Genomic DNA, 72,089 nt, shown 5'->3' on the forward strand with positions numbered 1-72,089 from the left:
AATAAGGAAAGACTGTTTTCCTTCTTCGGCCAGCAAAAAAAAAATCAAGCTTCAGACAGAAGTTTTATTTATATTTTTGTTGTGGATTCAAGCTGAGAAAAAGACAGAACTTTTGGAGGGCTGTGGTCTGTTTCATTCTTTTGGTGGGTTATGCATGTAAAATTATTACATGTGCATTATTATTGTTTTTAATTAAGATATTAAAATATATGTTAATTGTCCCTATACAAAGACTTTGCTGTGAGGCCCTTTAGAGACCCTGAAGAAAAAGTGTTACACATACTTTCCCCACATTACTAAAACATGAAAATGTTTATTTATTTATTTTTATGTGCATCTCAAAGTGCATATTTTCGAACAAATACGCTTTTTTTTTTCAAACATGATCACGCATTTGGGAATTTTCAACCGTTTCTAAGGGGGTCTTGCTCATGTTCACATTCAGAGTTGTGAATGGGATGTGTCCACATTATTTGTGAATGGAAATGAAATTCTCGTACATCTCTACTCCTAATTGTAAGTGGCTGAGGACAGGCTGAAGTTGCTCAGCTATAAGAAAAAGTCACTCTCAGACATGGTAATTCCTTTGATTATTACTTTACATATCCCAGGATTCAGGCTTAGCTAGTGTCAGGGTGGACACTGAGCCCATAGAATCCCAGAGTAGTTCTGATTCTGAGGAAGAGCAGTCGCTCCTGGGAGAGGAGCGCGCTCATCCTTCCCAGGGCCAACAGCTGGCAGAGATTCCTCCCACAGGCATTCCTGGCATAGATAGCAGTCCCGACAGTGAGAGAGCGTGGGAAGAAGACTTGCTGGATGCGCGACGCCGATGCATGGAGCGGTGCCAAATGGATGGCACAGAAAGGAGGCGTAGTGCCCGGTTGGTGCACAAACAATGGTTGCACCCAGAGGATCCAAGGGAAAAGGGGAGGGACTCTCCCTAGCCCATAAGTTCAGGGTCTGCCAGTGATTCTCCTTCAAATGGGGACCAACTGTTCCCACTTAGGGCATAGATACTCTGCTGCTCATAGCTAGTTACTAACAGTAGAGTTGTTAAGTTGTAAAAGAGGAATAAAGCTTTGAAAAGAATCCCTTTGTCTGTGTCTGGACTTGGCTACTGGATTAGACTGAAAGAGGCCACCAAGGAGCCCTTGACAGCTAGGGAGCTTAGGCACACATTAAGTAGGAGGGAGAGAAATGAACTTTCTAAGGATACCTTGCCTGTGGCAAAGAACATCAGTTGTCAAGAAGGGACACTGCTGGAAGGAAGGTCAAGGGGAGGTACTGAATTAGATTTGGAATGTGCTGTGTACCAGTTGTAAGGAATGCTAGCAGGGGAGGGAGGTGGTGGCTGTGCTTTCGAAAGAGGTGGTTAGGTTCAGGCTTGTAGGGGAGTCATGCCATCTTTTCTGGAGCCCATTGCTTTTCTCTTAATTGTATGTGCATGAACATACTGTATTCAGTGGGGAGGGGTAGTCAGTCCATCCATTCTCAAAGGCAACTTTCCTTTATTATATGGTTGGAAATCAAAACGGTTAAGTACTGCATGATGGCAACATGAAATTCTACGAACAGAAGGAGCATGTGAATGTTTAGACCCAGTTTGCATTATTTCTCCCCACCCCCTGCGCACACACACACACACTCACACACACACCTGTAATAAAGGAAGGAAAAGACCACACAGATGAACCAAAGAAGAGTCATAGGGACATAGGAAGCTGCCTTATACTGAGTCTGACCCTTCGTCCATCTAGCCCAGTATTGTCAACACTGACTGGCAGCAGCTCTCCAAGGTTTCAGGCAAGATTCTTTCCTCATCCTACCTGGAGAAGCCGGGAATCGAACCTGGGACCATTTGCATGCAAAGTATGTGCAAAGTATGTGTCACACTGAGCTATGGCCTCTCCAGCTATATAGGCTATATAATCCTGCTATATTGGACTGATAGTCCACTTTGTTCCATAACCTCTTTCTAACAATGGCTCGCCAGGTGCCTCAAAGGTCCACAAACCAGTGCAGGACAGCTAAGCCTACACATGCAAGGTTCTATGCACAGAGAGCTTATGTCACACAATACCATATGTGCATGGTGGAAGGGATTGTACGTAGCTACTCCTTTGCTCAGAGGAGTTTCCCATCCAAATTAGTATGCAAGCTGGCCATACTGTGCTTTATTATTTGGACATCACTGGTCAATACCATTCCTTTCCTTTTGTCCCTTGTTCAGTTTTCAGGACTAAGATTCCTGGCACATTTCCCTGCTCTTTTGGATTCATAAGAGCCTCCAGCTTAAATGATTTTTGTTTCTTTGTGGAGTGTTTGGGGTGGCTTTCAGAACATTTGTTATTCAGCTGATGTGTTGATGTATTTGTCCTGTTTTCTAGGTGAAAGGGTTAATGGTTCAAAACACACACACACACACACACACGAGTGTTGTCATTTTTTCTCTGCAGCCCAACCATCATTATTCCTTTAGGCCAACTTTCCTGAGTAAGTGACTTGATAAGCTGAATATTTCCTCTAAGTAGGTGACTTCTGTCCTCAAATTTGAGGATACCCCATTGAATGCCGTCACACTTTCTAGACCTGTCAGTGGGAGCATGGGAGCATAAGAAACAAAGGATCAATCCTGAAAGCTGAACCCTTTTGGGTGGCATGTGAAATGTTTATAATGAAACTCCATGCTGGCAGAACTCCGTCAGTTTTCAGCTCCCTTCTCACAATGAGCCCAGGTTCATCAAAGTTCATGAACCTTTCCGAAAATTTGGCTGAGCTTCAGTAGCTGTGTCCAATTTGCAGCTCCTGCCTCCTGCTATGCATCTTATTCTGAGCAAGCGCTCTGTGAATGGAACGCAAGTGTAGCTCACTTCTAGAAGGTCCACGTAAGATGGATATAGAACAATTTCATTAAAACCTTTCCTATTACAGGCTTTTTTTGTTCAGGAGAGAAAACTGATTGATAGATTCCCCCCCCCCATCTTTCGTTCTAAAGGGCATCTAAATATTACAGAGCACCAGAAGTTGCTTTCAATTATATGCTCAATTTATAATGGAAAGAAGATGTATTATAGCACATTTGAACCCAACTTCCCATTAAAACTCTGGGTTAGTTTTGTTTTCTAAAAAATTAGTTATTGGAAGTTCTCATGAGTGACTTCCATTCTGAATTTAACATTTGCAGTCTGAGGCCCAAAGATTGCACACCCCTATTTAAAACCTTTACTAATTCAACAGAGATACTTCCAAAGAAAAATGCCATTAAAACACTGCATATGATGCAAGTATGAAAATGGCTCTGGATTATGCTTGGGGGGATCAATTTTTCAAGTATCAAGGGCCATTTGTTTAGTGACCAAGGTTCCACATGTTTTGGCTGGGCTTGGTAACCAACCCATTATGCCTAGTAGCCAGCTAGAGGCTTTGTTTTCTCACTGCTGGATCTGCAGAAGCGATGTAAATGTGTCCCTTTAGTACGCTTTTGTGCACTGCAGTCAGTATGTGTCTACCCCATCTAGTGTCCTAGAAAAGGAGGATGGAATCTGGGGGGAAAATACAGACATACACATTAACAAAAAAATAATAATTTAGAGGCATCCCCAAACCCCAATATCTTCCTAAAAATGATAGACCCAGTTTAAATGTAATGGGGTTGCTCCCTCCATGTTGGACCCTAATCAGTGAGTTCAAGGGCTTCCTCCTCCCTGCTTCCCTTCCCTCCTCTTCTTTCATGCTCTGTCACAGAAGAGACTTCCTGGTTTCTTTTACCACAGTTTCCTGTGATTGGGAAACTGTGGTTTAAGGGCTCCTTAACGACTAAACAACAACAACTAATCAGGATCTGCTACATCTGAACCATTAGAAACCAAAATATAAGGACTATCCCTGGTAAATAGAGACAGGTGAACATTTGGAATAATCACATACTTTCTGACATTTTTCAGAAGCAACAGAAATGCTCTTCTCTATTGGTAATACCTGATTTCCCCAGCAAGGATTAATGACTAAGCCCTCGCCTCACTGCCACCCTGAAGGCTGTTTTCTGCCTGTAATTTGTTATATTACACCATAATGGCTTGTCCTGCTCTGGCTTTTGAAGAATGAGCATTAGTAAACTGATTATAACCATTCCGTGCGTGTGTGTGTATGATTTGTGCATATAAAGGGATTTACAACAAATTATTTTTAATGAGAAAATGTATTATTATTTTTGTAGCGTCCAATAAGCCCGTTAGAGTTGATTGATGTTGGTTTGTGTTTATGATTAGTTGAAGTATGCTGTATTAAGGTATGTTCAATGTATAACAACTTTTTTATTTATGGGTTGTTCAATTATAACTAGCAGCTGTGTATTATGGTTGATATATTATTCATTTATTTAGATGTAGATTGTTTAGTGTCTCTGATGGACTCACCAAAAACATGCTGGGCATTTCACTACAGTATAAGAACATTTTACTATCGTATAACATTGAATATACACTACCTTTTTGAGGCATTGTCTTTTTGCAGGGAGAGGGGTCCTTGTGTTTGGAGCTGCCCCCTTTTGTCTAATGTCAAATAGAGGCCATTAGAATATATATGTAATAATCACCTCAATAATTACCTCATTTCTTTATAGCTTGGTAAAATTAAAACCTGTTAACTCTTTACCCAAGCTGGCCAGCTTCCTTACAGAAGGAGAAAAATAACTGGCATATAATATGGCATATAACTTTTGCCTGCATACCCAGCACTTGTACATTCTTTACCAAAGATGGGGGCACCAGAAACAGTATACCAGGCTATTTAAGAATTGAAAGGTCAAAAAATAAAAATAAAATTAGCACTACGAACAGGAAATTAACTCCTAAGCAGCAAGGGTTGGATAGATAATAGATAAAGCAGGGTAACAGCAGGATGAGGAAATACTTGGTTGCTTTTTATGGAGGGGATTCTTTTAGACCAGCTCAGCTGTAAGCAGAACTGCCACACCATCTCTTCTAGTGCAAGTGTTCTCTTCTTCCACAGTATTTTGTTACATGAATAATTCTAGATTCTCACATTTCACTACTTTCACTTTACATACTGCAGTTAAGTAGGGATGTACGAAAGTCACCGTTTCGAGGACCTGCTTGGTGGTGGTGGGGGGGGCGCTCTGTCCCTCCCCCCAGAGTCCTGCCCGGCTGGCTCCGCTCCACGGGGATTCCGCGGAGCCGCCAGCTGGCTCTGCCCACAGCCAGACATCCCGCAGCCAGACATTTACTTTAAATTCAAAGTAAAAAAAAAACGCGTACGCAAATGGCGGCGGCTACGGCGGCGGCCATTTGCATTCTTTATTTTTCGCCGTTTTAGTCTACATAAATATTTACACAGTGACTCACACCTGCGAAAAGGTAAGTGACTTTCATACATCCCTATGCTAGAAGCCCTTCCTGACCCACCTCTTCAGGCTGATGTAATTGCTAGGCTGACTGCTCAAGATCCTGTACTGGCTTGTGTTTTAAACTGGGAATGGAGGGGCTGGCCAGATGAGGAACTGCTAGAGGAATGTAAGCCATTCAAATTCAAACGCCATCAGCATGAGATGTCTGCCCATAAGGGATGTCTGCTATGGAGAAACCGTGTTGTTATTTCAGATAGGGATTGTCAAACCATCTTGACCATGCTGCATGCAGCTCATCCAGGGATCATTTGTATGAAAGCATTGGACAGATGCTGGTGGCCAGGTATTGACTCTTTTTATTGAAAAAAACTGTAAATGAGTGCAGTACTTTGAATCCACTAGGCACAGTCCATCAAGAGAACCCATCTTTCCATGGGAAGTGACCAAGAAGCCTTGGTCAAGAATCCATACTGATTTTGCAGAACTATTTCAAGGAAAACACTTCTTGGTTGTGGTAGATTCATACTCAAAGTGGCTTGAAGCAGTCTTAGTTCCCTCACAAACATCCGTTGCAACAATTGCAGCACTGTGCCACTTATTTGCAACTCATGGGTTGCCTGATACTATAGTCTCAGACAATGGGACTGCTTTTACATCTGCTGATTTAAAACATTTGTGGAAAAGAACCTTATTCGGGCTGTCACCATTGCACCTCATCATCCCTGAGCAAATGGCCAAGCTGAACGGATGGTGCGGACAACAAAAGATGCCCTGAAGAGCATTGTGGGAGGAAAATGGCCAACACACCTTGCCAAGTTTCTCAATGCTTAACATGTTACTCCTTGTGCAACAATAGGGGTAAGTCCTGCAGAGTTACTTATCGGGCGGTATCTAAAAACTTGCCTTGACCATCTCCACCCAGATTTAGCTGAAGACTTACAAAGCAAACGAGAGTAAGCTCTGGATGCTGCGTTCTCAGCTGCTACTCTCCGTTCATTTGCCCCATGAGATCAGGTGTCTGCAAGGAACTATGGTGCTGGACCGTAGTGGGTTCCTTCCTCTATCACTGAGATCACTGGACCTGTGTCATACAAGGTCCAGTGTGCAAATGGGTCAGTGTGGCATCACCATGTTGACCAGCTGAGAAGGCATTCTGGCCAGAGTGAAGTGTCATCAGCAGAAGTATCTACTGAAGATCTATCTGGAATCGATGTGTTTCTCTCACTGCTGGTTGAAGCGCCAGAACCACTAAGTGATGGGAGCAATATTCCTTCTTTACTTATGGCAGTTACTGAAAGAAAATCATCTGAGCAATCTACACCTACTAGTCGAGTGCAGAGACTGTGACGTGAAAGGGTTCCTCCTCATTGGCTGGAAGACTATGATAGCTAAATGGGGAGGAATGTTATGTATCGGGCAGGAGGAGTTTACTGTGGCTTAGTTATTGTGTTGATTGGCAGCTCCTGCAGAGTTGGGAGTAGCAGGAGTGGGTGGAGCTTCTGCTAAGTTGTCACTTCTGTGTGTGCTGAATAAAGAACAGTTGTGTTTGAGGCCTGCTGATTCTTGCAGTCATTCCTACTACCTACACAACAGTTTCTTATCCAAACCTATCTTGTAGGGTTTGTTGCTGTTGTTGTTGTTGTTGTTAAGAAAAAAATAGGGGTAGCATGTATACCTCCCTGAGGTTCTGAGATGAAATTTTATATAAAACTATTAATTCCACTGCACTGACCAGAAACAGTGCTATTCAAAGGCTATCTATCTATGCCAGTTAAAATGTGGATGAATCCAGATTTAGCATGTGATTGTTGGCTCTTATCTAATAACAGATTTCAACCAGGTTCCCCATCCTTGACGTGTACATAAATCAGAGGATAAAATGTGTATGTGGGGTGGGGGTGGGGTGCAGCGGTGCAGTTAAGTAACTTTAGACTCTGCACTTAATGGTCTTATGGGGGGGGGGTCTTTTTACATCATGAGTGGGGAACCTCCGGCCCAAGGGGCCAATCCCAATCCAGCCCTCTGGGGTTGGGCAGATGGTTACATCCCCTTTGACTGGCCCCACCCCATTTCCTCCAGCCACTGGCTTTTTCACAGTTTTCACCCCATTCTAAAAGGTTGAAATATGGTGCCTCTCCTAAAGGCTTAGTCATTAAGCTTAAGCTACAAAATCCTGTTTTGTTTTTTTGGCTCTACCCCATTTGCCTTAGGCCACACTCCTTTGCCATCAGCCCAACCCACCACTGGAATGTACTCCACCCCCAAATCTCTCCAAAACTGAATTCAGCCCTCAAGCTGAAATGGGATCCCCACCCCTGTTCGAGATGGTTTTTACAGGAAGGGCTTCACTAGAATGTTATTTATTTATTTATTTATTTATTTATTTAACAGTATTTATGTATTGCTCCATATCATGAACAGATTTTGGAGAGGTGACCACAAGAAATAAAACAGTAAAAGGATAAAAATGTTAAAACACCACATTAAAATTATATTTATTTAAAAGCACAATGCCAATAAAAACCTTGACTGGTCAATTAAGGAATGCCTCCTGGTCTGGAACAGTGCTGTTTTCAGGAGGCACCAGAAACAATGCAGTGTTGGTGCCTGCCTGACTTCTAGGGGCAAGGAGTTCCAAAGAAAGTGGGCCGCCACACTGGAGGCTCTTCTCAAGGTGGACTCCAACTGGGCCACAGGTCCATGTGGAACCACCAGAAGCAAGCCCTCTGATGACCTCAGTGACTGGGCAGGTTGATAAAGGAGTTAGGGATATACGAAAGTCACTTACCTTTTAGCGGATTCTGTTCATGGTGGGGGGGAGGTGTTCCGTCCCTCCCCCCGGAATCCTCGACGGGGGGGAAGGCGATCCGGTCCTCCACCCCGGAATCCTCGACGGCTGGCTGTGCTCCACGGTGGCTCTGCGGAGCAGCCGGCCAGGCCCAGGCCAGCCAGGGCCATCCACAGCCGGATTTCCGGCTGCAGAGGGCTCTGGGTAAAAAAAAAAAATCACGTACGCAAATGGCGGCAGCTACGGCCGCCGCCATTTGCGTTCCTTATTTTTCGCCGTCTTAGTCTACATCAATATTTACATAGACTAAGATGAAGAAAAGAAAGGTGAATGCAAATAGCGTAGTGGGCGCTATTTGCATTCCCCTTTCTTTTCTTCATCTTAGTCTACGTAAATATTGACGTAGACTGAGAAGGTGAAAAATAAGGAACACAAATGGCGGCGGCTATGGCCGCCACCATTTGCGTACGTGTTTTTGTTTTTTTAAAAACCCAGACGTGATGGGCTACGTAAGTCTTTACATAGCCTATCACATCTATGGGGGGGGGGAGAAAAAGACACAGACTGCAAATGGTGGCGGTAGCAGCCAGTCGGAAGACCAGCTGCTGCCGCCGCCACCGCCCAGATCATCCGCCCCAGGTAAGTCTCGTCTTGGGGGGGATCCGTGTGGGGCGGCGGGGGCAGGCCGTTCCGCGATGGATTTCAGGGGGCCGAATACACTGGCATTCGGCCTCACCAAGATCCATCGCAGAATTCTCTGACATCCCTAGAGAAGTAGGGGTGGACGAAAGTCACTTACCTTTTCTCGCAGCTTGTTCGCGGTGGGGGGGAGCGCTTCGCTGCTCCCCCCGTGAAGTTCAGGCCGGGGGGGGAGGCTTCCCGCCTCGCCCGGCCGAAATTCAGGCCGGAGGGGAGGCTTCCCGCCTCGCCCGGCTGCGAACACGAAAGTTAAAAAAAAAAAATAAACACGTCCCCTGATAGGCTACGTGACGATTCACGTAGCCTATCATGGCTAGATCTGGAAAGTCGGCCGTGATAGGCTACGTGAATCGTCACGTAGCCTATCACGGGTGACTTTAAAAAAAAAAAAAAAAAAGCGCGTACGCGAATGGCGGCCCCCATAGGGAGCCGCCATTCACGTTCCTTATTTGGTCGCTGTAGTCTACGTAAACATTTACGTAGACTACAGCGACCAAATAAGGAACGGGAATGGCGGCTCCCTATGGGGGCCGCCATTATCCGTACACACTTTTTTTTTTTTAAAGTCACCCGTGATAGGCTACGTGACGATTCACGTAGCCTATCACGGCTGACTTTGCAAATCTAGCCGTGATAGGCTACGTGAATCGTCACGTAGCCTATCAGGGGGTGGTTTTTTTTTTCTTTCATTGCAATGGCGGGGGCGGCAGCTGGTCGAAAGACCGGCTGCCGCTCCCGCCCCGCTCGAACACCGGACGAACCGCCAGCCGGACCCGCCGCCGGGAGGGACATTCAGGGAAGGTAAGTCCCGTCCCGGGAGCAGGGCGGGGTGCGGGGGGGGGTGCGGAGGATTTCTCCCCGAAACTTGTTCGGGGGGCCGAACACGTTGGCGCTCGGCCCCCCGAAGTTTCGGGGAGAAATTCTCCGCCATCCCTATAGAGAAGGTGCTCTCTCAAGTATCCTGGTCCCAAGTTGTTTAGGGCATGTGTTAACTTACTTCAAAATATGGGCCCCTGGACTTCTGCCCCAAAGTCCTGCCTTGTGCATGCCATAGGGTGGTGGGAAGAGAACCTTGCCTTGAGCTACTTGGAGGAAAGGATACAAAGAAAAATAAACTATCAGAAGTTTGACTGAGTACACAGCCCATGAACTAACGATTCATCTTCAAATACTTCCGACAAAGCTACCTGCTGTTCATTCCTTATTGCTGAAACTACGTTGTCAGTGAAGCAGAAAGACATAAAGCAAGCCTTTTATGCTGTTATACATGCTTTAACAAGATTACAGGTTTCGATGGACAGACAGCCATTAACGTTGATTTAAAGTGATGGCTGCCAAAAAGGGGTTGAACAAGATGCAATTTATATTTTCATGCTATATTTTCTTATAGCGTACACAGAGATACACACACACACTCGCAATTCAAAGTAGTGATTCTGCTAGTTACAGTTTGTTTGTTTATTTATTTATTTATTTCTATGCCACCCAGTAGCTGAAGCTGTCTGGGAGCTCCACACAAATTAAAACCACAAAGCACCACATAAAACAATATAAAATATGAAAGCTTGAAACCACAATATAACAGTACAACCAGAATAAAGCCTAGCAGCAATGTAGAGTTAGTACAATGAGCTTGTGGTGATCTATAAATGCATGTCTTGTGTTTCTGAAAATATTTATTCTTATCTGGGCCTAATTAAGAGTTCATTAACTCACACCTGGAGTGGTGTAAGAGCTGCATCTCCTTGACGCAATCAAATGGAACAGTGGTATTTCTCAGTATGAATCATCCAGGAAGTTGGAACTACGTAAGTGGAGCTAACTGCATTGGTCTTTCCCCATCCAACCATAGCCCTGCTTTACCTCATTCTTTTAAAAGTCCTGCTAAGCTGTACTTCCAGTTTTGAAATGGAATGCTGTATGAGAGTAAGGCACTGCTGTTGAGCCCACATGCCTCTGCTAATTGCTGCTAATTTTCCACAGAAAAGTTACACACAATGGAGTGTCCATTCTACATTTCCCCACATTTCTCTACATTTCCCCACCATTTGTCCCACTCCTGCTCTACAATACAAGATTCAAAATTCTTTTTGTTGTTGTTTAATGAAGCATAACATCAGACATCTCATTAGTTGTATACATCTCTCTGGGGGCCCAACATGGCCACCATACATATTCTGCAAGAGATCAGGGTGTTTTTGTTTTGACTGTACAAATGGGATGGGAATGTGTTGGATGCCCTTTTTTTCTTGTCCAAAGACTCCCTGGCATAGGGAGGAGTGGAACATAGAAACAAAAGTGGTTAGAAAGCTAAGGAAGGCTAGATAGCCCATTAGGAGCAACTGTCTTTGCTAGTAGTGTAAACATGGTTTTAGAAATATGGTGATTTGTTAGTCAGGACATTGTTTAAATTAAATTTCAAATTGTATACAGGGAGAGGGAGAAAGGCAGGCAAAGAAGACCTTGTGCCTGGTCCAGCTGGACTGCCCACCTCATAAGGCCATCTACCATCAACTGGCCTGTGGGAAGGATATCAGGAGAGGCAGAGGCAGATAAAGAAGTCCTTGGGACCAGCCCCAGTTAGACTTTCCCCTCCACTGTCCATAGGGCTATCTACCATCAACTGTCATGTGGGAAAGATTCCAGGAGAGAGGGAGGGAGGTGAGAAAGACACCAGACACCTGCTCCTGTTAGAGCTGGATTCTCACTGCCCCAGGGCCATCTTCCACCAACTGCCTTGAGGGAAGGAGCCTGATGGTTAAAATTGCTTATCATGATTTTATTATTTTTAAGTTACTTGTAAGCCACCTTGGTAGGATTTGTATTCTAAAAGGTGGCATGAAAATAATTGTAATAAAATAAATAATAAAAACAAAATAATTGGTTCCCTACAAACACAGTTCATGGAGAAAAATCAGTCATGTTTGTTTAATTATACTTGACATTTTTCAGTATTAAAATAAAACTTTATCCTACATTGTTATAGAAGATAGCCTAATTCTGGGGGGAAAAACCCCACCAAGCTTTATGGATATAAATAAGCTCCCGACCTGGAATTATAGTGAAAACAATTGTTATTCCTTGAATCAGCATGTCAAGCGTTTTCCAATGATGTGTGTTGCATGCGAATCGGTCAACAGGAAGGCAGTCAAAAAGGGATGACCAACTAACTCCTGCCTTTGAATTATATATCTAAGGTTAATAGATACCTTTATTTAACTGTTTATTTATTTGGATTCTCTTTTTGATATGCAAAAGAACCTTCTCAATCTACCAGAACCTACCCAACAGGTCTTATGCCATAGCTGGAACATCTAGACTGTTGACTGGAACATCTTGTAAAAATCATATCACACCAGTTTTAAAGGAATTGTACTGGCTGCCAATATGCTTCCAGTCAGAATTCATGGTTCTGGTGATACATTTAAAGCCCTAAGCAGCTTGGGACCTCGATAGTTGAGGGAGTACCTCTCCTTATATATTCTTGCCTGAGGACTGAGATCTGTTAGAGGAGCCCTTCTCTGTGTCCCACCAGTGCAAGACATACGCTATGGTGGGATGTGGGAGAGGGCCTTTTCTTCTGTGGCACCTAGAAGTTGGTTTCATTTTGGCACCAACTTAAAACATGGCTTTTCAGCAAAGCCTTTGAGGGCTAATTGAATTCCCTAAAGTTGCACACCGTTTAACTGTTTTATTGTTTTAGATTTTCTAATTGGTATTAGCTTGTTTAATAGTTTAATGTGCTTTTAGCTGCGTAAATTATTTATTGTTTTATACTGTTTAATTTGATTTTATCTGTACACCGTCCTGAGATCTTAATGATATATGGTGGGATACAAATGTTTTAAATAAATAAAATAAAACAAATAGCCCAGCAGCTCCAGTGACAACTCTTTTCACCAATTATTGCTTGGGGTTATCAATTGTTCCTCACACTTTTATCTGAGCTTTTGTGGATTAGTTCACTGAACCCCCAAAAAAGTTGGCAGAAGTGATGTCCTTTTACCAACCGTATACAATTTGGTTGTTGTTTTTGCATCCACATTTATAATTAATGGCCATTAGGAGGCTGGTATTACAGAACTGCAAAGTTATCCTTCTTCATTAAATTCACAACTGAGGGATTGCTGTAGAAAGAAGTGATCTTACATTTTTACCTGCAATAAACAATATCTGGTTGGTTTGTTATAAATCCCATTAAATATTAATTTTAATTGCCTGCTGCTCTGAAGTTCTCCATTTGCATAACATATATAATATATGTCCAATAGGGAGAGTAGCAGTTAAGCTGGGATGTGAACCAGCTTTTTCTTCAATAACAAAAATAATAATTAAGATGCTGTTTATACTTTTTGACAGCTCACTCGAACAAACTTTGGAACCAGAGAGATGCCTCATCCTAAAATGTATGTGTCTCAAATCAGAGGCAAGGGTTCAGAAATGCTAGTGAACACTAGCATAAATGCCACTTGCCAAATGGAGAAAGTTCCCCAGTAAATGTAGTACTCATTTTTGTTTTTATTAAAACATACCAAAAGAGAAGGCTGCCATCCCTCAAAATATAGGCTGCAATCTATCATTTCCAGTGAGGGAAGTTATCTGGAGGCCTCTGTCAGGAAAAAGCCAGAGGGATAATTCTTTCCAGCTACAGCTGATACCAAAATGAGGTGTAATGTTCAACTGTCATTATTTACCAGAGACAGTCTCTAATTCCTGATAAATACCTGGTAAATCTGTGTTCCTATTTTGTTTCTATTTTGTCTTTTGGAAAGATTTTATGAATCGTATTTATTTATTACATTTCTATACTGCCCAATACCCAAAGCTCTCTGCGCAGTTCACAACAATTAAAACTATGAAATGCAACATGACAAAATACAATATAAAAGTTTAAAACTACAGTATAAATTAAAAAAACCCATAAAACCTAGCAGCAGGCAAAGATTGAAAATAAGGTACCAGATTTAAAACAAGAGAAACTGAAAAACTAAAATGCCTGGGAAAATAAAGTCTTCACGTGGCACCAAAAAGAACACAACATAGGCTGCAGGCAAGCCTCTTCGGGAAATTAATTCTGCACCTGGGATGCCACAGCAGAAAAGGTCCTCTTCTTAGTAGTCATCCACCTCACATCCTTTGGTGAGGGCTCCTGGAGAAACACTGCTGAAGATTATCTTAGGGTTGTTATGGCCGACTGTAGTAGACCAGAGGGAAGCCATTTTGAGGCCCAGTGAAGGTTGGGCCTGGGTATCTTCACTGTGGAATTTTTGAATGTGTACATGACCACCCCTACCCTCTCTCTCTCTGAAAAATGCAAGATCTACAAAGTTCTGAAAAGCAGTTTGCCTAACCAGGAAAGTTTCGATATGTGAACAAGCCAAATAGGAAACTGCCTGTATGCCACCATTCTCCAGACAGGCCAGCCAACAGTTTAAGAACTTGTGGTTAAACTAGACTTCCTTTTTGGTCAACAAGCATTCTGCACATGACCAGGTAGCTGTGTAATCAATTTCCTAATAAAAAGCTAGTGGTGTCTACCATGCAGGGGGAGTTTATTTCACTGCACAGAGAGTGAACTTCCCATGCTGCAGCATTCCTCTCTATCAAATAATGGTGTGTTGTACCTTATAGTGTCTTCGATTGTTGGGCCAGGACAGGGTCTGGGCAGGCATATATGGGTGATGATCCATCAGAGAACCTGGCCCCAAGCTGTTTAGGGCTTGAACATTAATACCAGCAATTCAAATTAGGCCCAGAAATGGACTGGCAGCCAGTGCAGATGGAAAAGTACAGGCAAAATACAATTGTTTTGGCCAGTCCCTGTTAACAATCTTGCTGTCCTATTTTGGATCAGCTGAAGTTTCCAGAGCATTTTCAAAGGCAGCCCTATGTATAACACACTGCTGTAAGAAGAGAGGTTACTAGAGCTTCGGCTATTGGGCGGTATAGAAATAAATAAATAAATAAAAATAAAATAAATAAATAAATACTAGAGCATGGATAACTGTAGCTAGGCTATCTCTGTCTAGATAAGGACGTAGTTGGTATATCAGCCTAAGCTGATAAAAAGTGTTCCATGCCATCTGTGTCATTATCACCTTTGCCTCTAGTGACAATGCTGAATCCAAGAGAACCCCTGTCAAGAAATCCATTTTTCTTTTGTATCCTAGCCATCTGTAAAAACTCCATTTTGTGAACACTCATTAAACTACCTGTGTGTGTGTTATCTCACTGAATAGACTGAAGACAGACTGAATAATTCCACTGGTCTTCTTTGAGAACTTCCCAGCCCAGCCCCAGAGAGCCTGGGAAAACAATTCAGCCAGCTGGTGATTGGCTAAGGAGGCTAATCTCACAGTTGGCAAAGGCTTTTGAGTACAGACAAGGGAGGCTATGGATTCCCTTTTTCAGGACAGATAAAACAAAGTACTTTTTCACACAGCACATAATCAAACTATGGAATTCCCTACCACAAGACATGGATGGCCAGCAATTTGGATGGCTTTGAAAAGGGGTTAGATAAATTCTTGGAGGAGAAAGCTATCAATGGCTTTTAGCCCTGGTGAATATATGCTACCTCCAGTAACAGAGGCAGTCTGCCTATGTACACCAGTTGCCGTGGAACATGGGCAGGTGGGTGCTGTTGCAGTCATGTCCTTCGTGTGGGTTTTCCATGGGCAGCTGGCTGGCCACTGTGTGAACAGAATGCTGGACAAGATGGACCCTGGGTCTGACCCAGCATGGCTCTTCCTATGTTCTTATGTTCATTTGGTTTTGTTCGTCTCTTTCTTCATCTCTGTCTTTGCTTTGGACTCCACACCCCCAAACAGGGTGAAAGTTTTTGGAAGGTCATATTTGTTCTCCCCTATGTGAGTAATCCAGTGAACTTAAGCCCACTTTGCTCTGTGTTGAATTGTGAATATAGATTTAAAACAACCTTTCAAACTTCCTTTCGAACTCCAGTATCAGAAGGTAAGAGTTGCCGTAATGGTCAGACCAATAGTCCATCGAGTTCAGCATTCTGTCTATGGTTTGCCTAGTTCACAAATATATAAGTGGTACCATTGGTGGTAGTAGCAATCAGTGGTAGGGATGGCAGAGAATTCCGCCACGGACTCCAATGAGGCAGGATTCTAAGAATTCGGCCCCGCAGAGTCCGCGGCGGAATGAATGACTCACCTTTGCCACCTGGGGGAGTCCGCACCGGCTGGATCCTACCTGCCACCGACCATCCACTACCATCCGCTGCCAGCCACTGCTGCTTGTCTTCGGACGCAAATGGCATCCGGCGTAGCAGACGCCATTTGCGTCCCTGCCTTTTGCCGTGATAGGCTATGTAAAGATTTATGTAGCCTATCATGGCAAACAGCAGGGATGCAAATAACATCCGCTACGCCATTTGCGTCCCTGCCTTTTAGGCTACATAAAGATTTACGTAGCCTATCACGGCAAAAAGCAGGGACGCAAATGGCATCCGCTATGCCAGACGCCATTTGTGTGGCAGCGGCTGCAAGTTTGGCTGAGGACGGGCCCGGCTGGCGGCTATGCGGACTCACTGCAGAGTGGAGCCGGCCAGGGAGGATTCCGGGGGGAGGGAGGGATTGATCCCCCCCCCGCAGACCCCCCAAGCAGACTGGTGAGTATGTTTCATACACACCCCTAATCAGTAGGCCTTGCTTCCAGATATTTGAGTGTTCTAAAACTATTTCCAAGTGTTGGGCAACAATAACATACCTTTAATTCATTTGGTTGCGAAGCACACTAGAGAACACAACTGTGTGTCTTTTAAGGTCAATATTTCACTCTATTGGCATCAGGCAGGGTTTTTTTAAACATGTATTTTGTTTAATTTTTATTGTATTGAGGAATATTTGCATGAGTTTAGCTTCTATATAAGAGTTGCAGCTTTTTGAGATACGTATTTGTAGTCTTTCTCTTTTTAATGCTATTTTAATTATATTAGTTTCACCCTTACGATTATATTGAATACATATTTTAATAAAATTATATGATATAAAATGTTCATCATTTGTAGTGCCCTTGTAGTTGCAAAACACCTGCGGCCAATCAAATCTTTATTTTTGTGCACCCTTGAGATTTTATCTCCCCCACCTCTTTTCACCTGTTATTGGTATGTTCCTTCCTTTGGTTTCTCTGCGGATAGGGACTTCTGGGGCAGAGTATAGCACATGGAAATGTAAATAATGAGAACTTGCTTGCTATCATGGAAGGCTTGGAGGGCACAGCAGTCTAGGGATGTCAGAGAATTCCACCATGGATCTCGGTGAGGCCGAATGCCAGTGCATTCAGCCCCCCGAAATCTGTGGCGGAATGAAGCCCCCCTCAGCCCCCACCCCTCCACCCCGTGGAAGGTGCACAAAACGGGACACCTACCTGCTGCCGTTCACGCTGCTTTGCGAATGGTGGCTGCGTCTGCTGTAGCCGCCGCCATTTGCGTTCGCTGTTGTGGGGGTTTTTTGCCGTGATAGTCTATGTAAATATTTACGTAGCCTATCATGGCAAAATACAGGGACGCAAATGGCAGTGGCTATGGCAGCTGCCATTTGCGTCCCTGCAGGCTGCCTAGCGGCCGGATGTCCGGCTGCGGGCAGCCCCAGCTGGCGGCTCCATGGAATCGCCGCGGAGTGGAGCTGGACGGAGAGAATTTCAGGGGGAGAGACGGAGCGCCTCCCCCCCACCGCGAATGTCACCCATCGAAAAGGTAAGTGACTTTCATACATCCCTACAGCAGTCAAGAAGCTAGACAACTCCACCCGTATACAACTATGTCCAGTGCCACCTAGTGACTAAACTATATAATTATACTATCTACACGCTAGTCATACTATCTCCAATTGCTGTGCTTTGGAAGCACTTCTTAAAAGATAGCAGCACCTCAGTCTTAGAACACTGAAGCACATATGGAGGAGCTGTGGCCCCAGTTCAGATATGTAGCCTTGTATAATGGATAATCGCCAGTGCGTGCACATAGCATTCTCCAAACCACAGAAGAGAACAGGAAAGAGCTCTCTCTCTCTCCCTCTCTCTCAGCTCGTGGCATTCTTTGTTAGCACTGAAACTGCTGTATAGGTGCTGGCTTCATTGCAGGATGCTTTAAGCCCTGGACTCTAAGGGAACAATTAAGTGAGCACCTAGACTGATAGAGTACCATTGGTTTCAATGGATTTAAACCAATGTAAAACCTATTTGAATTATTCTCTCCATGTCTAACAACCAAAGCACCCCACAGAGAATTGAAGGAAAAAAGAAACACAGTCACCTTGATTGTTAGATCGAAAACTGCAGCATTTTAGCGCATGTGTGTCTGTGCCCCATGAGGAGCTTGCTTCCCTCATACGTGAGAGGCATAGAAGTTGGCAGTTTATTGTAATTACTGCTGCACTGAGTTTTCCTTTGTTACTGGATGGTGTTTTCATTAGCAGAGAAGTCACTACAGCTTCCATGCATTCTCAGTATCTATGTACATTGATCATCAATCTTTTCAAAATGTTATGGATTGGTTGAAAAATAATCACCCAAGCACAGCCCATGGGGTGCTGATCAAGCATTATATTTGTTTTTTAAAATCCACCCAAAACAAAGGAGAATACAGATCAAAATGAGAGGAGGGTGGGGGGCGGGACACTGTTTTTATGTGTATTTTAATGATTTAAAAAATCATTGGTGATATTTGGGGTTTCATGCTCATTTTTAGAAATGAAGGAAGGAAGGAAGGAAGGAAGGAAGGAAGGAAGGAAGGAAGGAAGGCAGGCAGGCAGGCAGGCAGGCAGGCTTGTGCCACTTTTTGGCAGCTCGTAAATGCTGACGTTTATTCAATTCAATCTTGTTTTTAAATACGTATTTGCTAATGTTGTTAATTTATTTGTTAATGTTAATTGTTGTTGATCATACAAGACAGTCTCATACATCCAGGTAACTTGGGCCAGACACAATAAAAACACTGATATAATCAGAACTCTGAATACACAGGATGAGTGTGGTCAAATCAAAACTTACACCGTGGAAGCATTTCAGTGGGAAACTAGATACAACAAGATACTAAATGAAGATTCTCTGCTCAGGCTTTCCTCACCCTGCCTGAAAAGCAGCACTAGCCAAAATGTTCTTTTCTCGGCAATTCTTAAATTGCCCTGTACTGCTTTGCATCTGACCCTCCTCTTCTCCCTCCATAACATTCCCCACAGATTAACGTGTAAAGCTTTAATTTTTCCCATTGATTAAATTGTTTTCCCCATCGATTTCTTCCAAGCAGACATTCTTAGCCTTGTGGCCTAATTGATATAATGGAGTTCTGATATATTCAAAAGGGTTTTTTCCTTCCTTTTTTTTTTTTTAAGGAGCATTTTGTAGGGATGGCGGAGAATTTCTCCCCGAAACTTCAGGGGGCCGAGCGCCAACGTGTTCGGCCCCCCGAACAAGTTTCGGGGAGAAATTCTCCGCACCCCCCCGCCCCCTGCACCCCCCCGGGACGGGACTTACCTTTGCCGAATGTCCCTCCCGGCGGCGGGTCCGTCCGGCGGTTCGGCGGGTGTTCGTCCTGGGCGGGGGTGGCAGCCGATCTTTCGACCGGCTGCCGCCACCGCCATTGCAATAAAAGAAAAAAAAAACGCCCCCGTGATAGGCTACGTGACGATTAACGTAGCCTATCACGGCTGACTTTGCAGATCTAGCCATGATAGGCTACGTTAATCATCACGTAGCCTATCACGGGGTCGTTTTTTTTTTTTTAACTTTTGAGTTCGCGGCCGGGCGAGGCGGGAAGCCTCCTCCCCGGCCTGAATTTCGGCCGGGCGAGGCAGGAAGCCTCCCCCCCGGCCTGAATTTTGTCCGGGCGAGGCGGGAAGCCTCCCCCCCTGGCCTGAACTTCACAGGGGGAGCAGCGAAGTTCCTCCTCCCCACCGCAAACAAGCTTCGAGGACAGGTAAGTCATTTTCGTCCACCCCTAGCATTTTGACAACTCAAGTGAAGTTCATTTTTCTTCTTATCACTTGTGACCTCAGCATTCGATAGTCAAAAGAATGGGGCTTCCTTGTCTGAGTCCTGTCCCAGGTAAGCCAGGTAATGACTATGTTGCTTTCAGCCCAATGAAGGAGGCAGGGCAAACAGCTGTATGTGGGGATGCAGGAATGTCCACCCATAACCCTGTACAAGTCTGCCTCACACAGCCCAACCCCTCTTGTCAGTCTGCTCAGTATCCCCCCTATGGGGTACAATATATGGTCATCTGAGGGGGCCAAGTTGGATTTTTTTTTTTTTTACCTGCAAACCTGATTGGCCATAGATTGCAGGGTTTTTCACCTACTCTGCACTGTCCCTCTATGGGACTGATGGGAGATTAAAATGGCTGGCACCAATATAAATAGGATCATCACAACAGCAGGACAGTGCAAGAAAGATAAGCAAGGCATTCATTGGACAGCAAACAGAAGTGCCTTTATTGTGAATTCCCTAGACTTGTAGGGATGTCAGAGAATTCCACCATGGACTGAAATGGGATCGAATTCCCTTCAGTCCATGTCACGAATCCTCTGCAGAATGGCACCATGAGGTCCTGCAGAGCCAGCAGTAATGAGGCTTTTTTTTCATCGTCCGCAAAGAGTCGCGGAATTTTCGTAAATAAAGACGCAGTGTAGTATATTCCAATAATAAATATGTAAGTTTTTTAAAAAAATGAATTGTGCTCACCGCCTTGTTTGTGGGTGTTCGTTTTTAAATTGAAATCCTCTGTCTCCATTTACTTTCAGCCAAAACACTTCCTCTTCCTATGGGCTTCCCAAAAGAAGGCTGTCCTAGGTGTGCCTGAGTGATAAACTCTTTGTTTAAAGCAACACTGTTTTTAAGAAAGAAAAAACCTTTTAAAATAACCATGCCGGTCCTGGAGCCTCCCCCCAGGAAGAGGATTTCAGTTGGGTTTTTATTTTCTGGAGATTACCAGTGTTTCTTTTTTGGGAACACGAGTTTGTTTTCAAGGTAGAGCTACAGTGCTTAGTTATGTGTAAAGTGCTTAATGATGCATAAATTGCAGCCACAATTTACACTTAACTAAGCACGTTGGGGCCACAATTTGCATGAATTATGACTGCAATTTGCGTATCTTACCATTTTTAGAGAAAGAAATACAACGGAAATCTACAAGCTGCGTGCAACCCTCCCTTTCTCCCTGCCAGAAATCTACACAGATAAGGAGAGCCAGTCCATTATGGATTCTGCCAGCTGGATTCTTAGGAATCTAATGTTCTTCCAATCCATTGAGAATTTATCCAGCAACCCTACAAGGAGACAATCTATTCATGGTGTGTTTCATGTCTGAAAGGCCCCTGTCCTCCACAAACCACTGGCAAGTATCAGACTGTGCTCACTATATATATTTTTTTAATGTACAGAATATGTACAAAGCCAGTGTTTAATGCCCCATGATCAGTGGTACTTTCTCGACTGGAAAATCATTTTTACAGCAAATTTCAGGATCTTAAAGGACTGCAGTATGAAAAAGATAAGCCTTTTTTAAAATAAAAGAAATAACAGTATATTTCACTTCAAGATGTAAGTCAGTTTTTTACTTTAAAGATCTTCTCAGAATGCAAAAATATCCTTAGTGAATTGAAAAGGGCACAATAATAAAAGTAGCTGATCTGGGGAATGAGTATAATAAGAAAAAATTTCTGCAGGACACAATAGAACATAAATGGAAAGGTTGACATGAAAGTGTTTTTAAAGCAAGTAAAACACACTGATGCACACACACATTCAACAAAGAACAAGGGAGAACCCACAAGAATCCCTGGTTACCATTTGCACATCACATAAATAATTACCCCAATATAACTGAGATGGGGGGAAATCAGAACTGGAAAGCAAGGAGGGTGAAGCCCATACTGTTGTATGAATACCCTTTCTATGACCTTTGGACAATTTTTAAACCAATCTCCTGCCACTCCATATCAATGAAAAGGTAATGAACCCTGGAAGAAAAATATAGTACCCTTTTGGAATTCAGCATGAAATAGCTGATAGCAATTCAAAAGATTCCACTTTTGACCGTCTGTGTAGGTTTTCAATTCATCATAACTGTATTGCTTTTGGATACTGCTAGCTGCCTAATAATAAATTCCATACCGAAATATTGACTTGTGGGAAATACAAACAACCCATTAACATGAAGGTCGAGTATTCTATGATTATAGAAGTGTACATTTGTAATCTTTGAAGAATATATAGCAAGTAATAATAATTTGTGCAGCAAATTATTGCCAGAACCCCTTTGTGTATTGTTAACACTCAAACACCATCATGGACAACAGAGAGAAAGGGTAAGAGAAACTAAATTACAGCCACTGAAAAATTGAAATACATGTGGCACAAAAATGGATGCATTAGGTACACAGGAGGAAATTCAACAGAAGTTTGTTGCAACTATGTCCCAGTGAATAGAACAGCATTTGAGTTACTTGCAAATGAGCCCCATTCTGCCATTTTCAGTGGGACTCATTCATGGCAAACCTTTGCTGGATTGTGCCCACAAAGAACAATGCTTGAACCAAAGTATGTATTATAAGGAAAATTCAGTTTCAACCAAGAGCTCTTTGATACAATGCAACTTACTTGGGGGGGGGGGGAAGGAGCTTTAAATGTGTATGTTGTAATGCATATTACTTTCATAATTGTTAAGGCTTTTTTTAAATGTATGCATTTTAGAGCTGTGCTCAAATGGCCTCCCAAAATTGCCCATCCTATTTGTGGGCAAAGAAATCAGGGGAACCATTTCACCCAGTTTCCCCAGGGGGAGGAAAAATTGCCTGACAGGTTCTTGCAGGTGGGACTCACCATTAGCAGGGACATTAACACAGCTTCTTTCTGCATTAGCACAACTTGTTTCTTTCCCCCTAAATTTCCTTTTCCTTCTTTTTTGCTGCTACTGGAAGGGCATTCCAAGGTAACTGTATTGGCAGCCTGGCCACTTTTTTGCATCCTCCATGACTGATGGAGTGTTGTTGCTGGGCATTGTATGTGTAATGGCAGCCATGAACCCCCAAAATTGGTCGAGAAAATTCTGCAAAGTGTCCTTTTTTCTATTGAGGGGAGGGAGAAAAGTCTCAAGACATTTTCTCAGAAAAAATGTCTTGAGAATGTCTTCTACTCTATATTAAACAACAGTAATTTTGAGTGTTGTTGTTGTTTTTTTCCTACCAAAGAGATCTGGATCCAATGATTCATGCAAGTCATATAAAAGTTTTGGCTTTGGGGTTTGTTTGTTTGTTTTTAAATCCGTATTCAGAATATTGTTCCCAGAATAGTGAACAGACTGTTGCATGGACTATTGCACTGTGGTTGAGCACATATTTTGCATGTAAAGGTTCCAGGCTCAATCCCTGACATCTCCAGTGGAAAGGATCAGGTAGCAGATGATGGCAACAATCTCTGCTTGACACCCTGGAGAGCTGCTGCCAGTCAAAGTAGACAATACTTGGCTAGATAGATAAATAGCTTGACGTGGTATAAGGCAGCCTCCTATGTTGCTAGAATGGCTCAAGCTGCAAGCCCACAAAAGTTAGATTGTGTGTGTGTGTGTACGCGTGCGCAGACACATACACACATGCACATACATATAAAAACATATATTACATATACATCTCATGAGTACTGCCACCAGCCCAGACTCTTCCCACCATCAGCTCCAGTTACACCTAAAGTGTGAAACAGACCCATTTTGTATTGGTCCTGTAAACAGACCTTACCTGCTCATGGAGTCCCATCAGTGAGGCCTGACCAAGCAATGTTGCAATAACTAGTGGTATTTATTGTGCTGAATACAAATGAATCCAGTCTCCCAACATTTTATCTTCTTCCTTGTAATAACCTCAGAGTCTTCAGGCCCTTGCTTAGAATGGAGGGTCCAGCAGGGCAATCTCTCCTTATTCCTTAATGGGAGGGAACAACCCTGCTGGTCATCTCTCTTTCTGGTTTCTCAGCAGGTCTCCAGGCCCATGCTCACCAACCTCTCACCTTTGGGTGCCATGTCTCTGACTTCATGTCAGGTGCTTCTAGCCTCCACCTCTCCTCACTTACTGCCTCTGCCATCAGGCAGCCTCACTTGACATGCATTGACTTGCTCCCTCAGCATCCATCTCCTTCCCCACCACCTTCTGGGTTGACTCACAGCCAACAACACCTGCCAGATATATCACTTATGGGTGCCACAGACCATAGCAAACCAGGCAGGCTGTCCCAGGGCCCAGAGTCAGGGACACACACAGGCAGGCATGTGGGTCCCATCCATCCATCTTCAGCCCCCACAGGCCTGAGTAGAGTGGCCCGGTGTTCTACTTTACAGAGGACAGTCCTCTTTTTGGAGGCATCCTGAATGTGATGGACTGTCCAGCCCAAGCTCAGTTTAAAGATAAATAGAGATAGGAAGGGAGAGCAAGGACCTCAGAGCTGCCCATCACCAATTAGCTTTTGGACAACAGATGGAGCAGCAGGCACACAGGTCACCTGGTCAGTTTCCCCACTATGGTGCAACATATTATATTTCAATTATAGTTATTATTGGGGTTGGCATCAATGGTCTTATAGGCCCCTTCCAACCCTACTAGTCTATGATTCTATAATTTCTAAATTGGCACCTATATCTATAAAGTCGCATATGGAAATGTTATGCACACTGGATAACATTTTGTCCCCTTTGAGGTTGCTGCATTTCCTCTTTTTTGGTGATGTGTAACTGTCCACCCTAGGCCTAGAGTCCAAAAATCTGGTGCCTCAAACCTTCTTCCCACTGTTTTTTTTGTTTTGTTTTACCTCATCACTACAAATAGTCCAAAGAATGTAATGAGGACTGTTCCTTTCAGATATTTACTGATATCCTCTCTCCAACTTGAAAGGTTTAAGTGTTTAACTAATTGTTTTAACATTAAGTCAGCATTTTCTTTTCTAAAAAATCTATGCAAATTGCCTATATGAATGAGATATACTCTACTATGTTGCAAGAGGAAAAATATCCCCTTGTAGCAACAAACTGGCTTGAGAATGTACAGTAACTTTTCCCTATGAATAAATAATACTAATAACACCAATCACTTACACAGAACTTCACACTACTAGCATTTACTGTGGCAGCAGGAGAAGATTGTTGTTTCCTTCAGAACCTTTAGTGCAAAATCAGCCTATCTGGAATGTAGATTGATGGTACTTTAGACTCTGAACTTAATGATCTTTTTGCCCCCCCGCCCGCTTCAGAAGTTAATGTATTACAGTGCAATCCTATGCATGATTGCTTAGATTGTTTGCTTCTGTTTTCCACAAGGCATACTCTCTAGTAACTAGGGATGCTGGAGAAATTCGAGAAGGATAAAATGAGCCTGGATTTCAAAGAATCTGATGTGCAGTACCTGTGACTAGGGATGGCGGAGAATTTCTCCCCGAAACTTCAGGGGGCCAAGCGCCAATGTGTTCGGCCCCCCCAAAAAGTTTCGGGGAGAAATTCTCCACACACACCCCGCCCCCCGCACCCCCCCCCAGGACAGGACTTACCTTTGCCGAATGTCCCTCCCGGTGGCGGGTCCGGCCGGCGGTTCGGTGCGTGTTCGTGCGGGGCGGGAGCGGCAGCCGGTCTTTCAACCGGCTGCCGCCGCCGCCATTGCAATAAAAGAAAAAAAAAACGCCCCCGTGATAGGCTACATGACGATTAATGTAGCCTATCATGGCTAGATCTGCAAAGTCAGCCGTGATAGGCTACGTAAATCGTCACATAGCCTATCACGGGTGACTTAAAAAAAAAAAAAGTGTGTACGGATAACGGCGGCCCCCATAGGGAGCCGCCATTCCCATTCCTTATTTGGTCGTTGTAGTCTACGTAAATCTTTACGTAGACTACGACGAAAATAAGGGCAACGCTATTTGCGTTGCCCTTATTTTCGCCATAGTCTACGTAAAGATTTACGTAGACTACAGCGACCAAATAAGGAATGTGAATGGCAGCTCCCTATGGGGGCCGCCATTTGCGTACGTGCTTTTTTTTTTTTTTAAGTCACCCGTGATAGGCTACGTGACGATTTACGTAGCCTATCACGGCTGACATTGCAGATCTAGCCGTGATAGGCTACGTTTATTGTCACGTAGCCTATCATGGGGGCGTTTAAAAAAAAAAAAAACTAACTTTGGAGTTCGCGGCCGGGCAAGGCGGGAAGCCTCCTCCCCGGCCTGAATTTTGGCCGGGCGAGGCGGGAAGCCTCCCCCCCCGGCCTGAACTTCGCGGGGGGAGCAGCGAAGCACCTCCCCCCCACCGCAAACAAGCTTCGAGGACAGGTAAGTGACTTTCATCCACCCCTACCTGCGACAGAGTGACCCCCTCAGGCCACACTGAGTCCATGGACTTTCAGATTTTTTATTTTTTTTATTAATTTATTTTTACTTTCCCGAAATTTACACATATTAATTCACAGAAAAATATGCATGTTTCTGCTGAGGAAAAGTTGAATGGAATGAGGGATGATACGCTACATGTTATGTACTAAAGCTTTCCCAGTAGTAATATATGGCTGTGAGAGCTGGATGATAAGGAAGGCTGAGCGCAGAGGAATTGATGCGTTTGAACTGTGGTGCTGGACAAGACTCTTATGAGTCCCCTGGACTGCAAGGAGGTCAAATCAGTCCATCCTAAAGGAAATCAACCCTGACTGCTCATTAGAAGGACAGATACTGAAGCTGAAGCTCAAATATTTTTTTTGGCCACCTAATGTGAAGAGAAAACTCCCTGGAAAAGACCCTGATTCTGGGAAAGACGGAAGGCAAAAGGAGAAGGGGACGGCAGAGGATGAGATGGCTAGATAGCATCACTGATGCAATGAATATGGACTTGAGCACGCTTCGGGAGAGAGCGGAGGACAGGAACGCCTGGCGTGCTTTGGTCCATGTGGTCATGAAGAGTCGGACACGACTTAATGCCTGAACAACAACAACAATGTACTAAAGCAAATTATGAAAATTGTTAGAAAACCTCTTATGTAATTATTTGCAAATTTTCCACATGACCAAAAAAAGAAATGCATCCGTCTGTGAGTGGACAACGGAACAAAAGGCATCTGACAATCTGCGAAACACAGGTGGAGTGTATTTTACACAGTCTGTCCATCCCTAGTTGTAACTGCACTTACTTCAATGTCATATGCCACCTCTGCTGAGCTCAGGCTCCTCCTACTCATTCTGCTGAGTGGAGGCCTAGCCTTCTGCCCCATTGTCCTGCCCTGATAGACTACTATCTCCATTTGTCTTGATGATGCCTTCTGAGCAGTGGTGCAGATTGGGACCAGAGAGACAAGGTGAGCTCATGCCAAGTGGTGACAGTAGTAAGGAGGTGGGCCTACTCAGGAAAGAGACCAAACTGTAGGAATCTTGCCCAAGGATACCCTGATATATGGAGCTGGCACTGCAAAAACCAACCTGCCAATTTAAAAAAAAAATTCTGGAAAATATACTTGTATTAGTCTAATGAGGGTCATAAGTATACAAAAACAGGCTATTGAGTGCATATTGTTAGCTTGAGAGAAACTGTACAAGCAAATGGATGCAGTTCCTGCCTCTAAAAAGCCCCAAGTAGGGATATTGCAAGCGTCCAGGAAAGGGTTTGAGTCCAGTGGAGTCCCCCTTGCTTGCATATCTCAGACTGGCTCACCAAGACTATGTGCCCACCCAGACCTGCTCCCTGAGCAGCTCCATGAGGGTCCAACATGTTGTCCCTTCCTTGCAAGGAGCAGAGAAAAAGCAGGAGGAACAACTCCTGCCCCTCCTGCTTGGCAAGCCTTGAGAGGTGGTGGAGACAGGAGTCACCTTCAACCCTTTGTTCTTCCTGATGGGGACTCTGGCAGCTACCATTGTGTGCAACAATGGTGGCTCCAGAACTTCTGCATTTTTAATGTTGGGTAAATGGTGCCTTTATGGCCACCAATTACACAACATTAAAAATATGGAAGTACCAGAGTGGGCAGCCGCATGGCCTCTTCGGGTGCTCACTGGGGCCATTTAGAAATTTGCACAGCTCTGCAAGCAAGGGCAGACAGTGGCAGTGGCTTGTGAGCACCTGAGGAAGCTGGGTGCTGTTGAGTCCATTCAACCCTAGCCCCAATCAGTACTGTGAGCTGTATGTGCGTAGCCTTCATCAGATCATCATCAATAGCCCCAATTATCTAATAGATGCTGGCCTAGAAGCACCCTTGGTTTGATCCAGCAGGGCTGTCTGTATGTTCTTATTTTATATAAATCTATGTCATCATGGCTACTGGAATACTATGTGTGGGTCTGCTTGCCCCATCTCAAAAAGGGATATCATGGAATTGGAAAAGATGCACAAAAGAGCAACCAAAAGGTTGGAGCTAGGGATGTATGAAAGTCACTTACCTTTTCGCGGATTGTGTTCATGGGGGGGGGAGGTGCTCCATCCCTCCCGTGGAATCATCGAAGGGGGGGAAGCGATCTGGTCCTCCCCCCTGGAATCCTGCCCGGCCGGCTCTGCTCCGTGGCGGCTCCGCAGAGCAGCCAGCCAGGGCCATCCGCAGCTGGATTTCCGGCCACAGACTGACTGGTGCGGACACAAATGGTGGCTGCTGTAGCATCCGCCATTTGCGTCCAGCCAGGCAGCCGTGATAGGCTACGTAAGTTTTTACGCAGCCTATCTCGGCCGGGCAAAACAAACAAACAACAACAACCCGGCGAATACAAATGGCGGCGGCTACGGCAGCTGCCATTTGCGTTCCCTATTTTTCACCGTTCTAGCCTACGTAAATATTTACGTAGGCAATTACGGCGAAAAAAGAGGGAACCATAAATAGCGTAGTAGGTGCTATTTGCAGTTCCCTTTTTTTTCACTGTCATTGCCTACGTGAATATTTATGTAGGCTAGAACGGCGAAAAATAGGGAACGCAAATGGCGGCCGCCATAACTGCCACTATTTGTGTACACCAGGGTTTTTTTTGGGGGGGGTTAGCCGTGATAGGCTATGTAAATTCTTACGTAGCCTATCACAGCTGCAAGGACGGCAATGGCGGCCATAGCAGCCTGGCCACGGCCGGTCAGGAGACCAGCCACCGCCGCTGGAGCCGCCGCTGCTGCCACCGGAGCCACCGCTGAATCCGCAGCTGAATTCTCCGCATCCGCCCCAGGTAAATTCCATCCCGGGGGATTCCACGGGGGGGCGGGGGGCAGGAGGCCGTTCCGCCATGGATTCCGAGGGGTCAGATTCTAAAGAATCTGGCCTCACTGGAATCCATGGTGGAATTCTCTGCCATCCCTAGTTGGAGCTAGGGATGGCGGAGAATTTCTCCCCGAATCTTTGGGGGGCTGAGCGCCAATGCATTCGGCCCCCCAAAATCAGTGGTGAAATTCTCTGCCCCCCCCCCGGGATGGGACTTACCTTTGGCGAATGTCCCTCCCAGTGGCGGGTCCCGGCGGCGGTTTGTCGGCCTTTCGTCGGGGGTGGGGGCGGCACCCGGTCTTCTGACCGGCTGCGGCCACCACCATTACAAAGTAAAGTGTAAAAAAAAAAAAGTGATAGGCTACGTAACGATTAACGTAGCCTATCATGGCTGACTTTGGAAATCTAGCCGTGATAGGCTACGTTAATCGTTACGTAGCCTATCACTTTTTTTTTTTTTAACTTTTTGTTTCGCGGCTGGGGAGACGGGGCGCTTCTCCCCGGCCTGAATTTCGGCCAGGCGAGGTGGGACGCCTCCCCGCCCTCGCCTGAACTTCGGGGGGAGAAGCGAAGCGCCTCCCCCCCACCACGAAGCACCTCTGCGAAAAGGTAAGTGACTTTCGTACATCCCTAGTTGGAGCACCTCTCCTATGATGAATGGCTATAGCATTTGGAGCTCATTTTGGAGAAAGATGACTTGGAGATATGGTAGAAGTTTATAAAACTTTGAATGGCATGGAGAAAGTGGATAGAGTGAACCTTTTCTCCTTCCCTGCTAGGATTTGGTGTCAGTCACCCAGTGAAACTGATTGGCAGTAGATTTGGAATACATAAACAAATGTGCTTCTTTACACAGAAGATGCTTTATGGAATTCACCATCACTATATGTGGTAATGGCTGTTAGTTTCAGACCACAGAGTTGGAATAGACCTCAAATCTCATCTTGACCAACTCCCTGCCAATGCAAGAAATCTGCTACTACAGCACCCCTGATAGGTTGCCATCTTGGCTCTACATTAAAACCTACAACAAAGCTTTGTATTTTCAAAATACAAAGCTGAGCTGGGGGCAAGCAGCATGCTGACATGTGTACGAGTAAGTAGCATTGAACTCAATAAGGCTTACTTCTGAGTAAACATGCAGAGAGTTGGTTCTGCTCTCTGCTCAGCTTTGTATTTGCACATCCAGTTCATTATCAGACTTCCTGTTAGTTATCTCAGAAGACCCTTGGGTGAATGGGGGGGGGGTTTCCAGGGAACAGCTGGATTGAGGGAGATTCCAGACACACACACACACACACATAATGGAAGAATATAGTTCTTCATATTCCCTGGTATTTTTATTCCTCATTTTGTCCATTCCCTGAGCATGTGCAGAGTGTGCTTTTTCTTCAAACAAAGAGAAGGTTGCTGATCTTTCCCTTCATGCTGCATTTGTACAAGTGAAGTGTGTGACTGCTTCTGAAAGAACTTTCCATTATACTGTCTCTTTTTCTACAAGAGTTTCATATAACAGAACTATGGTGTAGTGGTTAGAGTCCAGCCCAAAGTCACCCAGTGAGATAACTAACAGGAGGTTTGCTAATGAGCTGGATGTGGAAATACAAAGCTGAGCTGGGGGCAAGTGGGGTGCTGACATGTGTAGGAGTAAGTTGCATTGAACTCAGTAAGACTTACTTCTGAGTAGACATGCACAGAGTTGGTTCTCCTCTCCATTTTAGCCTCACGACGTCACCAACAAGGCTGGATGTGGAAATAGAAAGCCTAGCAGGGGGAATAATACTCATGCAGGGCTCCAGACCAGCATGGTCATTTTAAAAGGTTCTTTCTTTCTTTCTTTCTTTCTTTCTTTCTTTCTTTCATTCTTTCTTTCTTTCTTTCAAACAGCATTGCTTTAAACAAAGAGTGCATCGCTCAGGGACACCTAGGGCAGCTAGGGATGTACGAAAGTCACTTGCCTGGTCCCACAGCTTGCTTCGCGGTGGGGGGGAGGTGCTTCGGTTCTCCCCCCGAAGTTCAGGCCGGGAGGGGAGGCGCCCTGCCTCGCCCGGCCAAAATTCAGGCTGGGGGGGAGATGCCCTGACTCGCCCGGCCGAAATTCAGGCCGGGGAGAAGCGCCCCGTCTCCCCGGCCGCGAAATAAAAAAGTGAATGTTAAAAAAAACACACACATACCCATGATAGGCTACATAATGATTTATGTAGCCTATCATGGCTAGATTTCCAAAGTCAGCCGTGATAGGCTACGTAAATCGTTACGTAGCCTATCACGGGTGACTTTGAGGAAAAAAAAGCGTATGCAAATGGCGGCGCCCATGGGCGCCGCCATTTGCGTTCCTTATTTGGGCCCAGGTAGTCTACGTAAAGATTTACGTAGACTACGATTTACGTAGCCTATCACGGCTGACTTTGGAAATCTAGCCGTGATAGGCTACGTTAATCGTTACGTAGCCTATCACGGTTTGTTTGTTTTTTTTAACACTTTGTTTCGCGGCCGGGGAGACGGGGCGCTTCTCCCCGGCCTGAATTTTGGCCGGGCGAGGTGGGATGCCTCCCCCCCTCGCCTGAACTTCGGGGGAAGAAGCGAAGCTCCTCCCCCCACTGCGAAGCACCCCTGCGAAAAGGTAAGTGACTTTCGTACATCCCTATTCTCCGCCATCCCTAAGGGTAGCCTTGTTTTGGGAAGCCCCGAGGAGGAGGAAGTGTTTTGGCTGAAAGTAAATGGAGACGGAGGATTTCAATTGAAAAAGAACACCCACAAGCAAGTAGGGTTGGCAGAGAATTTCTCCCCGAAACTTCGGGGGGCCGAGCGCCAAGGTGTTCGGCCCCCCGAAAAAGTTTCGGGGAGAAATTCTCTGCACCCCCCCGCACCCCGCACCCCCCCCCCCGGGACGGGACTTACCTTTCCCGAATGTCCCTCCTGGCAACGGGTCCCGGCGGCGGTTCGTCAGGTCTTCGTCTGGGGCGGGGGCGGCAGCCGATCTTTCGACCGGCTGCCACCGCCACCATTCCAATAAAAGTAAATAATAAAAAAAAGCCCCCGTGATAGGCTACGTGACGATTAACGTAGCCTATCACGGCTAGATTTGCAAAGTCAGCCGTGATAGGCTACGTAAATCGTCACGTAGCCTATCACGGGTGACTTTAAAAAAAAAAAAGCATGTACGGATAATGGTGGCCCCCATAGGGAGCCGCCATTCACGTTCCTTATTTGGTCGCTGTAGTCTACGTAAAGATTACGTAGACTACGGTGAAAATAAGGGCAACGCTATTAAATTTGCAAAGTCAGCCGTGATAGGCTACGTAAATCGTCACGTAGCCTATCACGGGTGACTTAAAAAAAAAAGCACGTACGCAAATGGCGGCCCCCATAGGGAGCTGCCATTCGCGTTCCTTATTTGGTTGCTGTAGTCTACGTAAATATTTACGTAGACTACGGCGAAATAAGGGCAACGCAAATAGCGTTGCCATTATTTTCGCCGTAGTCTGCGTAATCTTTCGGCCTCACCGAGATCCGTCGCAGAATTCTCTGACATCTCTAATTATAGTACTGCTGAAATTTACATATTTATTTTATGTACTTCCCATTGAAATCCCGCCACAATTGTTCAAAATTTGGCAACAAAAGTTGGAGGGTTTTTTTTTATTTTTAAGAAGAAGAAACTCTGAATAATTAAGATTCTTTGGTATAGACTAATTAGAGAGGGAGGTTGGGGGACCCCATGTTTAAAGCTTTATTATGAAACATTCCAGACCAGATCTGCCATTTGCTCTCAATACTGGCAGTTAGGAAAGAAGAAGCAAAAGAACGGGTAAGAATAGACCAATCTTTGTTACAAAATGAAAATTTTTATACTATGCCATATATACTATACCAGATATAAAAAACAGATAAAACAGAGTATGCAAATTCCCCATTCAATGTTAAAACCAGTTTGGAAAGTATGGAAATCTTAGAAGGAAAAAATGATTCCTGGGATTTCTCCTCTTATCCCCATCAGTGAACACCCAGATTTTCATTCCAATGATAGATTAATAATTAAAGAAATTTTAGAAGAGGAAAATCTAGGGAAATTACAAGATAATTATGTAAACAGACCACCTCTCTCCTGGGATTATTGGAGGAATAATTAGTAGGATAACTTGGATGATGTGGTATCAGCTTAGTTCCTTTATTAGGCAAGAAAATATAAAATGGCAAGGATGTAGGGAACTAAGAAATTTTGAAAAAAATAATCTGGAATATTTCAGGAGAGGAAGTAGGTCTAGTTTCACAATTATATAAAATGTTAATTGAGACTGATATGGGATCTAAAATAAACTTAAAAAGAATATCGGAAATTGTATGGAATGGAATGTAGATATTGAAGATGAACAGTGGAATAATATGTGGGATAAATTTCCTTATAAATCAATCTCAACCAAGGTTAGGGAGACTGCTTTAAAAATAATACAGAGATGATACCCAACTCCGGTCAGGATTAGGGATGTCAGAGAATTCCGCCACGGATCTCGGGGATGCCGAATGCCAGCGCATTCGCCCCCCCAAAATCAGTGGTGGAATGGTCTCCCCCCCACCCCCCCCGGGACAGGACTTACCTTGGGCGGACTATCCTGGTGGCGGCAGCTCCGGTGGCGGCTCCGGCTGCGGTTCGGCGGTGGCGGCGGCGGCAGCCGGTCTTCCGACCAGCTGTCGCCGCCGCCATTTCCAGTAAAAAAAACAAAAAAACAAAAAAACGTGATAGGCGTTTTTATCTTACATAAATCTTACGTGAAGATTTATGTAGCCTATCATGGCTAGATTTTTAAAAAACACCGTGATAGGCTACGTAAATGTTTACATAGCCTATCACGGCTGATTTTAAAAAAACAACAACGCGTGTACGCATACGCAAATGGAGGTAGGGTTGGCGGAGAATTTCTCCCCGAAACTTTGGGGGGCCGAGCACCAATGTGTTCAGCCCCCCGAAGAAGTTTCAGGGAGAAATTCTCCGCACCCCCCCCGCACCCCACACACACCCCCCGGGACGGGACTTACCTTTCCCGAATGTCCCTCCCGGCGGCGGGTCCCGGCGGCGGTTCGTCGGGTCTTCGTCAGGGGCGGGGGCGGCAGCCGATCTTTCGCCCCCCAAAATCCATCTTAGAACGGCCTGCCACCCCCCCGCCCCCCAGGATGAGACTTACCTGGGGCAGACGTTCCAGACGGCGGCAGCTCCAGCGGCAGCTTCAGCGGTGGCAGCCGTGGCTGGTCTTCTGAACGGCTGCCGCCACCGCCATTTGCAGTCTGTGTCTTTTCTTATCCCCCCCCCATAGACGTGATAGGCTATGTAAAGACTTACATAGCGTATCACATCTGGGTTTAGAAAAAAGAAAACACGTAAGCAAATGGCAGCGGCTATGGCTGCCGCCATTTTCATTCCTTATTTTTCGCCATCTTAGTCTACGTCAATATTTACGTAGACTAAGATGAAGAAAAGAAAAGGGAACACAAATAGCGTACTGGGCGCTATTTGCATTCCCCTTTCTTGTCTTCATCTTAGTCTACGTAAATATTTACATTGACTAAGACGGTGAAAAATAAGGAACGCAAATGGTGGCGGCCATAGCTGCCATTTGCGTATGCGTTTTTTTTTTTACCCAGCCATGATAGGCTACGTAAGTCTTTACGTAGCCTATCACTGATGTAAAAAAAAAAAAAGATGAGACTGCAAATGGTGGCGGCGGCAGCCGTTTGGAAGACCAGCTGCCACCACCGCCGCTGGAGCCGCCACCATCCAGAACATCCGCCCCAGGCAAGTCTCATCCCGGGGGGGGGATCTGCGGGGGGCAGGGGTCAGGCCGTTCCGCCATGGATTTCGGGGGGCTGAATGCACTGGCATTTGGCCTCATCGAGATCCGTGGCAGAATTCTCTGACATCCCTATACCTGAAAGAACAGTGCACCAAGGGAATTCCTAACTTTTTAGATGTATATATAGCCGATCATTAGGTTTTAGATTGAAACAAAGAAGGTCTGATTTATTAGAGTTGACCCTCAGTCCAGATACCAAATAAAACTGTTCTAACCCAGCTTGTAATTCACCCGATGCAGTTTGGGGGTCTGTTAACATTAAAATTATGTCATCTGCATATAGGCTAATAAGCTGTTCTTGTCCCTGTATTTTTACTCCTTTTATTTATACATTATTTCTTTATCTATCAGCCAAAAACTCTATTACCATAACAAAAAGTAATGGTGAGAGTGGACACCCTTGAAGGGATGTACAGACTGTGTAAAATCCGCTCCGTCTGTGTTTCGTGGATTATCAGGTGCCTTTTGTTCCATCATCCGCCCACAGAGGGATGCAATGTTTTTTCATCACACAGAAAAATATGTAAATAATAATGTAAGTATTTACGTAAGTATTTACATAAATTACCTTAGTATGTAACATTTAGCGTATTGTCCCCCACTCCATTAAATGTTTCCTCAGCAAAATGTATGTATTTTCCTACGAATTTATATGTGTAAATTTTGGGAAAATAATAATAAAAAATCATCCTAAAGTCCACGGACTCTGCGTGGCTGGAGGGGGCTGCTCCGCAGCAGATTCCTCAGGTCGGATTCTCAGAAATCTGAGCTCATGTTAGACTGTCTCAAATTTCTCCAGCATCCCTCCCTACACCCTTGCTTTATTCCTCAGGAAGTTCAAAAAGAAAAATGACACGTGTTAGCACTACTATATACTGGGGGAATTTGTAGCAGGTGCTGGAGTGCTTTTGAAAAGGTTGCACTGAAGTTGGGGCAGACTGAAAGGTATTAATATGATACGTTGAGCAGAGCAAAAGGCACTTAAAACTAAGAGTATATCTGATCAGTTGAGAGAAACGCCATACGAAATTGCCCATGCTGCTTTGTCAAAGCTTAACTCATCTGCTTCTTTAACCACAGGAGTAAGTAGTTTAATTCAACCTCATGCAGGTTGTCTTCTTGGTACATAATTGCCTGTTTTCAATATGTGGGCATTAGTCAGGGAAAGATATGTCAGCTCCTTAAATATATATCACCTGGTTCAGCCCAACATTTTGAGTCACAAAACACTAAGTGGTGTAATAATGTTCATAGCAAGTGCAATTATGGGAGTAAACACTCAGTATAATGCATGTGGAGCTGACATGCAACTTCCATTAGTTTGAATGGTTGCACTGCAGCTAATGCCCACAGAGGCCTCCCGAATCATTCTCTTCTTGTAAACATATAAAGTATTAGTGCATTTGTCTGACCACTACCAACAAAGTGCAAGGCTGAGCAGAATATTGGAAATCAATATGTGGAAAATGGGGCCCTTTGTTTAAGAAGAGAATGGTTGCTACCACAATTGATTCAGTGGTGACAGCCTAGACAATAGTGTCCAACCTTTTTGACAAGCATGCCATGTGTCAAGCCCAAAGTATGAGCGAATGCCACTACAGGATGCACAACAGCACCTACACAAACCCTATATGTTGTTGTAGCTTTGCCTCCAGATTACTGAGTCAGGGAGCAGGTGGCAGCAAGTATGGGAGAAGCAGGTAGTAATATAGGCCTGACTCTTTGTCTTAAGGAGGCCTATGTGGTCTCATGCTCCATGTCAAGAGTGTGACAAACTTCTGCAGCCTGTGTCACTTATGACACCTCTGCCACAGGTTTTATTTATTGATCGTTCCAGGCTGCATACAATAGGTTAGCCACTTATTATTCATTTGTATTATTTTAAAATGTTTATACCCCCACCACCATCCTTTCCTCCTCAGAGCTCAAAGCGGCTAACAACAAAAAAGCATACTTTAACCATTAGAAACATCCTTATACTTTAAAAACAAAGCACTCAACTTTAAAACAGAAAGAGTGCTTCCAGTTGGAGGGGTACTAGTGCTAACAGTTGGAAGGCTTTGTGCAGCTGTTCTGTTTTCCTCCTTAACTTATTTCCTGTGGCAAGAAAAAAAAAGGTGAAAGAAGTGGTGGGAAAACACATGTGTGTGTGGGGGGGGCGGTGACAAGGAGAAGACAAAAGTCATCTAGACACCACCACCCCATGAAATTCTGTGACTGAGGCTAGGCAATGACATAAAAGTCTTGTCTGGATGCACCCCAAAACAGCAGTAGTTGATAAAACTACAGCAGTCAAAATTTTAAAAATATTCAACAGAATGAGACAGATTAAAACAACCCTTTAAGAATTACAGATTCTATGCCTTCCTATAAAGGAAGGTCTTCACCAGTTTCTGAGAATGTAGTAGGGAAGGACAAGTATGTCAGTTTTGGTTTCTCTCATTTTCATTTTTCCAGTCTTAAACTCAGTTCATCCAAAACTTTGTTTGTAGGATAATGTATATGTATTTTATGTGTATTCCTCCTAATATATGCATTTTTCTACACAGTTTTGATTGGAGAATTCCATTGCAAAATTTGGAGAAATGTGAATTTCAAAGGATAATTGAGATTCAGTTTGCATATTGGTTCAAAAGTGTGAAATTAGGCAAGTTTGCAATAAAATGTGAACTGAATGACTTTCTTCCCTAACCCTAGAATTTACGCATTCTCTTCATACATGGCCTAGATGTGTGGGCAACAGTACTCACCACATGGATGTTGGAGGAAGGAGTTGTTAGGGACAGGGCTAAGGATACAGCCCCACATCTGTCTCAATATGGGAATGCCATACATGTAACATGTGCATAGGGTTATTAAATCCAGCTCATACTGGATTGGATCCAGATTGAAGCTGGTTCAACTGCGCTGGCAGAAATGGACTTCCCTGCCCCTTCCTTCCCTCCAGCCCCTGAAAATGCTACACAAAGAGCTTCTTCACATGGAGCTTATATTGTGTGATCAAGATTGGTTGCTCACAGAAGTTTGCAGGTCCTTTACGCAACATCATCAACCTCCAGGGCCCCTCCAGGAGTTTATGACCTTTATCCTGCTTTTTAAAAGATTGGAGATAATGTGATAAGGGACATTAATCCAATTTATCAGCTGTGTATGGCGTTGCACTATTACCACAGGCTGTAAAATGAAACATATAGGAACATATAGAACTTGCTGAGAAAGGAAGTCCTCAAATCAAAACACGTGCCCACCTGTGTAAAGGAGCCAATCTCAATCTCGCAAAGAATCTGGAATCAGAAAGCCATGGTAAGGATGTGGGATTTCAGCCTTGCATGAACATCATTGAGTCAGGAGACCCTGATGAATGGGGCAAGCTATGATGTTGGGGGGTCCCCAAAAGTCAGGTGGAAGGATCTTCCATGAGTGGAAGCCTTTTTGTCATGGAAGGCAGATCCTGGATCCAACCCGCTATTGGTGTGTTTGCTGTTTGAGGCTGAAGGTCAACTCAAGCATTACCCACAGCAATGGGGGAGCCACTTCGAATGACACTTCTGTAGCGTATGAATGAAGTGTGCAGGGTAAATATGCTTTTTTCTCAGGCACATGTTGCCATCTCTGGGCCTTTCCTAGCTTGCTGTGTTTTTGCCTACTTGCTTTCTCACCTGTCTCAGCAACACAACCCTTTAAAATTGTTAGGTCTGTAAACATGCGCAACAAATATCTTTTGAGACTACTAATGTACAGGCTGGAGAAACAACCTGGCAAACTCAAACCCCATATGCTGTATGCTGCAAGGCAGTCATGTATTATGACTTACCTTGATAAAACCTCTCTTTATTTGTAAATGTATTTATTTAAAACATTTGCATATCCCTTGTCATTAAGTAAAAGCAAAGGTAAAAGACTTCCTGCCAAATGTGTTCCATCTTTTAGTAATGATTATTCAAAGCGGTCAGATGCTGTTAACGTTCATGAAAATATTCAACAGCATAAAGAGTTTTGTGTTCTGGTATGTTCATTGGAATGAAAATGGGTTTATTTGATCAGTCTTGAACTAGGTAAGGAGTTGGGGTGTCATTATAACTAATATTACATACTTGTAATTAGGACTGTCAATTATTTCTTTATGTTAGATATGAGGGCATTCATTTTGGCTTAATTGTGGAACTTATACCTTCTGTTCCCTACACCTATTTTCCAGTAAGCCGTAAAGATTCAGATTTTTTATTGCCAACAAAACTTATTTAAGTATATGCCAAAGAACAATGAGCAGATTTTCTTCTCCTTTGCCAAGCCATTGTAACTGGCAGATATCTCCTGTAGAAAACTTTGTAAATCTTATGTCATCCACATGACAAGTCCCAAATACAGACCACATGTTCCAATGATAACTGGATTGTTATAATTTAAAATGAGAAGCTGTGATTGCAACTAGTGTTCTGCAACTTAGTCTTTGTGTATATTGTCCCTGTGTTTTATCTGAATGGCTTTAAAACCCTGTATATTGTTTTTTAATGTTTTAATCTCTGTGAACAGCCCAGAGAGCTTTCGTTATGGAGTGTTATAGAAATGAGAAGAAGAAGAAGAAGAAGAAGAAGAAGAAGAAGAAGAAGAAGAAGAAGAAGATGTTTAAAAATAATTAAGCATTTTCTGGTGCATTTGCTGCCTTAAATGTGCCTTTGTTCATAACCAGTGAGAAGTTATTTATTTAACGTATTTTCTGCCAGGCAGACTTGTCCAGGCATGTGTCTAGGTACTGTTATAGCTCTGATAACTGTGAGTAATCATTCACTTATTCCAGTGAAAGTAGAATTCCTTGGGTAGCAGGTAGGGAGGGTAAGGAGTACAGCCACCTTTAGTTATATAATTCCTATTTGGAGATCAATCTGATGTAGCTATAGAGAGCAGTCCCTTCCAGGCACCAGTAATGCTGGATACGCTGATATAAGCATAAGAGAAAAATCATCAACCTGCCCTTGTGTCCTGGTACTTATTTTATATTTTTTTAATTTGGATTCTATTTTATTGAAATTCATGATTCAGACTTTGGCTGACATTAAGTTTTAGAAATTGGGTGTTACATTTTATATAGCTAATCTTTATCAGGGGGGAAACAGAGATCAAACAGTCAAGCAGATTTCTGTTCTTTCAGAACAAGGAGAAGTGCAGTTGTTATGGATTTGGCCTTTGCTGAGTGTTTTCAAACTGTAGTTTCAGAATTTAGGAATCCTTTGGCTGCCAGTTAACTACCCGTAGCTGTTCAATGCACTTCAAACAAAGTCTACACCAAAACCTGTTTTGTTGTTGTTCAGTCATTAAGTCATGTCCGACTCTTCGTGACCCCATGGACCATAGCACGCCAGGCCCTCCTCTGCTCTCTCCCAGAATGTGCTCAAGTTCATATTCATTGCATCGGTGATGCTATCTAGCCATCTCATCCTCTGCCGTCCCCTTCTCCTTTTGCCTTCAATCTTTCCCAGCATCAGGGTCTTTTCCAGAGAGTTTTCTCTTCACATTAGGTGGCCAAAATATTTGAGCTTCAGCTTCAGTGTCTGTCCTTCCAATGAGCACTCAGGGTTGATTTCCTTTAGGATTGAATGATTTGACCTCCTTGCAGTCCAGGGGACTCGTAAGAGTCTTCTCCAGCACCACAGTTCAAACGCATCTATTGTTCTGCGCTCAGCCTTCCTTATAGTCCAGCTCTCACAGCCATACATTACTACTGGGAAAACCATAGCTTTGATTACACGGACCTTTGTCGGCAAGGTGATGTCTCTACTTCTTACTATGCTGTCTAGGTGTGCCATAGCTTTCCTCCCAAGGAGCAAGCATCTTTTAATTTCATAGCTACAGTCACCATCTGCTGTGATCTTGGAGCCCAAGAAAGTAACATCTGTCGCTGCTTCCATTTCTCCCCTTGTATATGCCAGGAAGTGATGGGGCCAGATGCCAAGATCTTACTTTTTTTAATGTTGAGTTTCAAACCAGCTTTTGCACTCTCCACTTTCACCCTCAACAAGAGGCTCTTTAGATCCTCTTTGCTTTCTGCCATCAGGGTGGTATCATCTGCATATCTGAGGTTGTTGATAATTCTCCTAGCAATCTTAATTCCGACCTGTGATTCATCCAACCCGGTGTTTCTCATGATGTATTCTGCATATAAATTAAATAAGCAAGGCAACAATATGCAGCCTTGTCGTACTCCTTTCCCAATTTTGAACCACTCGGTTGTTCCATGTCCGGTTCTTACTTTTGCTTCTTGACCCTCATACAGGTTTCTCAGGAGACAGGTAAGGTGGTCTGGTACTCCCATCTCTTTCAGAATTTGCCACAGTTTGTTGTGATCCACACAATCAAAGGCTTTAACGTAGTCAATGAAGCAGAAATAGATGTTTTTCTGGAATTCTCTTGCTTTCTCCATGATCCAGCGAATGTTGGCGATTTGATCTCCAGTTCCTCTGCCTCTTCGAAACCCCGCTTGTACTAGGGATGGACGAAAGTCATTTACCTGGTACTGCAGCTTGCTTCGCGGTGGGGGAGAGGCGCTCCGTCCCTCCCCCCGAAATTCTGGGTGGGGGGGAGGCACCCCGTACCTCCCCACCGAAACTCTGGCCAGGGGGGAGTGCCCCGCCTCTCCGGCCACGAAAGTTCTTCTCCTGCCGGGACGCAAATGGCGGCGGCCGTAGCCACCACCGTTTGCGTCCCTGGCCTGCAGTCAGCCGTGATAGGCTACGTAAATCTTTACGTAGCCTATCACGGCTGACTTTGGAAGAAAAAAAAGTGCGTATGCAAATGGCGGCGCCCATGGGCGCCGCCATTTGCATTCTTTATTTTGGCCCGGGTAGTCTAAGTAAATATTTATGTAGACTACCCGAGCCAAAATAAGGAACGCAAATGGCGGCGCCCATGGACGCCGCCATTTGCATACGTACTTTTTTTTTTTCAAAGTCAGCCGTGATAGGCCACGTAAAGATTTACGTAGCCTATCACAGTGTTTTTTGAAAATCTAGCCATGATAGGCTATGTAAATCTTTATGTAGCGTATCTAGGGATGGCGGAGAATTTCTCCCCGAAACTTCGGGGGGCCGACCACCAACGTGTTCGGCCCCCCGAACAAGTTTCGGGGAGAAATCCTCCGCCCCCCCACCCCCCGCCCCCCCCGGGACGGGACTTACCTTCCCTGAATGTCCCTCCCGGCGGCGGGTCCAGCTGGCGGTTCGTCCGGTGTTCGAGCGGGGCGGGAGCGGCAGCCGGTCTTTTGACCGGCTGCCGCCCCCGCCATTGCAATGAAAGAAAAAAAAAAACACGTCCCCTGATAGGCTACGTGACGATTCACGTAGCCTATCATGGCAAGATTTGCAAAGTCAGCCATGATAGGCTACGTGAATCGTCACGTAGCCTATCACGGGTGACTTAAAAAAAAAAAAAAAAAGTGTGTACGGATAATGGCGGCCCCCATAGGGAGCCGCCATTCCCGTTCCTTATTTGGTCACTGTAGTCTACGTCAATGTTTACATAGACTACCGCGAAAATAAGGGCAACGCTATTTGCGTTGCCCTTATTTTCGCCGTAGTCTACGTAAACATTGACGTAGACTACAGCAACTAAATAAGGAACGCGAATGGCGCCTCCCTACGGGGGCCGCCATTCGCATACGCGCTTTTTTTTTTTTTTTAAGTCACCCGTGATAGGCTACGTGACGATTCACGTAGCCTATCAGGGGACATTTTTTTTTTTTTTTTTTACTTTCGTGTTCGCGGCCGGGCGAGGCGGGAAGCCTCCTCCCCGGCCTGAATTTTGGCCGGGCGAGGCGGGAAGCCTCCCCCCCCCGGCCTGAATTTCAGCCGGGCGAGGCGGGAAGCCTCCCCCCCTGGCCTGAACTTCGCGGGGGGAGCAGCGAAGCGCTCCCCCCCACCGCGAAAAAGCTGCGAGAAAAGGTAAGTGACTTTCGTTCACCCCTAAGCGTATCATGTTTGCTGTTGGTGTTGTTTTTTTACTTGGAAATGGCAGCGGCGGCAGCTGGTCAGAAGACCGGCCGCCACCGCCGCCGCACCGCACCAGGAGCCGCTGCCGCCAGGGACATTCACCGAAGGTAAGTCCCATCCCGGGAATACTCTTATTCTAAGTATGATGTTCTGCATTCAGTACTGAATAGACTATTCAGCTGCCACATACATAGGGCTGGCCCCTGGTGAGCTTCTCATAAGAAGCCCCCACATTCTAAAATCAGCACATATTTATACCTTTTTTTGTGTAGAAATTGCCTCATCACTAATAATTTCTAGTGTCCCATAAATTAGGGCTCACAGTCTTAATTATCTCATTGTAATTAAGCATTCCTAAAAAATATAAGAACATATAAAAAAGCCTTAGACATTAACCTTTCAGTCTATCAATTTTGTATTATACATTTGAGAAGGTAACTCCTTACACAAAATTTTCCAATTAAACTTAAGTCTATAAATTATTCTAAACATCTGTATATTCTTCCAGGCATCTGTATTACACAACATCTTTTGCTCATTAATTGACAAGCAAAAAACTTTAAGTACACTTTTGACCTGGAATAAAACAGTCACATACCAGTTCATTATTCAAATAACTTTTTGGCCCAAGTGATAGGGGTTTAAACTCAGCATTTTCTCATTGTTTACCATCCAGGTCAACTTGACCATTTTTTTTTTTATGTCAGTTACCCAGAATTCATTGTGAACCTACTTGTGAACTTGTATCTTCTCTTTAATACTATGGCTACTTTTTACTGATTTACGTTTTCAATTTTTATTTATCATTAAATATTTGGTTTTTGCATTTCATAAGACATCTTATATTGTTTTGAGCAAGGTGGGCTAGCATTTTCTCAGTAGTCTTCCAAGCAAGTCCAATAAAGCAAAAGTATTTCTTTCCTAAAAATCCAGGACACAGTTAACCTTATACTTCAAGATCAAATCATTCAAACCATGTAGGTTTGCTTCACACTCTGTGCATTTTTATAGCTGTTCATATTCTCCTATTGAATCAGCCACCTGCTTTTAATGTTCCAATAAGCACAAATTATTTCCCTGTCTATGTCCAACAACAGAGAACTAGCTTTGGTGTGTAGAGTATCTTGGATTGTGACTGAAATTTCCTCATCAGGTGTAATATCTGTTCCAAGGAAAACCAAAGTACCTCATAAGGAGATGCTGACCTTTGCAACTGTGGTGGCATGACAATTAATAGCTAAAAATTGGAAATAACTAACAGATCTCTCAGTTAAAACATGGTATACCTATGTCTGGAACATTGTCTTAGCTGGGAAACTGACTAACCAGATTTGAGCACAGAGACAACAGAAAGAGATAGACACATGTATTGAAACAAGTTTCCAATGTATGGACTTCATTTAAAAAAAACAAAAACCCCATTCACTGACAACTCATGGAAACCTGTGGAAATTTGCACTCAAATGATACTCAAGCACTAAATGCTCCTGATGAAATTTTCTAATTGAATTTACTGATTCTAGAACATCCAATCCCCCATGAATTTTGTTGCTGGTAACTGTTCTTTGTTTTATAACATTTACTCTTTTTTCTGCATTGTTTTATTTTGATAAAAATTATATTCATTTTGAACATAACATTTGGGAAGTGAAGAATTTTGTTAACTCTCCTGTTTAGGCAAAACTAAGGAATTTAAAGGGAAACCAAAAGCATTTTGGAAGAACAATTGAAAATTTTCAGTGGGATTTCACACATCCGTAAATGGTTACCTGTGATCTAAATCCCAAACCCTGGCACATGACATGGAATTCCTGCTCAAACGAGTTCCCCAGTCATTACAGTGTAAAGATTAATCCTATTTACTCACATGAACAAACAAACAAATGAACAAACAAAACCCTCAAGGGGTCTCCTCCATGGGATTACTGATGAATGTATGTTGATGGGGTCATATGAAAAAAGAACATGGCATAATGGCATTCATGGGAGGACAGTTTCCCATGCCACGTGTAGCCCCCTGCACCCTCCAAAGTCTCTCTGGACAGTCAGTGGCTCTCCTAAACTATTTCAGAGGAGGTATGTGTGTGTGTGTGTGGGGGGGGTGCTGCTGCTGCTGGGGGAGGTGGGAAGTACCCCAAATCTTGGATTGTATGAGAAATTAAGTTAAGGAATTTCAGGGTAGGAAACATCCTGGTCCCCCCCGCAAACGTTGTGGGATGAGGCTCAGGGGCATGCTGGGGCAGTGTAGAATTGCCCCGAATTGGGCTTGAATCCTAAAAATAAGTTAACTTGAGGGACTAATGGAAGGAAACCGTCCTGTTTCCTCCTCCCCAGAAATTTGCTCATGCACTAGCCTGCATTGTTCAGGAGCTCCCCCCACCCCCTATCATCTGGAAATGTTTTCCAGGGTGGGTCTGGGTCCAGTGCAGAGCTGGTGGCTTGGGGAGGGGGGAAGAAAAGGACCAGAAACTTTCCTTCCATGAACTTATTTATGTGATCTTCTTTTAGAATCCAAGCCAAAGCAGTTAATTCCCACCCCCAAATACATGTGACAAATTTAATATTTTTTGCAGAATCATACCTGACAGTATTTTATGAGGCAATGTGCTTTTTTAACTCAATATATCATTTTTATTTTCTCTCCTCCAACATGCAGTGCAAGGTCATTGCGTCTAATCCCATGGTAGATTATGAACCCTTGACTCTCCAACCTTGTAATACTTAAGTCTCACCTGGCAACAGATACAATTTTTACTTAAAAGAAGAACCCTGACTCACATAAGTAATCATCATCCATACAAATTGGTATTGTGCCGTTAGCAGGGATTAGTAAACTATGGCTGAATTCCAACAGCAAACTGTATGCCTGGCATTCTGAGAATTGTGAACTCTCTTGCAAAGTATTTATTAATTCTTTTATTTTTGTTGGTATTCCACATTTACATGTTAGATGGCTGGTTCAAAAACAAATGATGAATATAAATGTAGGACTATAAAATCATGTAAAATTATGTGAAATCTATCTCATATATATATATATATATATATATATATATATATTCAATACATATTACATTATATAGGATACATTCTATCGAGTTCAACAATTTTAAGCATACCCAGATTTATGTCGCAATGTGTCCAATTAATTTTTTTATTCATTTATTCATTCTGTTTCTATACCACCCCATGGCCAAAGCTTTCTGGACAGTTTACAAAGGTTAAAAGCATAAAATACAATATAATATCATAATACAAAACCATTAACATATAAAAATATTAAAACTATTTTAAACCATCAACAATAACATTCCCTGGACCCATTAAAAAGCCTTATTATAAGCTGTCAAATACCTAGGAATCATAGAATAGTAGGGTTGGAAGGGGCCTATAAGACCATCAAGTCCAACCCCCTGCTCAATGCAGGAATCCAAGTCAGAGCATCCCTGACAGATGGCTGTCCAGCAGCCTCGTCTTGAATGCCTCCAGTGTGGGAAAACCCACCACCTCCCTAGGTAATTGGTTTCATTGTCCTATTGCTCTAACGGTCAGGAAGTTTTTCCTGATGTTCAGCCAGATTCTGGCTTCCCGTAACTTGAGCCCATTAGTCTGTGCTCTGTTCTCTGGAATGATCGAGAAGAGATCCTGGCCATCCTCTCTGGGACAACCTTTCAAGTCTTTGAAGAGCACTATCCTATTTTCCCTCAGTCTTCTCTTCTCAAGGCTAAACATGCCTAGTTCTTTCAGTCTCTCCTCACACGGCTTTGTTTCCAGTCCCCTGATCATCTTTGTTGTCCTCCCCTGAACCTTTTTCAGTTTGTCTGAGTCCTTCTTAAAGCATGGTGCCCAGAACTGGACACAGAACTCAACATGAGGACTAACCAGCGCTGAGTAGAGGGGAACTAGTACTTCACGTGATTTGGAAGCTATGCCCAACATAGCATTTGCCTTTTTTGCAGCCACATCACATTGTTGGCTCATATTCAGCTTGTGATCTACAACAATTCCAAGATCCTTGGGAGTAGGGGAAAGTCTTGAGCAGGCACAGAAAATAGGACAATGTTGGTGCCAGCTGTACCTCAGCAGCGAGAGTTCTCCACAATTGAAGGGCCACCAATGAGAATGCCCTCTCCCTTGTGGCCATCCTTCAAACCTCTCCCAGAGGAGGCACCTGGAGGAGGGCATTAGATGATGATTGTAGTGTATGGGTAGGTTCATACCGGGAGAGGTGTTCCATCAGACACTGCAGTCGCAAGCCATGTATGGCTCTATAGAATAAACGCAGCATCTTGAATTGGGCTCAGAAATGTACAGGTAGCCAGCGCAAGTGGGTCAGAATCAGTGTTATTTGTTCAGACCTTCTGGTCCCTGCTATCAATCTGGCTGCCACATTTTGCACAAGCTGCAGCTAGGTTTGGCGGAGAATTTCTCCATGAATCTTCGGAAGCCTGAGCGCTGACGCATTCGGCCCCCCGAAAGTGTTGGGGAAATTCTCCGCCGGCCCCCCTCCTCCCCCCGGGATGGGACTTACCTTCAGCGACTGTCCCTCTCGGCGGCGGCTTCTGGCGGCGGTTTGGCTGCGGTTTGGCGGGGGCGGGGGCGGCGGCCGGTTTCCCAACCGGCTGCCACCGCCGCCATTGCAAAAAAAAAAAGTAAAGTAAAAAAAACACACACACACCCGTGATAGGCTACGTAACGATTTACGTAGCCTATCACGGCTAGATTTCCAAAGTCAGCCATGATAGGCTACGTAAATCATCACATAGCCTATCACGGGTGACTTTGGGGGGGGGGAAAGCACCTATGCAAATGGCGGCGCCCATGGGGTGCCGCCATTTGTGTTCCTTATTTTGGCACGTCTCGTCTACGTAAAGATTTATGTAGACTATGGCGAAAATAAAGGAACGCTTATTACTTATCCCGTAACTTGAGCCCATTCTTGGTCGAATGTTCCTGGTGGTGGTGGCAGCTCCGGCGGCGGTTCGGACTGAGCCAAAGTAGGAATTGAGCACCTCTGCCTTTTCTTTGTCATCTGTTATCGTTTTGTCATCCTTATTTAATAGCTGAACCACCATTTCTTTCCTCTGCCTTTTACTATGCACGTAGCTGAAGAAAGCCTTTTTGTTGTTTTTAGCATCCCTCACTAACCTCAGCTCAGTCTCAGCTTTAGCCTTCCTGACACCATCCCTGCAATTCTGTGCTACCTGCCTGTACTCTTCCTTTGTTACTTGGCCTTCTTTCCACTTCCTATATGTGTTGTTTTTGGTTTTCAGGTCATCCCTTTTTGAAGCCACATTGGCTTCTTCTGTTGTCTTCCACCTTTTCTTCTTGTTGGAATTGTTTGTGATTGTGCCTTGAGAATTTCCTTTTTTAAAAGCTCCCACCCATCTTGGACTCCTTTTCTCATTAGCATCACTTGCCATGGGACCTTACTGATCATTGTTCTGAGTTTATGAAAATCAGCTTTCCTAAAATCCAGGGTACGCGTTTGACTACACTCGGCTTTTGCTTCCTTTAGAACCAAGAACTCAAGTACAACATGGTCGCTTTCCCCCAGAGTTGCTGTAACTGCTACTTTATCCACTAGGTCATCTCTGTTGGTTAGGATCAAGTCAAGGATAGCCGATCTTCTAGTTCCTTCCTCGACTTTCTGTAGGAGGAAGTTATCCACCACACAAGTCAGGAATTTCCTGGAGGGGCCATGTTTTGCAGAATTTGTCTCCCAACAAATATCGGGGAAATTGAAGTCCCCCATTACTACTACATCATGCTTCCTTAAAACATTGGCTATTTGCTTCTCAAAAGTTTCATCCTCGTCTTCTCCTTGATTGGGTGGCTGGTAGTAGACTCCAACCACCAGGTTCCTTTTATTCTTTGCTCCATTTATTTTGATCCAGATGCTCTCAATGGGGCTACCAAGCTCCTCCTCCTGTATTTCTGTGCAGAGATTTGTATTTTTCACATACAGTGCAACCCCACCTCCCTTTCTGTTCCTCCTGTTCTTTTTGAACAAGTTATATCCTTCAATTGCTGTATTCCAGTCATGAGAGTCATCCCACCAAGTCTCAGTTATACCTATCAAGTCATAATTTCCCTCCTATATTAAGAGTTCAAGTTCATTCTGTTTGTTTCCCATACTCACGAAGTCATGAAGAGTCGGAAGTGACTGAACGAATAAACAGCAACAACAACAAGAGCAAAGACTACTGAGGCCAGGTTATCCCTGTTGAGATAAGGGCATAACTGGCACCACCCACCAAAGCTGATAGAAGGCATTCCGTGCCATTGAGGCTACTTGAGCTTCAAGTGACAAAGATTGCTCCAGAAGAACCCCCACGTGATGAACCTGCTCCTTCAGGGGTAGTGCGACCCCATTCATAACAGGATGAACACTCTCCATCTGGTCAAAAGATTCACCCACTGAATCTGACAGCATCTTGATCTTGTCTGGTTTGATTATCAGTTTATTAGCCTTCATCCAGTCCATTGTTGCAGCCATGCACTGATCTAGCACATCCACAGACTCACTCAATGTCTCTTTTAAGATAGACCCCATGGCTCCACCCCGGGCTGGTAAATAATCACACAATAGGCTTGGGCTTTAGAAACAAAACCATACTTACTTTTTATTGCCATATTTAGAAGTGGCATCATCCTTGTATGGCACAGCACTGTGTTGCATGGACAAAAGGTGATTTGCACACTGCTTTTTGGCCTAAAAGGTTCTCAAAGCAGTTATACCTATAGGACTAGAGTACAAGGAATATAAAACTCAGGCAGTTGACCAAGTATCAATTTGTGTGAGTAATAAAGAACAAAAAGATAATTCACCTTCTTGTCTACGGCTCTTAATTAAGCATTTACTCCAGTCATCTTTTTAACATCATAGGTTCTGAAATTGCTATCCTAGAACTGCAGTCTTCACTCACCTATTCAAGCTCTCACATATGCAAACAGACCAATTAGCTTTAACGAGACTCTTCAACAAAATAAAAATGTAGAAGGAACATTTGCTGCATTATTTATTTGCAACCATGTCGAGGAAACAATTTGTGTCAAACCTGCCATGCAAAACATGGCTGGATCACACAAGGACGATGGTGTTTCTAACTTAGGGTAGCCATTAGGGGTGAACGAAAGTCACTTACCTTTTCTCACAGCTTTTTCGCGGTGGGGGGGAGCGCTTCGCTGCTCCCCCCACGAAGTTCAGGCCGGGGGGGGGAGGCTTCCCGCCTCGCCCGGCCGAAATTCAGGCCGGGAGGGGAGGCTTCCCGCCTCGCCCGGCCGAAATTCAGGCCGGGGAGGAGGCTTCCCGCCTCGCCCGGCCGCGAACATGGAAGTAAAAAAAAAACAAAAAAACGTCCCCTGATAGGCTACGTGACGATTCACGTAGCCTATCACGGCTAGATCTGGAAAGTCAGCCGTGATAGGCTACGTGAATCGTCACGTAGCCTATCACGGGTGACTTTAAAAAAAAAAAAAAGCGCATACGCGAATGGCGGCCCCCATAGGGAGCCGCCATTCGCGTTCCTTATTTAGTTGCTGTAGTCTACGTCAATGTTTACATAGACTACGGCGAAAATAAGGGCAACGCAAATAGCGTTGCCCTTATTTTCGCCGTAGTCTATGTAAACATTGACGTAGACTACAGCGACCAAATAAGGAATGGGAATGGCGGCTCCCTATGGAGGCCGCCATTATCCATACACACTTTTTTTTTTTTTTAAAGTCACCCGTGATAGGCTACGTGACGATTCACGTAGCCTATCACGGCTGACTTTGCAAATCTTGCCGTGATAGGCTACGTGAATCGTCACGTAGCCTATCAGGGGACGTGTTTTTTTTTTTCTTTCATTGCAATGGCGGGGGCGGCAGCCGGTCGAAAGACCGGCTGCCGCTCCCGCCCCGCTCGAACACCGGACGAACCGCCAGCCGGACCCGCCGCCGGGAGGGACATTCAGGGAAGGTAAGTCCCGTCCCGGGGGGGGGGCGGGGGGCGGGGGGGCGGAGGATTTCTCCCCGAAACTTGTTCGGGGGGCCGAACACGTTGGCGCTCGGCCCCCCGAAGTTTCGGGGATAAATTCTCCGCCATCCCTAGTAGCCATGTGTCCTACTTTACAGAGGACAGTCTCTATTTGAAGAGCTGTCAGAGGATAATGCTCTGGTAAAGGTATCCTCGGTTTGAAGGACTGTCCCATCAAGATACAGAACTATGGAAAGCGCGGGCCTTGAACCTGACCATCAACCATTAGCACCTGGAAAGCAAACTTATCAGGGACACAGGTCACCTGGTCACCATCTTCCCCTCCATGGAGACAAGTATTGTATATCTGCCTAAATTCTACTAATTATTTTTAAACTTGAACCTATAATATAAATCAGCATATGCAAATTTTATGCAAATCTATGCCCTTTTTGGGGGTGATGCATTAGCAGCTACCTTATTCTAAATACGGCAGTTTAAAAAGCCCTATACCAAATCTAAATAATATCAGGCTCAGCAATGGCATCCAAACCTTGGGTGAAACACTGATAAATTCATGCACTGGAGATGTAGTTTGTGGTTAGATAATTTTATAGCATGTGAGATCTATGAATATGAAGGCCTAAAACTGTTTGTTGGGCAGGATGTAAAGGCACAATCAATTTATTCATAACCAATTCCCTTTCACAATTACTTGTGCAAGCTGAATAACTGAAAATTGGACTCTTATATCTTCCATAAACTAGAAAATAATGAGACACTGAGGGGGGGGGGATATGCCTTTTCAAATAGAGAACTCTGAGATAACTGCTTAAAAAAAATCAATCTTCATTATGCTAAAACTATATCCAATATACTACCTCTGTGTATGACTTTTCAGGATTCTGAGTGTTTGATTTCAATCCTTAACTGAAGAATATTGTTTAGTAACTCAGAAGGCTTGGTGGGGTACCCACACCAAGAACCTGTAGTTATTTTCCTGCAATTTGTAGGGATGTCAGAGAATTCCGTCACGGATCTCGGTGAGGCCGAATGCCAGTGCATTTGGCCCCCCGAAATCTGTGGCGGAATGGTCTGCCACCCCCCACGGATCCCCCCCCAGGATGAGACTTACCTGGGGCAGAACTTCTGGGTGGCGGCAGCTCCGGCAGCAGCTCTGGCGCCATTCCAGGCTTGTGAAAAAAAATAAAGAAAAAAGACGTGATAGGCTACGTAAAGATTTACGTAGCCTATCATGGCAAGGTTTAAAAAAAAGACAAAAAAGACACCCCCAACCCACCCCCAACCGTGATGCATGGAGAATGTGGGAAGGAACGTATGGAACAGGGCAGCGGAGGTGATGACTCCAATTTTGGTGGTCTGTAAATTCACTTTGGGTTTCAGTCAGAACCAGTCAGAACTCTGAAAGAGCTATCCAAAGTGCTGAACCTATGTTGGTGAATAGGGCCCAGGACCTTGGATACCTCCTTTAGAGTTCTGGCTGCTTCTGAATGAAACCCAGAATGGATTCACAGCCCCAGTGAAATCAGAGCCACCAGCCTCCACTGGAACAGGGTGGTCCTTGATGAATTAATGAAAGGCAGAATGGGACATAGTTGTACATAACATTCTTTTCAAATGTTCAAAAGGGCTAAACGGGGGTGGGGGTGGGGTTATGGCATCACAGAAATAGGCATTTCCCCAAGCCATTGATGTTCCTTTAGATGTGTCTTTAGAGAGCCACCATATATACAGTTCTTTACACAGTTCGATAAAAGTGCAGCCACTGGGATGAAGCCATCATGATGCCACTTCCACCATGTTCATTCACTTTAGCCTCTTTGAAAATTGGAAAAGCGCTTGTGTTCAGGAAGCTACAGAGGGCTCATTTGTGAGTAACTTTTGCTGGATTATGCATATAGCTTCTTAGTTTGGAGCCATTGCATATATATCATCACACATTCTATTTCTGTATTGATGTTGTTGTTGTTGTTCAGTTCTTAAGTCGTGTCCGACTCTTCGTGACCCCATGGACCATAGCACGCCAGGCTTTCCTGTCCTGTGCTCTCTCCCGGAGCATGCTCAAGTTCATATTCATTGCATCGGTGATGCTATCTAGCCATCTCATCCTCTGCCGTCCCCTTCTCTTTTTGCCTTCAATCTTTCCCAGCATCAGGGTCTTTTCCAGGGAGTTTTCTCTTCGCATTAGGTGGCTAAAATATTTGAGATTCAGCTTCAGTATCTGTCCTTCCAATGAGCAGTCAGGGTTGATTTCCTTTAGGATTGAATGATTTGACCTCCTTGCAGTCCAGGGGACTTGTAAGAGTCTTCTCCAGCACCACAGTTCAAACGCATCAATTCTTCTGCGCTCAGCCTTCCTTATAGTCCAGCTCTCACAGCCATACATTACTACTGGGAAAAGACCATAGCTTTGATTATATGGACCTTTGTCAGCAAGGTGATGTCTCTGCTTCTTACTATGCTGTCTAGGTGTGCCATAGCTTTCCTCCCAAGGAGCAAGGATCTTTTAATTTCATGGCTACAATCAACATCTGCCATGTAGGGATGTACAAAAATCACTTACCTTTTGGGGATTATGCTGATGGTGTGGGGGGAGGCATTCCGTCCCTCCCCCCGGAATCCTCGCCAGCGGGGGAGGTGCTCCGTTCCTCCCCCCCCCCGGAATCCTGGCTGTCCGGCTGTGCTCCGCAGCGATTCTGCGGAGCCGCCAGCCAGCTCCGCCAGCAGCCGGACATCCAGCCGCTGGCTAGCAGGGAGGCAAATAGCGGCGGCCGTAGTCACCGTCGTTTGCGTCCCTTCAGTCAGCCGTGATAGGCTACGTAAACATTTACATGGCCTATCACTGTGTTTTTTTTTAAATCTAGCCGTGATAGGCTACGTAAATCTTTATGTAGCCTATCACTTTTTTTCTTTTAACTGGAAATGGCAGTGGCGGCAGCCAGTCAGAAGACCGGCCACCGCCGCCGCCGAACCACCGCCGGAGCTGCCGCCGCCGGAGCTCCTGCCGCCAGGAAGATCCACCCCAGGTAAGTCTCGTCCTGGGGGGGCGGGGGGGCAGACCGTTCCACCACCAATTTCGGGGGGCCGAATGCGCTGGCATTCGGCCTCCCCGAGATCCATCGCGGAATTCTCTGACATCCCTACTGCCATGATCTTGGAACCCAAGAAAATAAAATCTGTCATGCCTTCCATTTCTTTCCCTTCTATATGCCAGGAACTAATGAGGCCAGATGCCATGATCTTAGTTTTTTTCATGTTGAGTTTCAAACCAGCTTTTGCACTCTCCACTTTCACCCTCAACAAGAGGCTCTTGAGATCCTCTTCGCTTTCTGCCATTAGAGCGGTATCGTCTACATATCTGAGGTTGTTGATAATTCTCCTAGCAATCTTAATTCTGACCTGTGATTCATCCAACCCGATGTTTCCCATGATGTACTCTGCATATAAGTTAAATAAGCAGGGTGACAATATGCAGCCTTGTCATACTCCTTTCCCAATTTTGAACTAATCGGTTGTTCCATGTCTGGTTCTTACTGTTGCTTCTTGACCCTCGTACAGGTTTCTCAGGAGACACGTAAGGTGGTCTAGTACTCCCATCTCTTTAAGAATTTGCCAGAGTTTGTTGTGATCCACACAATCAAAGGCTTTAGCGTAGTCAATGAAGCAGAAATAGAAGTTATTCTGGAATTCTCTTGCTTTCTCCATGATCCAGCGAATGTTGGCGATTTGATCTCTAGTTCCTCTGCCTCTTTGGTAGTTCTCAGGTCACATACTGCTGAAGCCTAGCTTGTAGGATTTTGAGCATAACCTTGCTGGCATGTGAAATGAGTGCAACTGTACGGTAGTTTGAACACTCTTTGGCATTGCCCTTCTTTGGAATTGGAATGTAAACTGACCTTTTCTAGTCTTGTGGCCACTGCTGAGTGTTCCAAATTTGTTGGCCTATTGAGTACAGCACTTTAACAGCATCATCTTTTAGGATTTTAAATAGCTCAGCTGAAATGCTGTCATCTCCACTAGTTTTCTTGTTAGTAATGCTTCCAAAGGCCCACTTGACTTCGCTCTCGAGGATGTCTGGCTCAAGTTCAGTGACCACACTATCATGGCTATCAGGGACATTCAGATCTTTCCTGTATAGTTCTTCTGTGTATTCTTTCCACCTCTTCTTAATTTCATCTGCTTCTGTTAGGTCCCTGCCTTCTTTGTCCTTTATCATGCCCGTCTTTGCACAAAATGTCCCCTTGAGATCTCCAGTTTTCTTGAAAAGATCTCTAGTCTTTCCCATTCTATTGTTTTCCTCGATTTCTTTGCATTGTTCATTTAAGAAGGCCTTCTTGTGTCTCCTTGCTATTCTCTGGAACTCTGCATTCAGTTGGATATATCTTCCCCTTTCTCCCTTGCTTTTCGCTTCCCTTCTTTCTTCAGCTACTTGTAAAGCCTCATCAGACAGCCACTTGGCTTTCTTGCATTTCTTTTTCTTTGGAATGGATTGAGTTGCTGCCTCCTGAACAATGTGACGGACCTCCGTCCATACTTCCTCAGGCACTGTGTCTATCAGGTCTAATCCCTTAAATCTATTCCTCACCTCCACTGTATATTCATAAGGGATATGATTTAGGGCATACCGGAATGGTTTAGTGGTTTTCCCTATGTTCTTCAATTTAAGCTGAAATTTTGCAACAAGAAGCTCATGATCTGAGCCACAGTCAGCTCCAGGTCTTGTTTTTACTGACTGTATAGAGCTTCTCCATCTTTGGCTGCAAAGTACATAATCAATCTGATTTCGATATTGACCATCTGGTGATGTCTATCTGTAGAGTCGCCTCTTGTGCTGTGGGAAAAGAGTGTTTGCTATAATCAGCGTGTTCTCTTGGCAAAACTCTATTAGCTTTTGTCCTGCTTCATTTTGTACACCAAGGCCATGCTTGCCTGTTATCCTGGTTATTTCTTGACTTTCTACTTTAGCATTCCAATCCCCAATGATGAAAAGGAAATCTTTTTTTGGTGTTAGTTCTAGAAGGTGTTGTAGGTCTTCATAGAACCGATCAACCTCAGCTTCTTCGGCCTCAGTGGCTGGGGCATAGACTTGAATTACTGTGATGTTGAATGGTTTGCCCTGGATTCGTACTGAGATCATTCAATCATTTTTGAGATTGTACCCCAATACTGGTTTTCCCACCCTTTTATTGACTATGAGTGCTACTCCATTTCTTCTAAGGGTTTCTGCCCACAGTAGTAGATATAATGGTCACCTGAATTAAATTCGCCCATGCCTGTCCATTTTAGTTCGCTGATTCCCAAGATGTCGATGTTAGGGGTGAACGAAAGTCACTTACCTTTTCTCGCAGCTTTTTTGCGGTGGGGGGGAGCGCTTCGCTGCTCCCCCCGCGAAGTTCAGGCCGGGGGGGGAGGCTTCCCGCCTCGCCCGGCCGAAATTCAGGCCGGGGGGGGGAGGCTTCCCGCCTCGCCCGGCCGAAATTCAGGCCAGGGAGGAGGCTTCCCGCCTCGCCCGGCCGCGAACACAAAAGTAAAAAAAAAAAAACGTCCCCTGATAGGCTACGTGACGATTCACGTAGCCTATCACGGCTAGATCTGGAAAGTCAGCCGTGATAGGCTACGTGAATCGTCACGTAGCCTATCACGGGTGACTTTAAAAAAAAAAAAAAGCGTACGCGAATGGCGGCCCCCATAGGGAGCCGCCATTCGCGTTCCTTATTTAGTTGCTGTAGTCTACGTCAATGTTTATGTAGACTACGGCGAAAATAAGGGCAACGCAAATAGCCTATCAGGGGACGTGTTGTTTTTTTTTTCTTTCATTGCAATGGCGGGGGCGGCAGCCGGTCGAAAGACCGGCTGCCGCTCCCGCCCCGCTCGAACACCGGACGAACCGCCAGCCGGACCCGCCGCCGGGAGGGACTTTCAGGGAAGGTAAGTCCCGTCCCGGGGGCGGGCGGGGGGCGGGGGGGCGGAGGATTTCTCCCCGAAACTTGTTCGGGGGGACGAACACGTTGGTGCTCGGCCCCCCGAAGTTTTGGGGAGAAATTCTCCGCCATCCCTAGTCGATGTTCAATCTTGCCATCTCATGTTTGACCATCTCCAGTTTACCTTGATTCATTGACCTTACATTCCAGGTTCCTAAACAATATTGTTTTTTACAGCATTGGATTTTCCTTTCACCACCAGACACATCCACAGCTGAGTGTCCTTTCGGCTTTGGCCCAGCCGCTTTACTCTTTCTGGCACTCCTTGGAAATTCCCTCTGCTTTTCCCCAGTAGTATATTGGACACCTTCCGACCTGAGGGGCTCATCTTCCGGCGTCATATCTTTTAGCCTTGTGATACGATCCATGGGGTTTTCTTGGCAAGAATACTGGAGTGGGTTGCCATTTCCTTCTCCAGTGGACCACATTTTGTCAGAACTCTCCATCATGACCTGTCTGTCTTGGGTGGCCCTGCACAGCATAGCTTATGGCTTCACTGATTTAGGCAAGCCCCTTCGCCACAACAAGGCAGTGATCCATGAAGGGGTCTGTATTGATACTGCAGTGTAAAAGTTTCATTCTCTCTCTCTCTCTCTCTCTCTCTCTCTATATATATATATATATATATATATATATATATATATATATATCTTTCAAGAGGAATATGAATTAACTGCATGCCACAATTACTACTTTAAATGTGTGGGATTTTTTTTTAAAGCTGCATTTGCCTTTTGGGAAAAGCCTTTATTTTTATTTTTAACATTCCTTTAAAAACTAGTTGCTGAAACAACATGACCCTTGCTGGGCAGATTCTCTCATTCCAAAGTACCTCTTTCACTTAACGGGATAATAGAAATTATAATGACTACTGAGTTATATTATAAGCAGTCCAATAGCTGGAATAAAAATAATTCCTTCTGTGGGATGATAACACTGCAGTGAAAGATAGCTTTTGTTTCAGCGCTGGGGGAGACAGCAGCAGTCATACATCAGAAAATGGGTTCCACTGGCAAATATAAATGACACAGAGCATACTGGCCATTGATTTTTCTGTTGTCCAAAGTTTGGGATTTTCCACTGGGCTAAGGTAAAAAAAAAAGATAAAGATAAGGAACAGAAAGTTAAAATGCTGGAGATATTTTCCCTCTCTGAATTGTCCCCAAGGCTTGCTTTTTCTATAGATGACCCAATTCTCAAGCAAAAAGAATACCATCATAATTGAAATGCCAGTTCTTGGGGTCCATCTCTTCATCACACTCTAGTGTTTGTATTTTATGTTTTTAATGTACTGTACACTGCCCAGAGAAGGTGGTTTATTGGTCAGTTGAAATGTAAAACAAACAAACAAAAAATTAAATACATAAATAAAAAGGAACATAACCTGGATCAGGTAATACAGAAGGTTGTGGGTAGATAAAGGTGAACTCAGGTTTCTATTATTCATAATGAATTCTGTGGGCAGTATCCAACTGCGTCATTCCATTAGTGCAAATGATGTTGCACTAGTCAAAACCAGGTTCTGAACTAATCACGAGAGAAGAATCCAACTGAATTTATGCTTGTGGAAGCATGGTTGCACAAGTAGTTATGCATTATGCCTGTGCAACCCGTTGTGTAACCAGTTATGCATAAGTCTTGTGAAACACATTGTGCAACCAGTTGTGCAACCAGTTGTGCAACCAGTTGCAGAACTGCTTGTACCTATTGTACAATCCATTGTGCAATTTGTTGTGCAACCGTTTGCACATCCCATTTGTGAAACTGCTTGCACAACTGCTTTTCACCCATTGTGCAGCCCATTGTGAGACAGGTTACACATTCTGGTTGTGCAACAGGTTGCAAAACCTGCTGTAGCAGGGCATCTGCTTGCACAACAGAAAGATTCAGTGGAGCTCCACTAATGCTATTTAAGTTTGCAGAATGACACCATTGGATATTGTCTAGGGATGTATGAAAGTCACTTACCTGGTCTCGCAGCTTTTTTCGCGGTGGGGGGGAGGCGCTTCGCTTCTCCCCCTGAAGTTCAGGTGAAGGGTGGGAGGCTTCCCACCTCGCCCGGCCGAAATTCAGACTGGGGAGAAGCGCCCCGTCTCCCCGGCCGCGAACTACGAAAGTAAAAAAAAAAAAAGACCCCATGATAGGCTACGTAACGATTTACGCAGCCTATCACGGCTAGATTTGTGAAGTCAGCCGTGATAGGCTACGTTAATCGTTACGTAGCCTATCATGGGTGACTTTGAAAAAAAAAAAAGCACGTACGCAAATGGCGGTGCCCATGGGGCGCCGCCATTTGCGTTCCTTATTTGACCCCTGTAGTCTACGTAAATCTTTACGTGGACTACGGCAAAAATAAGGACAATGCTATTTGCGTTGCCCTTATTTTCGCCATAGTCTACGTAAAGATTAACAATTACAACGTAATTGTAAATATTACGTTGTGATTGCTTATGGATTTCCTCTGTGGGGGGAATCCCCCCATTGCTTCCGCCGTACTCTCATTGTGGATTGCCTTGGCCAGAACTTTTCCACTAATTTCGTAATTATTTACGTATTTTTTGTCGTTGCTGCCCGAAATATGTTTCCCACTTTCCCGCCTTCTGTGCACTCCCCCGCTGTCTTGTTTTCTCGGACAGGGACAGGGACTGTGATTTTATTAATTTCTGTGTATTTGTGCTTAATGATCCTCGCATTTACTGGTCTTGTTAACCTAACCACCTCACAGTCACAATAAAAAAAAATGGGGCTGCAGCTCCGCTTCCGCAAAATCTGTCGTCAACTTCCTGCTAACTTCCTGAATGTCGTCTGCATTTGCGCTTGCATCTGCGTGGGGATTTGTGGGTGGAGTTCTGTGGTATGGTGGTGGTGGTGTCTTAGTGGTGGTGCTTGCTTATTATTGGATTTCCTGTTGTTTGTTCATTGTTGTGGTTTGGTCTGGTCTCTCTGTGTGTGTGTAGTTGTGCATTGTGGTGTTTTTGTCCAGTTTGGTCTGTGTGTGTGTGTAGTTAAGTGGTGGTTGTGTGCGTGGCTGTCTTGGTGTGTGTGTTTGTGTGCAAATTGCAAAATGGCTGCACCAGTGCATGGCAGGAGGTGGGACCATGAGGAGACCAAGGCCCTCCTCAGCAACATTAAGCGCAGCGAGGTGGTGGCAGTGCTGTTTGGCAGCTCCTCCTGCCGCAATGAACTTTATTGGGCCCAGATAAAGAGGAGGATGGAGCGAGCGGGCCACCATCACACAGTTGGACAACTGAGGTCCAAATGGAATGCACTCAAGCAGTCCTTCGTCAGAGAGGGGATTGCTGCTGCCGAGCGGAGGGCACCGCTGTCCAACCCCCCCGCCTACTACTGGCGCATCCGCAGAGTGTGGGTCCAAGCAGGCCGGCCCCCATTTTTGCAGAGGTATATGCCTGGTAAGTTATAGTTATCCCATCATCAAGCTCAACTAAATATGAAGACAAGGATGTGTACCGAAAATGAAGCTATCTCTTTGTGGTCTCATGCAGAAACAAACAAATCCTGACATTTAGCCTGCAATCCTATGCTTGCTGAACCTGGACAGAAAAAGGTCCCATCATCTTCTGGCCACTTTGGCTGGTTGAAGAAGGGATGCTGGGAACTGCATTGTTTTTCCCTGTACAACCACATGCATAGGATTATGCGGGCCTGGCTACTACAACTCATATTACACACTGACACACTGTCCATTTCCAGGGAAATGCTGCTGCTGCCGGTCTCTGCAGTGCACACAGGGGGACTGGCACCAGCCCAGCAGCAACAGGGCCAGCCTCTCGGTGTCGTCTTCCTTCTTCATGTAGTGATTGCTGGAGTTTTGCACCCCACCCACCCCACTTTCTACCAAGACATTGGCACTCAAGTCAACTCATAAGCAAGTGTTCATCTGAGAACTTGGAGATCTGGGTATAGTCCACTCAGCCATGGAAGCTCGCTGGGTGACTTTGGCCCAGTCAGAAAGCCCCAGCCTACTACCTCAGTGTTGTTGTTGTCAGCATTAATGGAGAGGAAGAGGCTAATGTGAGCCGCCTTGGGTTCCTTGCGCTAGGAAAAAAGGTGGCATTTATGCAATGCATCACTAGAATGAACAGATACCATGGCATTGCAAATGTAGAAGTGAGGTGACTAGAAGTGCAATCCTGTGCATGTTTACAGAAATCCAACAGTCCCCATCACACCAAAACTGTCAGTACTGTATAATCTGCCTCCCTAATTATCCCCTCATCATTAGACCTTGTGGTGGGAGGACAGAATCAGTGGTCCTTATGGTAGTGGGGATGGTGATAGACAGATCAATCAGTGACTGTGGTTTTGTTCACTCACCACTTATATAAAGGCATTCATTCTGTTACTGTGACATCCCACAGCTGCGCATCGTGCCTTGCTGCTGGAGGAGGCACTGAGGGCCGCGGAGAGGGAGAGGACAGAGGAGGAGGGGGAGGAGGAAGAGGAGGAGGAGGAAGAGGAAGAGGAAGAGCCAGCCGCGAGAGGAGCAGCATCTGTGGAGGAAGGCCACCCTTCTTCCACAGATGAAGCCCCTCCTCTTGTGATCCTGACGCATCTGATAAGAGACGTCCGGATGCTCAGGAGGACCTGTAAGTAGTACTACAGAATGGCACCTGACTTGAGCTAACAACTCTGCCTGCAAGATCCATATTACCATTGTGCTTTATTCTTCTCTTTCTTTCTACACACAGGTGACGACCTTCGAAGAAGGGTGGACGCCCTGGACCAGGAAAGCCATCCTCCTCCTCCAAGCTGAGGCCTGCAGCCACAGCCAGCCAGCCCAACGTTGTTTTTGAATTATTGAATTGTTGAATTGTTTCTGTGTTTTGTTTTGATCTGTTCTGTTTGTATATAAAGTTCTTTCTAAAAAATAGGTTACAATTCCTTGGTTCAAGTCCACAAATATAATTTCTTAAATCTAGATCATTGTACACAATGATCTCTGTGTTTGCTTACTGTTAACCGCAGCTAGGAGTGCACGAAAGCCACTTACCTGGTCTCGCAGCTTTTCGCAGTGGGGGGGAGGCACTTCGCTGCTCTCCCCCCGAAGTTCAGGCCAGGGGGGGAGGCTTCCCGCCTCACCCAGCCGAAATTCAGGCCGGGGAGGAGGCGCCTCACCTCACCCGGCCGCGAAATAAAAAGTTAAAAAAAAAACACCCCCGTGATAGGCTACGTGATGATTAACATAGCCTATCATGGCTAGATCTGCAAAGTCAGCCGTGATAGGCTACGTAAATCATCACGTAGCCTATCACAGGTGACTTTAAAAAAAAAAAAGCACGTACGCAAATGGCAGCCGCCATAGGGAGCCGCCATTCACGTTCCTTATTTGGTTGCTGTAGTCTACGTAAATCTTTACATAGACTACGGCGAAAATAAGGGCAACGCAAATAGCGTTGCCCTTATTTTCGCCGTAGTCTATGTAATCTTTACGTAGACTACAGCGACCAAATACGGAACGTGAATGGCGGCTCCCTATGGGGGCCGCCATTAGCCGTACGCGCTTTTTTTTTTTTTAAAGTCACCCGTGATAGGCTACGTGATGATTTACGTAGCCTATCACGGCTGACTTTGCAAATCTAGCCGTGATAGGCTACGTTAATCGTCACGTAGCCTATCACGGGGGTGTGTTGTTGTTTTTTTACTTTTATTGGAATGGCGGCGGCGGCAGCCGGTCAAAAGATCAGCTGCCGCCCCCGCCCCTGACGAAGACCCGACGAACCGCCGCTGGGACCCGCCGCAGGGAGGGACATTCGGCAAAGGTAAGTCCCGTCCCGGGGGGGGGGTGCGGGGGCAGGGGGGTGCAGAGAATTTCTCCCTGAGACTTCTTCGGGGGGCCGAACACGTTGGCGCTTGGCCCCCCAAAGTTTCGGGAAGAAATTCTCCGCCAACCCTAACCGCAACAAGAATGCCTCCCCAGAATCCCAGCCAAACAAGAACAGCTGCTGTAAGCTTCCCTCATAGGGAGATGGACAGTCCGCATCCCTGATGTTATGAATGAATGCATTCAAGACGAGGCTGAACAGCCATCTGCCAGGGATGCTCTGATTTGGATACCTGCATTGAGCAGGGGGTTGGACTTGATGGCTTTGTAGGCCCCTTCCAACCCTATGATTCTGTGGCTCTACGATTCTATGAAGTATGCTTTGTTTTACGTGTAGGTACATATCACATACATGTAAACTGGACGCATACCAGAGGGATCTTTTCACATAGAGCTCTCGGTGCTTAGGAAAACCCAAAAGCTGAGGGAGTCCAGGGAGAGACCACAACAAGGCCTTTGAAAGCAATTCCGTGATTTATGAAAGAATTTTAAATGAATTAAAAGCACACATCAACATCAAGAGAAATAGAACTATACATACATTTGGGGAATCAGAATCATACTAACATTCAGAGGAGTAAAGACACACATATACAGTCGATAGCGGAGTACACTGGGATGCATAGAGAACTCTATGTGTGTGTGTGTGTGTGTGTGTGTGTGTGTAGTAGGGATGTACGCTGTTGCATAGTCCGCCACACACAGTCGGGTAGCGCAACTGGATTCTGCATGTGAGGTATTATAAAGCTCCGCCACATATCGCCAGTGCTTTGGGCTCTGCCCAGGCCAGACAGGGACTGCAGGTTTGGACAAAGTTCTGAGGGACACCTCCGTGTGACCACTCACAAGTTGTATCATTCTGCCTCATTGTCCCTCAGAACTCTGGCTCACACTAGCAGCAGTGTCATCATCCCAGGGTTCCTCCTCGTCACTTGATGACTGCTCTACTCTGCTGCTGACAGCTGGGGGGAGGTGCTCCTTGGGAATCCATCCCCTGTTGGAGCATATGAAGGCGGGGGTGGAGACATGTTGTGGCGTGAGTCTGCTTCGGTGGGCGGTGACAATGTTGCCAGTGGTGGAGAAAAGCCTTTCAGAGGCCACACTCGAGGGAGGGCAAGATAGATGCCAAATGGCGACTTTGCTCAGATGTGGCCAAACGCCACGTTTTGTATCCCAGTATAGGAGAGGATCACTCTCTGGGCTGATCTGTGTTCCCGAGAAACTCTCTCTTGAATAACCTTCAAGTTCCCGGACAAGCACATCATAGGCTGATGCTTTCCTGGCTGCTTTGGCACATTCCCCCCGCCTGCGCCCACTTACACCAAGCTCCACTGCCATTGAGGAGTAAAAGCTGAACTTGAGACAAGATGCCCCTGTGTCTGAGTCTGTTTGTTGTGTTGGTGGTGCAGCTGCTGTGGCGTCATCATTGCCCCTCCTGCTGGTGATGGTGCTACTGCTGCAGATATTGTCTTCAGGGGAGCTAGTGGTCCTACTAGCCTCACCCAGCTCCTTCTCATCCAGCCCATCTCTCTGGAAGCACTCCATGACTTTCTCAGTCAAATATTTTTTTAAACTTTGGAAGTCAGGGTTGTCGTTTGGAGGCTCCGCACTTGTTGAGCTATCCCTGAATCATGGTTCAAGGAATGCAGCAGCAACGTATTTCATATCCCCCCTGATTGAAGTTATGTGTTTGTTGGTGCCCAGCTCCTGCAGAAGGAATTCTGCAAGCCTAACTGCAGGATTGGGGAATAATTCCCTGCCTCCAGCACTGGTGCGCTCACAAATCTCAGCATGGCGTTTGCTCAGCACCCCCTCTATGATCCTCAGCACAGGTAGCACTTGGCCCAGTGTGGCATAGTCTGCACTCAGTACCGCTGTGCATTCATCGAAAATTTTTAAAATGTCCGCCAGGTCTTGCACCCAGAGCCACTGATGTGGTGTGACAAAAAAATTGGAGTGGTGTTGCTTCTCAGTGATGTAGTCATTTATAGCTGGTCTCTGCTCACAGAGTCTCTGAAGCATATGCAATGTGCTGTTCCAGCGTGTGGACACATCCAAAATGAATTTGTGTTCTGGAAGGCCATGGCTACATTGGATGGCGCCGATTGCCTCCATTGCTGAGCAGGACTGCCTGAAGTGGGTGCAAATGGATCAGGCCACCTTAAGTAGCTTGCCAGTTTTAGGGGAGGCGTTGCTCATTCCAGAATGCACCACAAGGTTCAAGCAGTGCGCAATGCACGGAACGTGGTTTAGCCGTGCAATGCGGGCTGCTTTTAGGTAGTTTGAGGCATTGTCTGTTGCTACACAGCCCACTGTTAGATTTAAGGGGGCCAACCAGGACCGAACAACACCACTGATGCTGCTGCTGATGTTTTCCACTGTGTGTGTCCCTGAGAGCATTGTGAGGGACAATGTCGCTGTTCTACGACTCAGTTGGCTGCTCGCACTGATGGATACCCATTGCGCGGTGACACACAGATAAGACTTTGTTTGGTTACTTGTCCATGTGTCACTCGTTAAATGTACACTTCCTCCAACTGCACATTTCAAATCCTGTTGGAGCACCCGTCTGATTGCAGAAGCCAGGGCTGGAATGGCTATGCCACTAATGTAGTGACGAAAGGGAACATCCCACCGAGGGCAGATGCTCTTAATGAAGGCCAAAAAGACTTCATCTTCCACCAGGGAGAAGGGAAGCATACATGCTGCAATGGCCACTGTCAGGAGGTGGGTCCACAGTCGTGCCTGGGCGCTGTCAGAGGGTAATTTCTGTGTCAGCGCAAGGCATTTCTCCAGTGAGACCTGCCTGTTAGCGAAGCTGCCTTCTGTGCCCTTCCCACCCAGACCACTTTGCATGAGGTCTTTGGAAGATGAAGCAAAGGCGGTACTGTTCTTTTTGGATGGTTGTGGCTTCCCGTTGCTATCTTTGGGCACAAGAAGCGGGCACAAGAAGACACATGCACCTCCATGTGTCGCCTCATGGCAGACATGCCCACTCGTGGACAGCCCCCTTCTTTTCCTAGCCCCACACGGCTATGACAAATATCGCACATCACGACATAGCGGTCGTTCTCTGCATATTTGAAGAAGCACCACACATAAGAGCTCATCCTGCCACCACCATTTCTTCTTTGGGGAATGGGGGTTTCGGTTCCAGATGAGGTGGCATCTGGAGCTGTATGTTTCCACTCATCTGTGGTTGGTGTTGTTGATGGTGTTGTTGATGGTGCTGACCAGTGCTTAGCAGGGGACATTTGTTCCTGAGGTTTGGGATTGCTCCCACAGAACCCAGAAGGCTGGAAGTGGAGAACAGAGTCAGACCCAGTCTCAGCAGGGACATCATTGATATAGAAGAGCTCCTCATCGTCTTCGCTGTCCGGATCACTGATGACGCTAAGTCCTCCGGCCTTTTTTTCAAAATCACCTGAGCCTCCGCCCACGAGGTGATCATCAGCAGGCAGCTGTGGACCTGGTTCACCTGTCCCACTTCCTCTGTCTGATGCAGGGAGGAGGGTTGTGGGCGTCTCTGTAAAGATTCAAAATAGATAGAAGCAGAGTTTCATGAGAAATGCGACTTTTACACATGAGTAATAGCCAAGAGAATAAAACTGTGTTGTTGTAGCAATCTATGAAACATAGCTTGGAGGACTTGCAATCAATCCACATGACACAAGGTGCAGTTGTAAGCTACTCCTGCACTACCGAGCACTGAGAAAACACATTAGGTGCAAAAAAAATGTACTGTACAGACTTGGAAACTCATCGAGAGTTATCTAAACGTGTCCTCACTGGTGAAAGTCTGAAAAGCATGGGGGAGGAGATATCTGGCTCCCTTGCAAGGTCCACTCCTTTCACCAGCTCTATTATACCATTGTGTGGGACTCATCACCCACAGGGCTGGCCCAACGCGTTTTGCTTCCTGAGGCAAAGGGTAAAATGGCACCCCTCCATCCTACATAGGGCGATAGCTGAATCTTACTTGAACAGTGACAATGGGAGAGCCTCTTCCACCACACCAGAGGACAACAACCTGGCTGAGGAGCTGCAAGGCCATCTGAGGAGCACCCCCAGTTCTGTGCCACAACACCTCACTGCTCCCTAACGACAGGGCTGGTCCTGACCTGAGCACATACTTGGCGAATCCCACTGCCTTTTTCCAGGGTGCATTTGTGGTCCCCCAGGAGCAGTGCCTGATTAGTCAAGCCCTCTTCTTGTAGTAGCCATCTTGTAGTAGTCAGACTAAAGAGACTAAATAAGTCTCTGACTCGGATTTCTGCAACATTTTAAAAACCATCCTCAGAAATGTAATTGCTTAATCAATTCACATTGCAGCTCTAGTTAAAAGAGATCAAGCCCAAACAAGACAGCGAACTATGATGAATGGCTTTGGAAACAAAGCAAGCACAAAACACTGAAGTGTTTCCCCACCAAAAAGGTGTATCGTTTGAGAAAGTATTGCAGTTCTTTTAAAGACGTAGGGTTTTCTTTAGTACTAGAGCACCATGTAAGTTTTAAATAATATGAAATATGTTCATAGCAATGAATATGAATGAATGTAAAACAGTCGTGTATGTTTTGTTGTGTTGAAGAAGAAGATCCCTTCCCCAAATGCTCCCCTCCAAAGGTTTTGGACTTCAACTCCCATCAGGCCCAGCCGGCATGACCAATGGTCAATAATGCTGGGAGTTGTAGCCCAAAACATCTTGAAGACTGCAGGTTGCAGAAGGCTAATGTAGGGACTATTCAAATATTCAAAGATATTTATTTGTATCCAGATATTCACAAGCACCTGTGATGACAGAGTTTTACCAGATTCATCCTTTGGAATGAGGTGGATATCTTGACTTTCATCCAGCCGCTGCAGAGTCTCATTGGGAACATTTTCGTCCGCTTTGGGTTTGGAGACACTGCCCTTCCGCTCACCATCCAAGAACTTTAATTCCTCTTCCTCTGGAGTTGTGGCCAGTTGTGCCTGTGTCACTTTCTGTAGCGGAAATTGGTGGTGTGCACTGCTTACGGGTGCGGGGTGGACTGGGGCTGGGGCCTCTGCCGCTGCTGGTCACACCTTGGGCTTCCTCCACTTCCATCTCATTATTAAAATACCGCTGAAATGCAACCTCAGCGGTGTATGTTCTTGCCGGGCGTCCACGCCTCTTCTGAGTGCTGGATTGACCACGGGTTCCTCTTTTCTCCATGTTCATGTCTCTGGGCAGAAGGAGACATAAATGCATGTGGCAAAGCTGAAATCATGTGAACAGCCTACAATCGCAGATATAGTACAGTGTAGAAGTAGTTACCCTCCAATCCAGCCATTCAGTGCTAACTAAATAGGGGCATATTGTACAGCAGATTAGGCTGAAAAGCCCAGGATGGAGGATGTGGTCCATCCATGCCCAGGAGGATGGGGGATGGAGTCCTTCCAGCTCGCCCCTCCCCTCGCCCCAGAAAGAAATACATAGGCAGGCACATGGGTGAATCCAGGAAAGCCCAGGAGGATGGGGGATAGAATCCTTCCAGCTCCCCCCTCCCCCCTCCCCAGAAAGAAATACATAGGCAGGCACATGGGTGAATCCTGGAAAGCCCAGGAGGATGGGAGATGGAGTCCTTCCAGTTCCCCCCCTCCCCCCGCCCCAGAAAGAAATACGTAGGCAGGCACATGGGTGAATCCTGGAAAGCCCAGGAGGATGGGGGATGGAGTCCTTCCAGTTCCCCCCCCACCCCAAGCCACTCAGACATACATAGGCAGGCACATGGGTGAATCCTGGAAAGCCCAGGAGGATGGGGGATGGAGTCCTTCCAGCTCCCCCCCTCCCCCCGCCCCAGAAAGAAATACATAGGCAGGCACATGGGTGAATCTTGGAAAGCCCAGGAAGATGGGGGATGGAGTCCTTCCAGCTCCCCCTTACCCCGCCCCAGAAAGAAATACATAGGCAGGCACATGGGTGAATCCTGGAAAGCCCAGGAGGATGGGGGATTGAGTCCTTCCAGCTCCCCCTCCCCCCGCCCCAGAAAGAAATACATAGGCAGGCACATGGGTGAATCCTGGAAAGCCCAGGAGGATGGGGGATGGAGTCCTTCCAGCTCCCCCTCCCCCCACCCCAGAAAGAAATACATAGGCAGGCACATGGGTGAATCTTGGAAAGCCCAGGAGGATGGGGGATGGAGTCCTTCCAGCTCCCCCCCTCCCCCCGCCCCAGAAAGAAATAGATAGGCAGGCACATGGGTGAATCCCGGAAAGCCCAGGAGGATGGGGGATGGAGTCCTTCCAGCTCCCCCCCTCCCCCAGCCCCAGAAAGAAATACATAGGCAGGCACATGGGTGAATCCTGGAAAGCCCAGGAGGATGGGGGATGGAGTCCTTCCAGTTCCCCCCTCTGCCCCAACCCACTCAGAAATACATAGGCAGGCACATGGTTTAATCCTGGAAACCCCAGGAGGATGCGGGATGGAGTCCTTGCAGGATGCCTTCCCACCCAGTTCCCCCTGCTCCTCCATCTCACCCCAAAATCACTAAGCATAGGGGCACATTCAGGTAAAGTAAACATACCTTCACTGTAATAAAGAAAAAAGGGAAAAGGTTGAACTGCAGTGCTGTAGAACGTGGGGATGCAGAGAAAGAAACACCCTCCTTGCAGCAGCTGGGACGGAGCAGCAGCGGCGCCTGTTCTAGTCTGTCTCTGGACTCTGGAGTCTAGCTTGGTGCAAGTGAGGCTGCACGACCGCCGTCTTATGTGAACTAAAGGTGGGAATCCAGGGGATAAATGGTCGATGAGTTCCCTCCCCTCAATGACGTTATCTTCCTGGTGGGGGGGTGGCCTGGAGGGATCTCTCTCACGTGACCTCACCTGACCTGAATCTGACCTCACACAGACAATAAAAGTATAAAACAAAAGATGAGGCTATGCAGCTCAGGGCAGGCAGGCTATGTGCACTTCGTGACCCTGTCCCTCCCAGCGAAAGAAAGCCGTGTCGTAGCAGGAAAGGAAACTGCATGTTTATTAAATAGTTTCGTGAAATCCCTTTCGCCATCTTTCGTCCTAATTTGCGAAGTTGCCTTCGTAAATACCTTCGTAAAACTTTTGGCAGATAAAAAAATATCAAGTGCCACGTGAGCTCACGTTCGGATAGACCGGGGCACCCCGTCCTGGGATAGGGTTCGGTGAACCGAATGTGGCTGATTCTGGACTTCTCTGACATCCCTAATATTGTCCTAGGAGACAGAGGGACAAAACCTATCTAGCAGCTTTTTTTTACTCTAGAGTAGGTGCAGGGGGGCAATCTGGATCTACCTCTACATGAAGGTCCCAATCCAGATGGGGGAAAACACAGTTGCTAGTTACCATTTTAAAAAGTAATGGCTTTCATAATAGAGACAGGCCAAAACTTGCCCCCTGTCCCAAACACTACCAGGGTGTCCCTATTTATATACAGGGAACAACAGAACACTCCCAATTGTTGCAAGGGAGATCTTTGTCCCACTTGCTATGAATAAGTGACTGTTTTAATTGCACTTTACAGCTTACAACTGTCAGAGTTAAAACTTATGCAAGGACCTGGCTGTTAGCTAATATCTATGTCTTTTTAGCACCTCTAGAAAGATGTGAATTACGTCAGCTGTTGTTAGAATTGGTTGGTGCGGGCAGACTGGAACGTTGTGTGAGAGTAACTTATCTTGTTACTTACAATTAAGAAAAAAAATCAAGTTTTCCAACTTCAGTGCCAACACTTTCACACACACACACCCTCCCCAAAGCAATAGCATTACCTCAACTGATGAAGTTTTAAAAAAGAATGTTGTTTGCTTGATAACATATAACTCTTTTGTGGTTCAAATGTTACATTGTTCTTACTTTCTGATTTTTCTTTAACTTTTTTTTTTTAGTTCATATGTTCTGATTACTCCTGGATTATCCAAGAATTATTAAAATATCCCTGTATTGGCATTCACTAAGCTCTCTCATTAGCATTTCTAAACCGTTGCATTTGGAATTAAACACGCATGAAGTCAAAGCTCTCTCTGTGGCACTAATTAGAGTCATTAGTGTTTATTCAATTAAGTGTGTTTTGTGGTAATCATGGACAGGTATTGTTCTGAGGTTTTCATCCCTGGGGTAGCAACTGAGAATCATTTCACCAGGAAGTGACTGAGATCATAGACATATATCAAGAAATCCAAAACTGTTGTGTCCATATTGGGTAGGTAAAAAAAGATTAACAGCGTGTTTTCCATGATCAGCAGTTTTAGAATCAAGGCTCTTGTTCAGTGGCTTTGCCTGGTTGGACAAGTCTTGTTGATAGAAGATGACCAGTGAGAGAAGGGTGTGAAAATAGAACAGGACATGGAAGGGCCACAGGCATCTGTGAATTCTTCTTCCCAACCTTTTGCTTGCTGTTGCTTTTTTTCTTTACTGTCTTCATAAATCACACCTCAGGGAATATAATGTTTGTTTTTGCCCTGCATTGTAACCTAATGTTCAGATCCACCCCTGTGTGACCCATCACAAACTAAGGTGTGCTGGAGACTCCTCTGAAAGGTGCTTGTCTCCTGGTGTCTCCTAATCACTGATCTCCTGCCATTCTTTCCTTTGGCTAGAGCTGAGTAGTGACATACAAGTTGAGTGCTTCCCCTCCAATCCTCAAATTCCAAGTTAAGAGCCCATTATTTATGGGCTTGAATCCTATCAATGGTTTGCATAGACCAGGATATCTGAAAGAGCACCTTCTTCTTTACCAACCTGCCCAGTCACTGAGGTCATTGGAGGGCTTGCTCCTGGTGGTTCCATTTGGCCTGGTTGGAGTCCACCAGGAAAAGAGCCTTCAGCATGGTGGCTCCCTTCTTGTGGAATTCCCTGCCACAACCAATGATGTGTTGCTTTCAGAGCCTCCTGAAGACATTGTTATTTCACAAGACCTTCCCTGAGTGACCAGCAACAGTTTATTAAGTTTAGAATCTATTCTTTTAAAATGTCCTGCTTGTTTTAATTATGGAGTTTTATTCTTTTATCTTGTTGTTCACCATTCTGAAATCTTTGATGTGGAGTGGTATATAAATATGGTAAATAAATAATAAATAATACATAATACATAATACATAATAAATAGCAATGTTGAGTGTAGACATGGAGGGTGGATTGCTTCACAACAATATTGCTGGGTCAATTGCCAATAAATGCCCTAACACCAGCACCAGCTTGTCTGGCTAAAAGGGGGGGTATTGTGGGCAGGTGGAGAGAGACGACGTGGGTGCTTGTCATTGGCACCCCCAGTGGCAGACCCAAGCAGGGAGGGACAGGCAGAGTTGCCTTAAGCTCTGCCACCCTCCCAACCAGAGCTCTCTCGCTCATGTGGCTCCTGAGTAGGGATGGCAGAGAATTCCGCCACGGATTCCAATGT

Source organism: Heloderma suspectum, chromosome 4, assembly GCF_057233095.1.
Source record: "Heloderma suspectum isolate Gila_16-S chromosome 4, 16-S_ref, whole genome shotgun sequence".
Lineage (NCBI taxonomy): Eukaryota > Metazoa > Chordata > Lepidosauria > Squamata > Helodermatidae > Heloderma > Heloderma suspectum.